We start from the raw sequence: 53200 nt of genomic DNA, 5'->3' as shown, positions 1-53200 counted from the left end.
TTTTGCATCTTAATCTAATTAAGAATAAGATGCCTGAATATAAACGAAGAATTATGAGCTTGAAAATGGGGGAGGGGAGCCGTGTTTGATCTAGTCAGGTTGCCCAGCAACCCAAAGCACTTATTTCAGACAAAAAAAAAAAAGGCCTCTAAAATTTAATAATCAGGTTCTCTGCATTAAAATGCAAAGAAGGTTGTCAGGCTGCATCTGAAGGACAGCAAAAATTAGGCAGGGTAATTTCTCAGCTTACAGGTGAATTGCTGACCTTCTGCAGTGAGCGCCTGTCAGAAGCAGCACTCAAACACTGCAAATCTGCAACAAAAAAATAAGCTTTTAAATGTATCTTGTAAAAACTGATGTGAATAAAATTGAACCGGCATGTGCATACAGCGTATTCTTCTCATTTAGAATTCTGTTAATTGAGCAAGCTCAAGTGAGTCTAAACACAGTCATTATGAATTAAACGGGATGTGCATTTTCAATTTTTTTGCTTGCATTGTTTAACTCAGGAAATAAAACAAAATATAATAACAGACAGATATAATAACAGGCAAAGGATAAAATGCCTAAATGTGTCTTTCTCACGTTTTTTTATATTTAAAAAAAAAAACATTTTGGCACAATAATCAAACACATTTTTTTTAAATGAATAATATCTCTATTTCTATTTCCTTATCATCGTACCTTTTTTACTATGATCACAGCGCTTTTATGAAAACATATTTAAAACATATTAATCACCAGAAGGTATGTTTCTGACGCTCTTCATTGCCTTTTGACAGAGTGAAAGCTGGTGGCTGTTGAAGTGCTCCTTCTGTAATCACTGGCACCCTCCTCTCTTTTGTTTTCCTAATTGCCGCCATCCCTTTTGTTAGGGAGCATTCTAATAAGTGCATCAATCCCTGCTGCAGAGCATTGAAGGCTTCCTGTGGACTTCCACAAAAAGCCCTGTCAGGTGGACCAGCCATTAGTCATCAGTCTACATTGTCTCTGACAAATCTGACGTTTAAAGTACACGCATAATTCCAAAGCACCCTCTGTGCTCTACAAATTGCACACGTTTTATCCTGGAAATGTCATAAACGTTGGGTTGAACTTTTAACATAAAACATGTTGATTTGAACTTTTGCTCAGTTGTCATCAAATGTATAGCATAGAAAATGTTCGAAAATAAATACAATTACTATTATTATCATATGGTACTGGCTTGGTTATTTATTTATTTAAATCATTTTTCTTTTCATACAGGAAACTGTTAAAATTCATATTCACCCCATTGTTAGTGAAATAGAATTTATAGTTATTCTGAAATCTAATAATAATAATAATAATGATGGAGCAAATCTTTTCATGTCATTTGAAATGCTCCAGTTTTTGTCTGTTTTAATCTTTATTTGAATTAAATCTCAGAGTAATCTGTAATATATTTTGCTGCAATGCACTAATTAAATAATGCCCTCTTGTGGTCTTTGTTTGAAGACTATTAAGTGGAAGCAAATATATAATTAATATAATTATAACAGTGCGAATACATTTTTACGTGTTCCTTCTTTTTCCTTAATCTCCAAATACACTCCTATACTTACAACATTTCTTGAATTAGGTTAACCTTTTAATTCTGTTTCTTGAGAGTCTTAAGGTTTTTATTCAAGAGAAACACCAAACACAGACACACACACAACACACACACACACACACACACACACACACACACACACACACACACACACGTGTGGATGATAGGAATTACTCTCTCTTATCACTAGATGGGGTAAGAGCATCATTTAAACGGCTTTGAAACTGAGAAAATGTTTCCCCGCTGCACATTTTGTAAGTAGCAATCTCTTGATGAAACTAGATTTTTCTAGACAACCAGGGTCTTGATGAGGTCTGAACTTACATCACATTAGCAATTTGTGCATGTGTTGAATCTGTGAAGGAGGTGTATGATTTTTAAAATTTGCATGTGCATGTCTGAGGTGTAAGCAGCACTTACCAAAGCGGCTAAATACAAAGACAAATATCCAAGTAACAAAACAAGTGTATGTTGAGAGTGTGTGTTGCATTGCATTGGTTTTTTCGTAAGTGGAAACCTCCACTGCGGTTTGAGCAGGCCTATTGTGGATGTTTGTATGTAACCGCTGTTTGTATATTAAACAAAATTATAAACCCATTTTCCGGCAGCGAAATAGTTTTGAATCTATTTAAGTTTTCATTTCATTCTTTTTTGCATCTATTCAGACTCTCGAAATTGCGTTTGTCTGTGATTCATAAAGTTGTTCCTCTCTGTCCTTCTATTCCCCCCCTCCTGCTTCATACATTGATTTCAGAGTAGCATATCATTAGCTCATGGTTGTGTTATGGTCCACCGTTGTTCGCCTTGCCCCAGCTTTTCAGTGTGTCTGAATTGGCATGGGAAAGAGAGGGGGAAAGCTTAACGGCCAGAACTGTGAGGCTCTGTGGAGATGACAAGTAGCTCCTTGATTAACCCATAGGCTGGTTGAGCGGACACACTGTGTTCTTTATTCATTTCCCTTGTCCTTTTCTTTCAGAAAGAGACCCAATAGGGCCCAGCAGGTGAATGTAAAGAAACGCGAGAGGACTCCCCTCCGATCAACCTTTTCAGACCCAGACAATGGGCCGGCCCACCTCTTGTACAGCTGCATTAAAACCCTGATTAAAGTTCTTCCTGTTAGCGATTGATTGAGGATGCAGAGCTAAAACCAACAAAAACCCAAACTGCTGAGGCCTGATAATGACTGGGCCCCACCTACAAAGCACAGGCTTCAGATGATTAGTGGGGTTTTGTTTTCTTAGTGTGTGTGTGTGTGTCTGTGTGTGTCTGTGTGTGTGTGTGTGTGTGTGTGTGTGTGTGTGTGTGTGTGTGTGTGTGTGTGTGTGTGTGTGTGTGTGTGTGTGTGTGTGTGTTTGATAGAGAAAGAGAGAGAGGGAGGAGAGGTTGTCTAACCATACCAGCAGGTCTTCAGAAACAAAACCCAAAAGAATAAACTTTTCTTTCTTTCTTTCTTTATTTGTGTCATATGCCTTACTAAATATGCATATTAAATAATATCTAAAATGAGTCTATATCAAATCCTTAATCAAATTAAATTATTGGATACATTTCCTAGTTTTACTTATAAATACTGTAATAATAATAATACAAATAAATAATAAAAGACAAAAATGAATCATGGGAGCATTGTCATGTATGTATGTGAACTAAAATACACACATATATATATATATATATATATATATATATATATATATATATATATATATATATATATATATATATATATATATATATATATATATATATATATATATATATATATATATATATATATAACACGTATATTTGAACTGTTTGTATTCTACTCGTAGTCCTCTGATAATCTACAACATTACGGGTATTTAAAGAATAAAAATGGTCTCCCACGATACGCTTGAGCGTCTCTCAAACTTTCACATGCTTATCATAATCATGTTTTGAAGTGTGGATTTTTAAACACTCTTGTCATTGTTATGTAAACAACCTTTTTTGCATGTTAATCCTTTTATGGGAGAACGTCGGAGAGACGCATGACGACATGGGAAATTATTTGTAGAGAAGACGCTTAGAAGACTTTAACGATATGCATGTGTGTGTGTGTGTGTGTGTGTGTGTGTGTGTGTGTGTCGAGAGAGAGAGACAGAGAGAGTGACTTGAAGAATCCATAAATATTACATTTCTTTGTTTGACGGATGTGTGACACATTTTCATGTTTCCTCAACAAATTCCACTGTCATATTTTTCCTTTTGTCAGTCATCTTCCAAACAGCACATCCTGACAATTATCCCGGAGAAACTCCTGATCAAAACCACCTTATTCTGTCTGCTGCTCAGCTCCATCGCACGCACTGATTCTGCATCGCTCTCTTCTTCCTCTCGCACAATCTTTATTTGATTCCAGCCCATAATGCACCACTCATCAGTTCAAATGCAAAAATTACATTTACAAAGTGTTTGTGTCATCTATATTTCACACATTTTGTATTGTCTATTTGTTGACGCACAGCGCAGTTATTACAGTGTTGCTGCAGAGTGATTGTCGCGAGGCTTCTCTGTGTGCTGTAACGAAGCCGCTAATTCACAGTTTCGACAGAGGAGGGCATCGTGCGTTTGCCTTAATGTGGGCCGCTCTTAATGATGCACATGTCAGCGGAGGAATGGTAAAGATGGCTTGACGTCTTATTAAAAAATGTTGAGTGAGTGGGCTTACCTTTTTTCAAGAAGAGTTATTTTAGTAGTTATAGTTCAGTAATATTAGTTAGGTGTGAATTTGATTAAGAGATGTTTTTAACCTGTAGTAACCGAGGCAAAAATAATATCCATTATTATTTATTGTTTAATATTTAAATCGTGGCCAATTTAAAAAATAATAATAATTTTGTTGAAAAGTTATTTCCTACAAAAAAATAAAATAATACAAATTCACACACTTGAAACTAAAAGAAAAAGCTTTTTATTCAGTCAATCCTGGAGTGTTTGAATAACAGGAGAGTGGGAAATAGAGACAGGCAGGTAGAGGAAGGCACTGAGGAGGCCCTCAGGCTACAGTGAGGGTCTTGGGCAGATTGGCTCTGAGGCTCCACAACGATCCTCACATCCCACACATTTATCAGAATAGGGTTAGCGTACCACACTGTGCCTACACTTACACTGTGCCCTCACGCAAACACACGTACACACACACGCGCACGCATTTAGCCCCAGACGTCCGCCTACACCCATTGTAAGCCTCATAGCCTTTTTAACTTCTCCTCTGTGCATCTCTTCCTCCCACTCTACTGTTATTAGCCTCAGACAATCAGACTACCTGACTCCACCTCGCGGCATACATATGACTCAGAACGACCTGCAGTCTCAGTTATTTTCAAGAGCATAATTGTTCCATGTGTGTATGGTGTGCAAATTGCCACTGCAAAATCGAAGAAATGGTGCGGCAGAAAGTCATAAGTAAGATATTAGTCAAATGTCTAAGACAGTGAAGTCGTTAGAGATTCTTTAGGAATCATGCAATAACAAATATCTGGCAATGGTGAAAAAGTTCAATGTGTTTTTGAATACAGTTATAGTTATAGGAGTTATGCTTTTATTCTTGCAACTTAAAGCCTTTGCAGCTCAGTGTATTCCTTGTGATTTTCTATTTCATATATAGTCTCATTTAGTCTTACATGATGCAAGGGTGGCCTCAGGCACATGAAAAGAGAACATTCTACTTTTGACTGAGAGTCTATCTCTCCTTCATTTGCACCTTGTACAGCTCTTTGCTCTTTGGAATCTTTTTGCTTATAGAAATGGACATTAACCGTACCTGGCAGGCAGCAAGTGGGATAAGAGCAGGGGTCTGTTGATAAATCCAGCTTGGTTCGTAGTTGGACTATAACAATGTCCACGCCAAGCCCTCGGAGTGCTAAGCTGTGAAATACTGTTTCTGTGTAGTGCCGCTGTTCTGCATTCACCCTGCTGATTTATTATAGATAGGATACAGTGTTACCGCTGCCTACAACTCTGCTTTTCGTGCGGATGTGTAGTGGGTCAGAAATTAGAGACAACAAGAATCACAAAGTGCACATGGTGGGGGACATATGGATAAGAACTGTCCATTTTGATAAAACGCATTTGTATTGTCCAAAAATACACTCTCTATATCTAGATTTAGCAAAAAGTGAAATGTGTTTATTTAAAAATATGGAAGAATTATTGCATTGTTATGTGTTTTCTGGGATAAATCTGACTTTGGCGGGTGTATTTCCATGCCCTACAATAACCACAAAGACTGGCAGTCTTGACACAACCTCTGTCCTCAGCTCCAACCCCCAGCCTCGTCCTTGCCCCCACCCACCCAACCTCAACAAACTACGGTCCTGCGCGGCACAAACAGCAGCACACTGTCACACACTCGACCGTCTGTGTCTGCACTGGGTCAGTGAGGCCGACGACGAGCTGCGTGTACCATCAAACACACGTCAGTGAGAGGGACTGCCAGATTGTCAGTAACTCTTCTCATCCAACCCTAAAATATTTCATTGTCCAACACCCCTCCTCACACTCACACACGCTCACACAGGCTGGCTCGATACCCCGATCCGTCTGACCCCGGCGGATGTGGATCAGTGCAGAGGCACTGACAACTCAGACTGTGGCATGCCAACAAGTCTGGTGTCGATGAAGTGATGCTTTGAATTAAAAGTATGTTTGACGCTTAAGAGGAGCTAACCTGATTTGACTGGCTAACGTGATTTGAGTGGGCTCAGACGTAGATAGAGTGCTACTGTGTGTGGAGGGAAATGGATCTCTGCCAGCGGGATCTGCTTGTTCAGTCGATAATGGAAGCAAAATGCAGCCAAATGAACGTCGAGGTTCAACATGGAGCTAATCTGAAATGTTAACAATTGCCCTTGCATTGATGCTATTCTAATTCTAAGTTTCACTATGGTTATCTAATAGCCTCTGCTAAATGCTCTTGAGCATTACAAGCATGTAGTGTGGTGATCGTTGATAAGCCCTCTGATTTTTTTTATTGGCATTCAGTCAATGAAAAGAAATCAAATGCAATCAAAATGCAATTATGTTTAAGTGTTTTTTGTTTAATAGTTTTGTATTTTTGATCCCACTGAACATTTATGTTCATCGTTAATTCGTTTGGGCACTGGATATTCACTCTTAAAAATAGTTTGTTCTGCCTATACAGTGGTTCATTTTGTTGTGAGGAAAGCTTTTGATGAGAGAGGACCGGGCTTCGGGGGTGTTTTGGGAGGTGAGAGCGTGTCAGAAATGATGAGATGCAAAGTGCAGAAGCATTGATTGGGGAGAGGTGGGTGGAGAAAAGATTTGACTATTAAGACACCCATTTATATCTGTGTCTATGAAAACACAGGCTGCCTGTGTGTCTCTCTTACCAACTCTTCTTTTCTGTGGCATCACTGTTTGTGTAGGAAAAAGCAGGGTCTTTTGCTTTGTATGTAAAGAAGGTTAGGTGCAGTGCCCCCCCCCCCCCCATCCTCAAAGAGCATTAATCATTGGTTCTCAAAGACACAGCCTCTCTGAGGAGCAGTCACTCACTCCAGAATGACGAGACACACATGAAAGCTATCAAGGGGAGGGGTTCAAGATAAGGTATAGCAAACCATCCTGCAGAGAGAAGGGGGAGAGGATTTCCCCTCTCATTAAAGATCAACTGCTCGGCTCTCGCCTAACGAGAACTCCTTCTTGAAAGCAAACAAACAAACAAGCACTCACTTAGAGGGAACCGTAAAATGGAGAAAAGCTTTCCACAACAGACATTGCATATTGTCAACTCTGTACCTCCAATAAACGCACCGTCGTTGCACTTGTCACCATAAGTTGTGGATGCCCGCTATCAATGTGGGGTCATAGGGCACAGGTGGTCTCGGGAGGGAAGCGGACGGAAGCTGGGCCTTCTTCTGCTCTTCTCCGAAATGCCTTCATGATCTCCAAGCTTGAGGCCTCGCTCCTGAAGACCAACCCCTGCTGGGCCTCTAATCCTGTCTAAAAGAAGCAAGAAAGATGGCTCCTCTGCTCCTTCTCTGGCCTTTGGGTCCTCCAGCAGCTCCCAGTATATGGGAGGATTAGCGAAGCAGACCTCGAGCACCCCCGCTGTCTCAGTGTGGAGCTGACCCTGCAACCCTGTGTCCAGGTGGAGCTCCGTAATGGGTGGATACCCACGACTGAATTAGCTTCTCTCCTTCTTTTTAAATGAGGTGTCCTGAAGGGCGCCAGGTAAGACAGGTCACGAGGGGTCGACAAACCCCTGTGGTCTGACACAAAAAGAGGCAGAGGATCACCTGCCACTTGCCAGATCAAATAAGGGCTTAAATAGGGGGCTCCTGTCTTGTCAAATCTCTCTTCATGAATACTCAGTAAGTCCAGAGACTACTGTATAGCCTCCCCCAGTCTTGGCCTCCTGTAGACCTGAGACCCTGTTGACTGCTAACACCCCTGTACTTCAGCCTAGGTCCCCTCGCAGTAGCCATCAAGCTCTTAATTCCTACTCTCAGCCCATCACTAAGTACTGTGTGCATAATGGACCTATAATCAACCTCTGGCCAATGGAGCCTTTTCTCTCAGCGTGTCTGCACTCATGTTGAGCTCGCATGTCGAGTTGCAATGAGATGCTAATTAGACTTCATATCTACAGGGCTAATCTGTGTGTTCACATTCAGGTGCTTTTAATCCACTCCATAGCTGAACAGCTTGCTAATTTGCAGGTAGTATTACCATAGTGGTCAAGGGAAAAAAGCAAAAATTATCGTTTGAAAAATGATGATGTAGACATGTTTGAAGGGAGCTGTTCTGATACAACACGACGCAGTAATTATCTAAACGTACGTACAGTGTGTTCTGTGGCTGTAAGGTTAATGGTCAGATCCTGTTCTCTCTACCAAATAACCTCATCAAACTGCACCGCATGACAGGCTAAGTGAGGGGTGTGGCGATCTAGGTGCCCAACACAATGCCCCTTGTCAGTCAGCCTCATTCCTGGGGGTGAAGAGGGGTGAGGGAGGGTGCGACGGAGGCAGCCACAGGCCATTGGGTCTCTGCGATTGGCCTTAATCCGCCAGCTAATAAGTTCAGAGAGGGGCCATATGCTGCGGTGCAATGTGTGGGGAGGGGAGTGTTGCCTCATGTTACTTACACCAGGCCGGCGCTTTCTCAGGTACCGCCCTCCCACGGTCTGTTCCTTTGTACTGGGGGATCAGCCCTCTCCACGCTGTGAATGGTCCGAATTGATTAAACCCCACCGTATAATTGTCAGCAAATCCCAGCGAATCATTTCCCATCCATTTGAAAAGTACAATGTGCGTTTCTCTTTTTCTCCTCGCCTCCTTTCTTCCTCAGCATCCCCACCCCTCAATGTCCTTCCCCTCCTGTTTTCTTCTCTTTTTTTTTTCCTTCTTTTTTTTAAAGGTCTCAGGTTTGTCCCTGCATGCCACTCTCTGTCCCCCGCATGAGAGCGAAAGCAGAGGCAGGAGGAGGAAGAGGGTAAGAGGAGGCAGGGGTGAGGAGGCATAGGGTATGCTTGGCTGGACAGTTGGCTGTAGATGAAAGTGGGCAAAGGGAAACGTGTTTTAATCTGTGGCCCAGGCCAGAGAGTGGTGTGCTGATCTGAGCTGGCACCTGCCTGGGCACAGCCAGGACCGAGTCTGGTCACAGCAGCAGGTTAAGACCAGGCATTCAAGGTTTTAAGGAGGCAGAAGAAGTGGAACAGGTATTGCTGTAATACATGTTAGGTTAGCTTTTCTTTGCTTTCTGTAAGGTTTTTTCCACCCTGTACCGCCATTTGTTTTCTGTTTCAAAGAAATGATATGACCTGAACAGTGATCTTGTCGTAAACCTACCCGAGTCGTTTTTGTATCTAAACCTAACCAACCACATCATAAAATTGACTTTTTACAGTTTTGGAAGAAATCCTGCGTCAGATCAGAAATTGTTGAGTTCTAAATAAAAAGAATGATGTGACCATGTTATGAAAAATGCTAAAATATGGAGAAATGATTGCATTGTTATGTGTTTTCCATGATAAATCTGAAAATCAATGTGGGTCAATATGGCGGGAAAACACTTTTGTGGGTGTATTTCCATGCCCTACAATAACCAAAACCCCTCTCCTCAGCTCCAACCCCCAGCCTTGCCCTTGCTTTTATAATATTACATTCTTATTTACACATTTGTTTTGATAACGATAGGATGCAGAATTATTCTCTTTACACTGACCACAGACTGAACAACCCCTCTGACACTTGTCCTTCCTCTAATCAATCCCCCATTATAAGTACACATGTTTGACACCCTTTCATTGATCTGAGAGGTCCCTAGACAGAGGTGCAAGACTCTCTGACCTCAGTCATTTAACCCTTGACCTCAGCTACTCGCTGAAAGCATGTCCCAATCTGAGAATTCAGTATATTTCAGTTGGCCTGGATCGTCAAAAGGATTGATCAGTGTCAAGTTCTCGACACACACATTTTGCTCTAGATGAGTATATTTTAAAACTTGCAATGACAATTTTTACATATTAAAATTATCTGGAGGAAAAAATAGAACTTGTTTTCTCAAATTGCAGATATCTATGTTTGACTTACTGGACTTCTCTGGTGTTTTCAAATGAAAGCACTTTGCTCAGTTATCTAGAAAAGCTATGATTTTGCCTTTTCAAGGTCAAGAATGAAGTGTCACCCTCAACTACATCTCTCAATTTTGTATAGCCATTTGAGAGACAGATCTGTTTTTTAAAAGAAAGTCAAAAAGGTGCTCATACCATTATTTGAGTGTCATATAGAGCATAATGGATTGTTCTCTAACTTATATTGTTCTCCATCCACATCCCTTTGGAGATCCTCTTTACATATGGGGTCATATACATACAAGCAGTTCCTGTCACGCTTCTCGTAACCTGACATTGATCTTCAACTTTGACGCTTGGCTTTCATTACTGGCTGAAGGGCGTTGTTTGTGAGAGTGATCTTCATGTAAAATGCTCATAAACGATCACAGGCCATGCCGGCAGATTTATGATCATGGGGGGTTACAAGGAGATGTGGGACAATGCATCATCTCATCTATACTCATATAAATAGCGCAGTCCTGTGAGTTTGGGGTATGTATGCGGTCATGGTGGTAGTGATGGCGGCGATGATGATGATGATGAGGAGGAGATGGAGAAATATGAGGAGGCTGGGATGAGGTGGGGAAGGGCAGCGAGGAAGCTGTTACGCAAGAAATTGTGGTTGTGATGCTTTTGGACGGATGATAAAGCCGACCTAGTCGGAGCTAATTCATATGAAAACTAGCATGCAAATGTCTCATATGGATACAAAACACATATTAACATGCTAATTCTGGATGTAGCTCGTGGTCAGGAAATGCTGCACCTCTGGCCCCTTATTTCCATGCTGAATAGTTAACCTTGAGATCAACGCTGGAAAATGCCGTCCTCAAAGACTGTCCCTCTAAAGACCCCATCTAGAGAGTTAATTATCGTTTCCCACTCACAGTTCTGAATTGTTAATGACTCCCCGTGCATATTTTTCTCCCCTTTTCAAACTATAATGCTTTCGATCACGGGGCTTCATCCAGGCAGGTGTTGCAACTGGCAATCCAAGGTCTACAAAGTGGTCTTACTCTTCCGTATTTGCCGTGTTTTCTTGGTCATAATTCTGACCATAAGGTTAGCAGCTCATCACGTCAAGGGTCATTAATCCTTCACTTGTCCAGCTTAAGTCCTTAATGATGTCCACTAACTAGCACAGGAATCCTTCAGTAAGAGTCTCCTGGGAATGAGGTTGTGGTGTTTGGTTTGCGAACTCTGACCTCTAGTGACCACAGTGGTCTGACCCACACATGTGCTCTTGTACCAATGAGGTCATCAATGGGACCATGTTAAGGGCCTTGAGCAAACAGATTAAACCCATTTTTGGTAAATAGGATGACCAGCTGCCTCACTGGCCGTCACTTTATTTCTATAACCCTAAAGAAGAAAACTGACACAAGGCCGGTTTATTGGGAGCTCAAGTGGTTGTCCAAGTCATTTAAAGCCATCACTTGTGTAGTTTCTTTTGCTATAACACCATTAGTTTGCATAACACCCCGTTGATAAGCAAAAGCAGGAGAGCTTAAAAATTAGATTTGGCAAAACATACATTTTAATTCTAGTATCCTACATTATATGCAATATGTAATATTTTACACAAATCAATAAAAAAAATAGCAACTCAATAGCAAAAAAAATAGCAAAAAGAGTGACAGCCAAGGCAGTCTTTGGTTAAGTGGAGTGTTGCTTAGTGACTATTATTCCCTCGTTAACCCCCCACTCTACAACAAATTGCCCCCCCCCCCCCCCCCACCCCCTCCTCCCTTCCATTGCTGCGTCCACCCTGCCTGTGTCCATCCAGTCCTGCAACCCCCCTCATGACCCCTTGGAGGGCACGGCGTGGCTGACCATATCTTCATTTGACCTGCATCTCCCATATGGAGAGAATTGAGAGGAGACACTGTCGGTAGGTCAGAGGTTAAATGACCAGGACTGTTTACAAGGCGATGGGGAGTTCAAACAGCAGACGCTTGTCCAGTCTTTGTCCTCATCCTGTTAATGACCCTGTTAAAAACAGATCAGTAGAGAGAGACGTGGTATTTAAGCAATTATTGGTCAACTGTATGAATTTGTATTTATTTATCTAAAACAATTAATCCAAATGAAAGTATATCTTTAGCCAGCTTTAGCTTAGAAATATACCAAAATGTAAAAAAACAAACATCAATAATTTCATCAGTCTAATGGATAAGCAGCTAGCGGTTCGAAGACTAAAGCTTCCACACCTTAGCCTCTATACATTTTCTCACATGGGTTATGAATCTGATTAACACAGGGTTTGCTTTTGTTTGGACACCCTGTGTTTACATAAAGAGGCCCAGTGGGACCAGCCCTGGAGGTCAGGGGGTCGAACCTTGGTTGTCAGAGAGCCTTGTGACATTTCTTTCCCACGTTTCCCGGCTTCCATTGTCCACGGTGAGGAGCCCCCGTTAACGTTTGGCCCTGGGAGGTAGTGTGGCGTGAGAGGGAGGCCTAGGGGCATTGGACCCTCAGCGGGTCCCTGGGAAACGGGCGTAACCAGGCGGGGCTGAGGCGAGCAGGGACAGCATGGGGTCATTTTCCGGCTTGCTGCCCCTCTAAAGGGCTTTGGAGCACAGTATTGGCCCCTGGAGGAGTGCTGGTGTGGAAGACAGTACAAAGGGCTTTGTCTGTGTGTGTGTGTGTGTGTGTGTGTGTGTGTGTGTGTGTGTGTGTGTGTGTGTGTGTGTGTGTGTGTGTGTGTGTGAGTGTGAGTGTATGAGAGTGAGTAGGACAAAGATGTGTGACTGAATACACACCTCAGCAGGTGTGTGAGTATCAAAATGATTTTTACATGCTTGCTATAAATCCTGTTCTCCAGTTTTATTGATCACAAATTGATGTAGTGAGTAAGGAAGTTAAATAATATCATCTCAGCAGGGCAAGAGCAGCAACCAGTGTTGCCAAGGTGTGTGATCACAAAATATGGGATGATGATTCAATAATGGCAGTTTACAATGGCGAGAAGTCAGGACATAATCCCTGATTATTTCCAAAGAATAACAACGTAATGTATGTAGAAGGCAGAAAAAAGTAAAAGTAAAATATATATATTAATAATTTGGATTAGCATTCTAATTTCAGAGGACACGGGATTAAATATTTGCATCGTGACACAAAAGGACAGTGTTATAAATGGTCATTTCTTTAATAAAACATGATTTAATAATTGATTTAATTACCTAAAGTTGGACTGTTTGAGTGATCACAGTTGTTTCTTTTATTTCTTTTAAAATGGGAACATTTCACTGTAAATTGTACATAAAGCACTAAAAACCTTGTACAATATTCTGATTATAATTCCTTTACAATCCTACTTTGTTTTAGTTACGTTAAGTAAATATGCCATATGTTTATTCATATCACAGCCTGATCTTGCAATATTAACTCACACAATCCTCCTTCCTTCCACCTTTCCTCACTAAGTAGATGTGCATTTTCATGTTGCCTCTTGTAGTCCTAGGATGTCATTTGAAGCTAACACACTAAGCTATTGAATAATAAATAGACATCAGCAAAATGAATAAATAAAACATATCTTCCTGCCATTATCACCTTTTCTCTGTCTACATGCCAGAAAAAATATAACCGACGTTCCTACTTATAATAAGGTCATCCTTTTTTAATGTTAGCCAGCTCGTTTCTTCAGGGTCTCTGACGGGCTTTTTCAGGAGTCTGGTTTTGCAGTGGATTCGACGTGTACAGTAATGTGCGACTGGGGCTTTGTTGATCTGAGAGGGGCGCATGCTCGCTAGCTTTGAGAGATGATGGTAGAGATGGTCTCTGTTCACCCCACACACACACACACACACACACACACACACACACACACACACACACACACACACACACACACACACACACACACACACACACACACACACACACACACACACACACCACTGTTCCTGTGGAGAGCAAAGATAGAAGCAGCGGAGGATCTTGAGGGAGAAACACTCTCTTGTGTACAGTGCACGGACAGTATCTGTGCCCTTTCTCTCCTCTTGCTTGCTTGCGTGTGTGTGTGTGTGTGTGTGTGTGTGTGTGTGTGTGTGTGTGGTGAGGCATGGCAGCCATTTTGTTTTATGCATTAAAGATTCACTGTGTCCCCCCTCACATCTTTAAATGTTTTGAAGTCATCCCTGGGGAATATGACAAATATAAACAAAATTCACACACCCAAGCTTTGCTTTGTTCTCTATTCTTTAAGAAATGATTGGTAGCACGGTGTTTATATTATATATTATAAACGTACTTATAATGCGTTATAATGCGTCACTGTATAGTTTTAGTTACAAGCATTCATAAATATTCATAATGCTTTATAACAAGAATCACTATAAAACATTTTATAATGACTTATAAGGTGTCATAATATTTTTGCATGGATCATAATTCCCATAGTTGTAATACATTATAATCTTTTCATAATGCGTCATAATCACTGTTATAGTGCATTATAATGGGATTTTAAGTTACTGTAAGTCACCCAAAGGGATATTTCACTTTATGGAAACATTACATCAGTGAAATCTAAATGTCCATCATTCAGTTGTTTATCATAAAAACAATTGGATTACTCCATTTCTTTATGAGCCGTTAAACAGATTAATTAATTTTACAACACTTTGTGTTTTGTAAATGCTTAGATTTATCTTTTCCACTTTACTTAAGGCAAACAATGACCACTTAGAGTAACTTATAATGACTTTAAATGTATAATAGCGGTGATTATAATGCATTATAAAAATATTATAATGTGTTACAGCTATGGGAGTTATAATACATTATGATCCTTGCTGTGAGTGACCAGCAATTGTGAAGTATTATGATTCTTGACCTTTACGAATTCATACAAAGATTTAGAATGTGTTATTGTTAAAACGCATTGTGAATATTTATGATTGATTATAACTATAATTATACACATAAGTATTTTTATGATGCATTATAGACATGCATAAGAAAGTGTTAACCTGTTAATCATCATTTATAATTAATCACTGCATTTAATCCACTTTTTCTCTCCTTTACATAAAGTAATAACACCTGCTCAAGGTTGAGGGGGAAAAAACAAAAATATTTTCACATGGAAAAAATGGAGAAGCATGGTTTGTTTGTCTCCAACAGACCATGCCAGTTCTTGAGTGCTATATATGAACGTTTAAATAAAATGCATATTCATCCCCTTGTAAGTTTACCTGGGCTGAACGTATTACCAGTAGCATATCAGCCACAAGAACTAACTTGATAGAATCTCTCCACTCTTCCAAATCGCAGACAAAACATTGCAATCTGGTGGCTGATTGCAGCTATTTCTCTGGCTTCTCCCTTTAGTAGAATTGTTTACTGGCCCTTATGAATTGAGTTTATCAGGTGTTGAACAATGGGATAGGGATGGTTTATCAGGTGTTAAACATCACAAGAGAATATTGTGCAGAAGGTCGCAACTTTTTACAAAACTCAAAACCGAACTTTTTTTCAATTTCATTGCGGGAAGAGGGCACAAAACCTTTAGATCTAAAAAAAAAGGTGCTGTGTGCTTTGGATGCACTACGGCATTTCTGCACATATCCTGTCGAATAGCCCTGATGCGTGGGAGGGTGCCATTTTACTTTCAAATGTATTTATTCATGGATCTGACATTTTAAACAACCTCTGCTTGCCTGCAGAGTTACAAAGCAAGCTCATTTTCTATCATATTCCATAGGTTTAAAGGCTTTATCACGTTCCATAGGGTGAAAGATCTGAGTACTGTTCACTTGCTGTCTTTCTCTCTTCGCCTCCTGCACTCCCAAAGCCTGAACCTGAACTTGGGATTTCAAGCACAGATTTATATGCATGCCCCTCCTTTGATGACAGGGTAAATATTCACACAGACAGCCAAGGTGCCCCCGTCATTACCCATGTGCAGTGTGTTTGCCCACCAGTTAAATTCTTAGGGGGATTGTTTGGTGAGATGAATGGGGCCAAAGTGCTGAAGGACGTATCAGAGTTCAGCAAACAAAACCTACCCTGATTGGCTCGGCAACAGCTCGGTCCGGTGGGCAAAGTTAGCGGCGAGGGGGGGGTAGAGCCGTTGTAGGGTTTTGCCTGTCAATTAAGGCTGCTGTGAATGGCTGGGAGGTGGAGAGCGCTCGGCTGGGCTCGCCATCTCCCTGGTCCTGTTGGATCTGTGGAGATAGCTGAGGTGTCGTTCACCTCAAATAGGAAAAACCCTGTCAATATTCAACTATTTAATAACCCTGAATGTGCTGCTCACGGTGCCTTTTGAAGACTGTGGGGTCTGCATTTCCCTTTGATGTACTTTCATTGTCAGACTCTCTATCTGAAATCTTCGAAGATGGAATTGGTGACATTTTCTCTTTTTTCATTCATTCAATCCAACCTCAAAGGTTTCCAGCAGTATTTCACTAGTCCAAGATGCTTTGTTGTATGGGGGGGGGGGGGAGAGGGGGTTGACTGTAGTTCCCCACTAGGATTTCTATCACTGGGTAATGGAACACCAGGAGATTTAGGCAAGGATGTTACTGACAAAATATTTTTTTTGATGTGCCTTGCCTACTAAAGCATAGACCTCAGCATCTGGATTGCTCCAATTGAGTTCCTTTTTCCAAAGTCAGAAACACAAAGATACATTGAAGTACATTTGCACATGGACATGCTTTCTCTTAGACACACACACACACACACACACACACACACACACACACACACACACACACACACACACACACACTTACCTACTGACTTTTATTTATAGCATGCTAGCCCATAACATGTAACTTTACATTACACATTATCCTCCATCCCAGGATCTTTACTGACTGTGATATTACAGATCTACCATTACGGCTCTAACATTGAACTGGTTTGTTGGATAATATTATATTATGTCAAGCCATGTTACTGGATCATAGCATAATCTTCATCATACTTTTCTGGGATTACAGCCTCAAAACTCATCTGAAGCCACTGAAGCAACCATAAGTAGTGTTTGTGGTTAAAGGTAACAAGTTTGGCTCTGAAATTGAAAAGAGGGGGGAATCTGGAATTAGTTATATGGCCCAAAACATCACGCTGCATTCGAGAAGACAACTGTCCTCGATGTGCTAAATAATAATGCTAATTAAGTTGTCAAGGCTACATATAGGCTAGTGGCTATCAGGACATGACAGAGTTAATAAACTGTAGCATTGGGAATTCATTATAAACCCACAGCTTATATCACTAAGGGAGACTGTCCCTGTAATTAGTTCACTGTAAGTCGCTCTGGATAAAAGTGTCTGCTAAACGACAAATGATTGTTCTTTTAATAAACTTAACACCAGCAGCAGAAACTAATGGTTAACTCAATCGTTGTCCTCTAATGTAGGTCAAGGTTGTCACTTTTCCTCGAGGTTGTGTCACTCTGACTTTGATCTTTTCTCCCTTAAAAGCTTTTCCTGTGAATTTTATAAAAGAGGGCATATTTGGTTGATGTTTTTATTTTCTGGAAGTTGTCATTCAAAGGGAGGCAACTCGCTTTTTCTTTTTAGGTTAATGCAGCAATATAATCTGTTTTGGTGTAATTCAATAGACTTGCCTTCTTCTTCATAAGAAGTGTTTATTTTAGTGTGTCTATAACTGGAGATCTTTGTTTATACTGCATGTAGGCCACACAATTCTCCTGCAACACTTTTAGTTGTGGCCAAGAGGCTAACTTCAATGGAATTACCAATGCAGGTTGTGTTTATGGTACATTTGACATGTCACAAATGCAGCACTAGTAAATGACCTTGTGTGTCATCAAGTCATTCTTGCACACAGTGTAAATAAAAAACACAGAGAGCAACACTGAAGAACATATCTGCCATTTATTTATAGCTTTTATACTCTTATATATGACATGTTAAGATGGGATTTTAGTTGCTGCAGTCGCTTTAACCACCAGTTAAACATCACATTGCATGATGTAAGCTTTACAGGAGTATTTTCTAAGCAGTATATTTCAAGACTTTGGTGACATATTAGCTTTTGCAGTGAGGAAAATCACCACAAAGGCCAAATGTAACGTATTGAATATAACATCACACATGATCAGATAGATTTTTCGGACTTCAAATTGGATACACATAAGCAAACTATGGAAGAAAAGCAGCCAGTGCGTTGAGTAATGGGTTGAGCGGAATTAAAGTTTGGCAAAGCTCAACAAGACCGACATGACACAAGTTTGACCAGATAAGAGCGTAGTTCAACTTCACCACAGTGTGTTTGTTTTACTACAAGCACATTATATGCATAGTGTACACCATCACTATCAAAATATTATATTTAATGCTGTTGGACCGCAAAAGGTTACTAGACCAATAGAGTTCAGGCAATTATATACATTTCTTGTTAACCTTTGCTTTGAATTTGACTTCAACATATCCAACATTACAACATAGGAGAAACCAAGAACACCAAACAACTCAAGTGGAGTCCTTGGACAAGGCAATCATTATATTGAGTCTATGCAGCACTAGTGTAAGCAGAGTCCCTGTAAAATGAATAGTGTGGACTTTTGCCCTGCTGAAAAAGATCTTTCAAGGTCTGTCTTGAGGAGGACACAACTATAGAGCCAACACTCCAGAGCTCGTAGCTGTAATGTCTACCTGTAACAGCTTCCTCCATTTCTCCTCCTCATATTCAACTAATTTGAGCTCTTCCGTCTCTCTGTGGTGCTGTGTGCTCTATACATCTTCACCCTCCGTTCCCTCGCATTTTCACTCTGTGCACTCTCACTCTGGAGGACCTATACACTGGCAGATAAGAGGAAATGAAGTCTCATCTGCACAATTTGAAGCGTTGCTTTGAAGCTGAATGTGAAATAGCAGCTCCTCTCCGCTCCTCTCTGCTCCTCTCTGCTCCTCTCTGCTCCTCTCTGGCTGTTAAAATAAGGGCCCTCTCGTTAAAAGCACTTTACCTGTGCTCCTATGGATCATTGCTCTCATTAAACAGATTTTGGTTACATTCAAATCACAATTACTCCAAGTACTAACTGTTAATGGGCACAAGGGTTGAAAGAGTAAGAGAAATGTTTCTGACATTTCTTTTTATATCTCTCTTTGAGCTGGGATGAGAACACAGCAAAAGGTGTACGGTGAAGCATAACCAGCCTAACCCTGAATAGGGATTGATTTAAAAGATGTGCAATATTGAACTGTACCTAAAATCTCAGCCCACAAAACTTTACACTGGATTTTAATCTGTTCTATTGGGAACAGTTACTTGTATAGGGATTATATGTTTAAAATATAGAACAGATTCTCTGCAGACACATTCTTGCCCTGAAGTGACCTTTCAGTACTTACCAAGTGAGTGTTTCTGCACTTGCAATATGCAACACACATTACTGTGTGAATGTTTGTCTGGGGATCGTTGTATATGTACCAGACTATCGAGAACACCCCCTGGGTCCTACTGCACAATGATGCCAAGAAGAGTGCAGGCAAGATACTTTCATCAGAGATCCTGCTGTGTGTGTGTGTGTGTGTGTGTGTGTGTGTGTGTGTGTGTGTGTGTGTGTGTGTGTGTGTGTGTGTGTGTGTGTGTGTGTGTGTGTGTGTGTGTGTGTGTGTGTGTGTGTGTGTGTGTGTGTGTGTGTGTGTGTGCCTGTCTGTAGTGTTTGAATGGTAAACAAGGGAGATATGTCACCTTGGGCTCTGCAACACTTTTTCCCATTGCAGATAAAGTAATTATTCCTTTTGACACTTGATCATTTAGTTTTAACAATATTTGAATGTCTTATTTGCACTTTGCATCAAATGCTCCTCAGACAAAGATAAACCTCTTTAAAACTCGTTGCTTACTCTGAGAGTAACCTGCTGACTGCCTCAGGTAAAGAAAGCGATATAATTTTTTCATAAATGACCAAAAGAATCCAGAATGTCGACGTGTGTGTGTGTGTGTGTTTCAGAGAAATAGAATATACAGTAAGCACATAATTTAGCATTATGTGTGTATTTGTGTGAGCATGCATGTGGTTGCACCTCACTGCGATGTTTCATATGTTTTTTGTGTGCAGTTTTTACCGTATGTGTGAGGGCCTCTCCTGGTGACTGCCTAGGGCAATAGCACAGGATGTAATCCCATGTATGCCTCCAGTCTCTTAGCTGCCTGCATAGATGTGGAGGAACGTTTTAGCCCCTGCAGTGTGCCGTAGGGCACAAGTGCTCACCCTCCTGTACTGCTAACAGACAGCAGCTGCCTGGTGCAGTTCCTCTAAGCTTTCAACATTTGTGTGCAACTCTTTCTACACTCTATCTGTGTGGCACAGTTCAATTTGCAGCAATGAGAGACAGCCTAAGGAGGGAGAAATCGACTTTTGACAGCTGTTATATTAAAGTATGCACACTTTCACAAATTTATATCAGTGTCTGGACGTGAAGACCTCTCTCTTGCCTGAAATTCAAATCATTTATTTAATGTATAGCCTTATCTTGATTGGCACTTGGTTGTGCGAAAGCTAAGAAATATAGTAAGTAAAACATGCTTATAGTGAAGCCAAATGTCATGCATTGATTGTAAACGGAGTGAAGACATCCTTACTGCTCAATTCATGCTCCCTGACAGACAATCAAATTTCATTTTATGAATGAATTCAAGGAAACAGTCTGACATGAATAGCTTTATTCAGTAGGTGCATATGAATCATAGCAGGCTTTATCTGCTGGGGAGACTGAGGTTTTTTGGAGTGCAGGGGGCACTCCTTAAGAGAGTGGTCTGCTGGGGCAGCAGCATCTCGGCCGCTGACAGGAAGAAACAGAATAGACTAGTGAAGAAGGCATGCTCTGTCCTGGGGAGCCCCGTGGACACTGTGGAGGTGGTGGGAGACAGGAGAATGACAGCTAAGCTGCCCTCTCTATTGGACAACATCTCCCACCCCCTCCAGGACACTTTGTCCGCACTGTGCAGCTCCTTCAGCGACAGGCTGCTTCACCCTCTGTCACGACTCAAACGCACGACGGCAGAAACAAATATAAAGTGTAAAAAAACAATACTTTACTTCAAGAAATTGGATAATCAAACACAAAACGCTCACTAGGAGGATATACAAACTTCTCCGACATATAATACTTCTTAATACGCTGGTACATTGCACATGATATGACCAGACGAACTGGCACAAGACCAGGGGAGACGGGACTGTTTATACAAGAGGTGAGTGGGAACAGGTGGAAACAGACGATGGCGGGAAGCCACACAAAGACGGGAAGTAAAAGGATCTGGGTTGAGAAACAAGAGGTAGGTACAAAATAAAACGGGAAGTGACATGACAGACAGTGACTGACAAGACAAGAAGAAAACCTCAACAAACTCGACGAGACATGACAGATACCGTAGGTCCTTTCTTCCTGCAGCGGTCAGACTGTACAATCACCACGGCCCCTGGTAGACCACCACACCAAGAACAGACTATTTCATCACTATATATAATAATAAATAATAATAATACAACTAATTATCACTACCATGTGAAATATTGTCTTTAAAATAATGTATTATTGTAATTTACCGGCCACAACTCAACCACTTTTATATATTCACTACCTGTTAATGCTGCTACAATTTTTTACAAAACTGTATTCGTCCTTTTCACCAGGATTGATTGTATGGCAGAAATACTTTTACTCTTTTACGTGATCAATTTTATATAATCACCCAGTGCTGTCGAGGTATTTCTGATCCTCTGAATGAATAAGATTGCGGAATTGCATTCACTTGATATTGTCACTGGTGCTTTTACCATCTGCTGTGAAACCTGTCATAGCCCATTTCCTTTCTGTCTGTGTCCTTATCCTTTCAACTGGTTTGTTATTACTATGGCCTGACCTCCTGTGGTGTATTTTGAGAGTTCTGATGAGGTTGTCGCAGAAGGCTAGAGGAGTGACAGGTGGTCTTGATGATGACTATCCATCCACCCCCTCCCGTCTCACCATGATACAACCCTCAACCACTGATCTCATCTCTGATGTCCACAGTTGCAACGGAACACAGCAGAAAGGCAGATCAATAGGTGTCATAATCGATAGGTCACACTGAGGAATCACTGAAAGGTCAGCCCCGATCGATCCCCTCGTTATTGCACCGCAACCTCTCTGCTGTTGCATGTTGGTCATTAACTGAAACCCTGCTGGATGCCAGCACCCCTGACTGCTTTTAGTAACATCAACTAATCCTAATTATTAGTTCCGCTCTGGTTGGAGGGGCAGACGGCGACATTTTCTCCATCTGTGTGTGATGTGTTATGTTATGATATCTGCCCGGCCCTCGTACCTCTGACCTGTCTCTCCGTGAGACAGTTGCCTCGTTAGGAGAAAGTCAACCCGCCCCCTTGCTGCATGTAGTCGCTGCCATACAACCATCATTACTGAGTGACAGGGCTGTATGTGGCTGCCACGCCGCAAGGTTCTCAGACCAGCATTCCTGAGCTCCAGGAGGCTATCCTGGAGCGGCATGGGGTCAAGATCACGAATCCTACCCCACTCGGCCCACAGCAATCCTGGTACACCATAGAGCTTAGCAAGACATCCACATGAGCCTTGAGCTCTGCAGGGGAAGAGGACAGGATCACCCGGTTGAGCCAAATCTGATTTTCACCTCTGTCTCGACTGGTGTGAAGCTATGATGGAGGTTTGACTAGCTTTACAAATGCAATGTCATGGGGGTGACACAATGGATGTCAGGAACCAGCTAAAGTAATGTACTGTGTCTCAAGGAATGCAGCCATTCTGTGTTTTAAAGAAATTAGTGATAGAGGAGAAACTAGTCCCCAAAACATTCCCTGCACACTTGCACCAAGTGATCATACAACATACCAAAAAGTGTGGAAATGAAATCCAAATAATCTACAATACAAATTGAACAAATTGAAAACCAGATACGGACATGCATGTTCAGTGCTGAACAAAATCAGGCCTGTGCCGTGGCGAAGCTACTACACAGCTCCATATTGACCCTCTAAACCCGTTTTGTCCAGCACTTCTTCCCTGAAATGGCATTAGCATAAATCTCCAGCCCATAGAGGTAATGATGGCGTGAAATTATGGTTGCCTCAGCAGACCTTATTCCCCTCTCTGCTCTCCCTCCCTCTGGGTCCAAGGCCTCAGCCTTCGAATGAGACCATCGCCCATGCCTTCTTTCGCTCCTTCTTCTCCCTCTCTCTTCTCCTTTCCCTCCTAGTTCCATTCAAAGGGAATGTGTAACTGCATTTGAAATCGAGTGCCCTTCTTTCAAGGACCACAGCTAATGAGACGTTTTGCCTTGAAATCCAGGCCTAATGGGGGGGAGACCCTGATGGGCGAGGCCTGGAGTTGATAGCCGCCCTGTACGTCAGGTGTAAGGTTGTCCGGATCTCTTACCGCTGAGAAGGTGAAAAGGTGGTTTCTATAGGTGCGAAATAAGGATAAGCCTTTATAGCATGAACATCCTTTCTCTGGGTCACCTGGGGCTGCCATTGAGAACATGAAATAGTATGCCCGTGTGATCAGCATCTATGGGCAAAGAGAAGAACAACACCAGCCAGGCCTCCCCCTTTTGCATACATGTATTAGGAGCTATAGTGGGAAAAGAAGAAGCCCATAAGGGTCTGGAGAGAGATATGAGATGACAATTAGATTGAGATGGAAGAAAGTACACTGGAGTGGGTCAGGGTGAGTTGAGGAAGGATGGAGTGTGGAGAGATGGAGAAGAGAGTCAAAGAGATGGAAAGGGGGTCTGGCCCATAGAAACAGGTATACTTGACAGTTTGCGGTCCGGGGATCATCCGAGAGACGCAGCATGGGTGCAATGATGAAAGGAATCGAGAGCTTTGCGTCCTAGGGGTTCTCCCTTTAATCAGGGGCCCTGAGGAGAGAACCTCGCAGCCTATGGGCCCCTGGCCGCTGCTAGCCACTGTCATGCTAATGAAAGAGGCTCAGGGTGTGAATGGAGAGGCTAGCTTGTTACCAGCGTGCTAATTAATGCATGGGGCTGGGGTGTGCCTGTGAGTGAGGATTTTATGCATTTTAATGAGGTCTCTGTGTACGTGTGAGTGTGTGTATGCGTGCCAGGATGACAGGGATTTGAGGCATGGAGTGAGACGGATGTGCGACCAGGTTTAAAAATAGGGGCTCAAGAGTGCAGAACACAACAGATGCATCTCGGAGGAGTGCAGAAATAATTTGATCGGAATTAAGTCGAGACTCTGACTGGAGTCTTCCTCCATCATCATGTTACTGCCCTATAATAAGCTGTTTCAGCTTACAGTTAAAAAGCATGCAAGGGTTACTGTAGACTGAATTGGCCAAACCAAAAAAATTGCAGATTCTGTATATTTTATAATTTAATTAAAACCAATCAAGAACATTAATAAATCAACTTTAGTATTACTAGTATTATTTATTAATACATGTATTCTAATTGACGTTATCAGCTGCAACCTGCACTGTCTCGATCATCGTGTGGTGGAAACAATCCTATCTAATTGACTTTCTCACAACTAGCTACATCAGATTGACCGGTGGTTATCAGCGCTCTTGTATCTGTCATCTCCCAGAAAATATGACACAAAATTATCTTTGGTGATCTGGTAAGGGCCTCACCCCAGACTACCCTTTCTGTCTAGCCGGCGTTCCCACGGACAAATAGATGGGGGGACTTGTGGATGGCCATAGGCGCAGCCATTGTTCGGAGCTGTTTGCGTAAGATGAAAAAATGCCATTGTTGCACGTGTCACTCAGACAAGACGTAGGGGCGTGTGTGAGGGCAAACTGAATGCCATCGAAGTCCATGACCTTTTAATTTGCTGGTGGCCTCTCCCACAGACCGTACATGCCCCACTCTGTGATTTGAGACTCTTTAACAATCTCATCGGTATTAACGAGAGACATGTTTGCTAGATTTAAATTGACTGATGTAACCCAGGAGGAAAGTCCATAAGGAGAGATTTGTTTTAAAATGCCGACATGTATAAAAAATTATTTCCACAATATGGGCTGAGATAAATTAGGTTAAATGCTGTGAGGTTAAGGCCTGTGAGAGAATTACTAAGGCCGTAAATGTGAAATTGTCATCTTTGAAGAATTTAAATTATTTTCTAGCGCATCAACAGGAATATCTCAGAGGATGTGACCCAGTGATTACGCTAGTGAAATATGCTCTACTTTTCCCCATCAATCAGTTTATGTACAATTTTGAGTTTAGTATTTTAAGGTCTTATTTTTAGCACAAAGGCTCCAACAATGTCAACATATTATTTTTGAATAGTAATGAGAGTAATATTAACAGAAGATGCATTTACATTTCCTTCAATTATTAGTGGTAACATCCTTCATGCGCTTCTGTTCTGTCTATTTTCAAGGCACTTACTGAATAACACGACATTCTGCAGGTCGCTATCTCGCTTCAAGAGTGTTACATACAATGGCGTTCCCAATTTTGTTCCACCAGTACTGCTACCAATATTCCATCCTACCCCCAACCTTGTCCACCCTGTAAAGTGCCATTATAAAAATGTCAAGGGGTCCCTCTCTCTCGTCCTGCCTGTCAAAGTCATGGGCCATTATGCAAATCAATGTGTGAACACGCACTCTTAGAGATTTACATAACCTATACGGGCTATAGGCAGTTGTGAATTCACATGATTACAGAATTAATCCGAGAGACACATACATGCATGTATACATTTATGAAAATTAGGAAATATTTTACATTTGGCCTTGAAGATTAAAACATTATCACTGCATTAACATGTATGTGGTGGCTCTGGGAGGAGGTAGACCGTCATCTAATCACAGGGTTGGCGGTTCCATCTCTAAATCCTCCCGTTCACGTGTCTTTTGCAAGACTCTGAACCCGAAGCTGCTCCTGATGGGCAGGCCAGCGTCTTGCATGCAGCGCCGTCGCAATCAGTGTAAAGATTAGGTCAACTGTAACGCAGGTAGGGAAGTGCAATATAAGTACAGTTCATTAACCATCATTTCTAACAACATAATTGCTTTTCTTTTTCATCTCTGTCCAAAGACTGATTCATTCTACATGTTTGTGTGAACAACATTCTGCCCGTTTTTATGCACAAAAAGAAACACTTGTTTACTATTCATTCTTCAATAAGTATAGATTAAAATAATTTGAAATTTAAATTATAATTTGGAGCGAATAGATATGAACAAATCCAAATCAGTTTGGCCTCCAGTTCAATTCAAGTCAGTCAGGCACATGCTCAAAACTGAATATATTCTTCAAGTTAAGAGGATTTTCCTCCATTGATACATTTTATTGAAGAGATCATACTAAATGGTTCTATGCCAGCACCCCCTTAAATCTGGTTGAAAGTGATTTTCACAGTAACTCTTAGGGAGAAGTGCATATGTGATTTTATCCTTTTACATTTGTTAACTCTTTCCTCTTTCACTGGTCTTAAATGTGTTTGAATTGCAATGTCTGGACTGGCACTGGGGTTCTACAGAAATGGAAATAATGTGCGTGAGAAAAGTGGGACATAAAAGGTAAAGAATATGTCATTTTTGATCGAAAGCATGAACGTACCTGAAGTGGAGGTCAAGTCTATAATGTATCCAACTTCACTGCTCTCTGACACATTAGGCTATCCATTAGCAGCAGAAAGAGCACATGAGAAAAAAGAGAGAATGACATAAAGATCGGGCCTTCTGTTTTGACAGCCCTGAACCAGAATATTGCTCCATTGTTTGTTTCTCAGAGCAGAGGAGTCATGGATGTGGTTTGAGTGACAGTGAGTACGATATACGCTGACATGTGGAGCTGCTTCACATTTCCTCTAATTGCTCCGCATTGCCCGAGCTTGGCACACATGTAGAGCATGGTAAGAGGCGCCTCTTTTTAGGTCGAAACAGAGGGTGCTGTGATTTGGCATACAAAGAGAAAAGAGGCATGGGGGGGGGGGAGGGGGGGGGAGAGAGAAAGAGAGAGAGAGAGAAGAAGAGCAGCAGGAGGAGGAGAAGGGCTTAAAGAGGAGGCATTCTATTATTCCTGATAGACTACTCTGAAGGACAGAGAGGTGATGGCCTTGCTTGTACAACTCTGTGGCATAATAATGTCCTGCATTAAATCTCTGGCCAGTTAAAGCATAGATATAGAGCCACCACGCCAGACATATGCCTTCAGGTACATTCTACCTGGCAGGTGTCAGTGATGCAAGCCACATGTAGAAGCAAAGAAGGGGATGTAAAGGGGTACAATACAGTGGCATGCATAGCGTCAGTTTTGATTCATGGTGTGCTGAAAAGCACTGAGATTGGAGGAAATCCTTGCAAGGGAGGGAAAAAAGCCTCTATCCTTGCTGATGCTATTTTAATTAAATAGTTGCTAGGTTACATCGTGCAGAGCGACAGGGGTGGGTGGTGTGGCACAGGCAACCTGGCGAGGGGAATGGCGCGTGTGTGTGTGTGTGTGTGTGTGTGTGTGTGTGTGTGTGTGAGGGGACATGTCCCTGAACAATGAAAGCACATCCCCTTTTTCCACACCCAATCTATAATAAGGATTTGAAATGTGAGACATATTGACATGAAATACAGTGAGAGCGATTTTACACTCTCTAAAACTCTCTCTAGCTCTCTCCCTCTCTCCCTCGCCCCATATTTGTCTGTGTTTTTCATTTTTCTCCCACAGATCAGAGTGTGGGGGAAGCCCCCTTTCATCTCTGCGACAGTGCTTTTCACCTCCGCCGGTGACTTACCGAGGACTGGTGCTCCCATTGCAACCCTGGGATGCCAGACGGTGGAGAATGCCACGGGCCTGTGTGCCCTGGCAACCGGTCCTGTTTCAGATACCCCTCCTCCCCAACACACACACACACCAGCCTCCTTTAGCTCTCCACTCCCAGCCTCTATCCAGGACTCTGACCACACAGAGACCCAGACAGGGCACTGATAGATGGGGTTTGAGACAGCAGAGTCCCTTGATGTAGGAAATAAATCTGACAGGCCCTACTGGATAAGGCCAAGCATAATCTTTCTCATTGACTTTAGGCTGAAGGGTGTGTGTGTGTGTATGGGTTTGTCCTCTTTTCCACAACCTTTCTTTATTTCCAACACCCTTTCTCATCTCCTCCCCAGCCCCTCTTTCCACCTTTCTTCTATGCCAGCAGAGATAATGCCATAATTTACAGCTATGCATTGTAGAAGATGAATGATAGTTATTTTCTTTTCTTGCTTAATATGCATTCACCACTACCAGATAATAGTCTTTTTGTAGGAAGAATACAAGTATTCAAAAGGAATTGAGCATTTTTTTATGTTATATTCTCCACCTAATGTGCTAAAAGTGATATATAATTCTCAGTCTTTCATTAGAAACAAAATTGATAATGATGAAAATGTGCTAAGTTTTTCTATAGCTGCTCCTTTTTCATATTCTAGAGTAAAATATTATAGGGTGAAAAAAAAGTTAGCTTTTCAGTTTTTTTCCTCCCAGAGTGTATATGGAACTGGCTTTTGAAAAAAAGTGTGAAAACACACACACACACACACACACACACACACACACACACACACACACACACACACACACACGTCATTTTACACACGTCTTTTGCAAAAACATCCACTCTTGATGCATATACAGCATAAATATGTATTCCATGTCTCAGTCACAAACAGCAATTTTTCTTTTTACCTTCACTTCTGTCTCCCCAGCAGACAGTGTAGTAGAAGAGTCTGGAGCTACAGTATGTGTGTGTTTCTGCGCCAAGAGAAGCTCGGGGGCCTTGTGTCCAGGGGTCAGTTTCCCCTGGGGACTCCTGTAAATGACTCCAGTCCAGTGAGCTGTTGCCCTACTTGGTGGTTGGCATGCGCTCCAGCAGGTCGCAGCCAGAGGTCAGGGGGTCGTTTGAAGCAACGTGGTGTCAATACGTGACCTTCTCAGACGGGATCAAAGGGTAAATTAACTTCTGAACGAGGTCATGTTTTATTACTGACTTTATGGAAATCAAATACAATTATTCATTGTTATTTAGTTTCTGAATTAGTTGCTAATTTTGTTTTCCATCTGTATTTAAGACATATGTGCTTCCAAGAAAATACACTTTTGAATATTTACATAGTTCGACGAATGCCTTTTTCCTCTCACCAAGTCAAATCCAGTGAACTGGGGATCACGATGTAAAAAAGTGTTGCTACATACTGCGTGTATATTAATGAACTTATATGTAAGAAAAGTAGTCGCAATCATGCAGAAACCAATCATGGCATTTAAGGTACAAGCTAACTGACATACATTTCTCCCTTTATCCAGAGTAATGTTCCAAATGTGCCGCCTTCATTCTAATCAGTTTTACATTTCCTGAAAACAGTGCAGTTACATTGTCTTAATTAGGAACACAGGCTGGCTTTACAGCAATGCGTGGGAGTATCTGGAGGTTGAAGTGCTCCGTGAATGCAATGTGCATCATCACCCTAATAAAATATAACACTGAAAATTAAGTCTGTTGGCCTTGAGGCACGCAGAACAGCAGGATCCCTGAAATAATGGCATGTTTCAGTTGTGAGAGTGTATTAGCAGCCATGTAGATATATGTGTGTTTATATATGTGCATTTGCAAGAGCGTAGAACCACAGAGGAAGCACTTATAGAAATATGTTTGTTACTGTATTAATTCTTCCTTCAGAATAGAAAGAAGAAACATCCTGCAAAAAAAAAAAAAAAAGGTGATGTAGGCTGCAGCTCCTTTGTCCTACTTTTAGAACCACATTGACTAAAGTGCATCAAAGTGTCAGCAATTCAAACATGAAAAATAGATGAGGACAATGGTGCATTTCTCACCATTTTTCTAATAAACTGTCAATCAAACTACTCCATGAATGACACTAATATCATATGATGCAGCATTCCATATCAAAGATCTCATCGATGCTCGTTCCCCCTTTGGCTCAATCTGAGGCCTGTCCTCCCATCTTATTATCACCATCATCATTCGGACATGAAAGGAGAGAAACAAGTGCTGCTACTACTGCCAAGGAGAAACCTTGATCTTGGAGCATTTGCATTCGCCACCTAGTTTCACGGGATGTATGAACACGTTACCAAGGTGCTCTCTGATTGGATGGCACTGAAAAGCTGGCATTCTGCTAATGCTCAAAAGCAAGCTGGCTCCCCCTTCCCCCTCCGTACACTGTCACACTCAATTGGTGGCACTAGGGGGCAGTCCACTCTGTTGGTTGTTACTGTGAAGGAGACATCTACAGTAGGGTTTTCATCAAGAGAAATAGGACATGGCAAGTAAAAAATAATAAAATATATATATATATAAATTATTTATTTATTCATTCATGTTGATTCCTTCAAAAATCTATTAGGTTTCTGCGAGCTTAATGTGCTGCTTTCTCACCATTGAAGACGTTAATCTGTGGTACTGCTTTGGTAATTAATTTGGAATGTACCATTAATTTGTTAAACAGTTAAGCACAGTTTTCTTAGTAAATCCCAGATTACATATACAAGATGCTCCACTTGTCTTGGTGGGTGAACATTCCTCTCTAGAGGACTGTTAAGCTAAAGTTAAACGCATCTTAGTGATACAATATGAGATAAATGATAGTAATATATATATATATATAGGGGCTCCCTGTGAGAAAAGGCTGATCTAAACCTGTTAGTGGACAGGCCAGTGTTTCTGAACGCACCTTTTGTTACGGTGGGATGAATGATAAACTGCGCTCTCATCACAATTCATTTCACTTTAATTCACAATAATATTAAAGCGTATTAATGTATTAGACATAATAAAACTAAATCTAATCTATATAGAATTTTAAAGAAAAGGGAGGAAATGTCACTGTTGGTTTACATTAAGCGTCAAAGAGACGCAATTAATTTAAGTGCTAAATACACACACACACACTTTTGAAGGAGCTATATTGTAGCAGTGTGTCTGTGGTACAGTGTCTATCAGAGGGCTGCTGATGAAGCATGCAAACCCCAAAGGAACAATGTTCATGTGGAGATGAATTAATGTAAGAGCAGTGGTGATTACCACGAGGGCAGTCAGCCATTTCATATTTCTAGCACGAGGCAGTGGACCTCAAATTTCAACCATGACGATATTTAAATGTACTTTGCTTGGCGAGAATCTCTGTTTCTCTTCCGCTGCTTTGCTCTGATAACTGGTGCACGTTTAACTCAATTAGGCCATAATACACGGACAGCTTTGTAGATTAACAATATTTCCTATATGTGTTGATGTGAATGATAAATGAGTCAGAATCCGTGTGTGTGTGTGTGTGTGTGTGTGTGTGTGTGTGCCAGTGGGATAACATTGACAATAATAAAAATCCGATTGTCTTTCTGTGTATTATGTTGTATTTATGGTATGCTCCTTGTCAACTGATGCACTGGATGATACACTTGACCCTGCATATTTGTCATACATGATTCAAACTTGTATTTTCTACTGTATATAATTCTTTATTGATCATTATTAAACGCTCTCACTGCCATATCTCAATACAATTTTGTGCCTGTAATTTAGCATTACTCTAACGCTGGCTTGGACACGTTGTTAAATTTGGTTCTGTATTTACTACCTCTTGGAATAAACTGCACTTTTCAAAATAAAATTGTTGTTTCAATAATTGAATTGCGTTATTACTTCTCTTTTTAAAAACGTTTGTGGAATTTCTTAAGAATTTGTGATAAACACTCCTTTTTTTTCTTAAATATCATTTCTTTTCTCCAAATCCCACTCGCTTGCTGTACCTAAAGACACTTAAACGTTTTGTGCTACCTTCTCAGCTGCAGTCATGGTATTAAAAAAAGAAGATATTTGCATGTATTACATTTTAAGCTAATCTCAGTCAACCAATCTGTAATTGGCACTCAATTCTGCAGGGGACCTTTTCTGTTTTTCTTATCTTTGTCATCATTTGAAGGTATTATTGTAAAGAAAGTGAAAACAAGTCCAAGGACTTCAAGCATGTAAAGTGTTCTCTTTTAGGCCATTCACGACGCAAGGTCAGGTCAGTCATGAAGTATGGCTGCAGCTTCTCACAATCGACAAGAGGGTGGGATCACCTCTGTGTCACACAGAAAGCCCACTATTATAGCGTCACCCCTCCAGAAGCTTCTCAGTTCTCCTGGCTGTGTTTGGGATGGAAGGGTGGGGGTCTCTGCTCCCCTTCCTGAAGCGGAGCTCGACGCCACTCTACGGAGAAGGGACCTTGTTGAATAGGCCCTACTCGAGAGGAATAAAGGAAGCTCTCCACCGGTTTGTTTTGGAAGCTGTCTTATTGATCTGTCTACCTATGAATGAATGCATTGGCCCAGTTTTCTCGCTCATGTGGACAATGGCACTCGAGGCCTGTATTAACTTGCCCGATGTTATTCCCAGAGAATGGCGTGCATTAAGAGGGGTTTGGGAGCGTTTGTCGTTTTATCCCTCTAGCTACTCCACTAACCTTTCCCACAAGAATAGAGAAACCAAACTAAGAAAAGAAAATCGATTGCTACCGAGCGCCTAAATCAATACAAGTTTTTAACAAGGACATATTTCATAAGTAAACTGACGCTGAAACACAATTACAGTATCATTGAGCCCCATTATTCAAAGACTTAAGTCTGAGATATTGGGGACACAAACAGGAGACACTGTAATTGCAGAGAAGAGCAATAGTAGCATTGGCAAATGCTCTTCCAGTCTAGAGAATAAAAGCACTAAGGTTTAAAGAAAGGGGCATCTATGTGGAGCTATTTTGTAACTCTGGGACCAACGTGTGAATTTGAGTAGGGCAGATCATCATTTCCTTCACGCACATACAAGCATGAATTCAAGGCCATGGCACAAAAAGCAGCTCTGCAGTAAAAGCCAAATAGATATTTAAAACCACTTTATTCAAGTTATTGAACAGTTTTCTACATTCTGACTCTGTAAAAAAAAAAAAAATCAGTCACATTTTATTCCTTTATTAAAAAATAAAATAAAAAAAAGAATTATTATTTGCCCGTTAAGATTTTATTTTGAAGCACAGAACGACTTAAAACAAGTTAACAGTTTTTGCAACACACAACATGCCAAATGATTAACTTATTGTACTCGGCCATAACTCGAGGACTTTTACTCCTGTTGATTTGGTGGAATGGAAAGAGACTTTGTCAATGAACTATTTTACAACAAGTCTTTGGTGCGGCATCATTTCTGAAGGTTTTTTTGTCATTCTCTTGTATGGGCCAGAGTATCAACAAACTTTAATGGGAATACTGACTTGCTATCATTTTGGTAATTTACTGACTTACAACATTCATCAAAGTAAATATAGATATATTAAATATGCATAATATAACTTTCTCTGCAGCATTTAATGACTCCTTCTTAGGACTGTAAGCTGACCCAATTATGAGCTATGTTTCAACTCTAAAAACAAATGCTTAAAATGATTCTTGTTTTGACTTTACCAGTAGTTCACAATCCCATCTCCTTGTTGCGATACTGCTAAAGCCACATATGAAGCTGGTAAACCGGTAGAGCATCAAGATCAAATAAAAATAGGACATAGTAAAGAACATGATTTATTTAAGACAAAATCTAAAACAGAAATAAATACATGTGTGAAATTTACTTTGTGAAGTCAACAATGAATAATAAACACTTTCAGTGGTAACAAACAGAAGAACCATTGCCTCATAAGGCCACTGAATTCTGAACGTATCCCAGCTACTTCTTAACGGACCAGACCATTAACAAAAAAAAAAAAAAAAAAAAGTTAATCAGTAACTGATTTGTCAAACACATTTTCAAAAGTGATTTAAGCCATCATGCCGTCAAATAACAAAAATCATGTTTGCTGGTAAAATTAGAAATGTTTACAGGCCTCAGCATGTGTAATAAATACAAAAAGATAAAATCAATCAATAAAAAGTCATTAGGAAAAAAATAATTTTAGTTTGAATGGTAATTTAACAGATAGTAGTAGACAAAGAAAGAGTTCAGGAAGTGCAGGGGTGTTAAATCAACTCACCATATAAATCATTTTCATGAAAAACAATCTAAAAATTAGGCAGGATTGATACATTCATTATGTGCATATTCCCCATCATTTAAAAAAAAGACAAAACTGAAGCTAAGACTTGCGACATCAGGAGCTAAAAAAAAAAAAAAAATTGTGATATGGTGCTGCTTGATTTTGTAAAATATGTTCTGTACAAAACTCAGAGCTGGAATTCATAAATTACAGCTCTATGACATAATGACAAAATGAAATGCCAGAGAACCACACGCTTGTGTGAACTGTAATCAATCTGGCACCACGTACCCTACATTCCTGAATGGACTGGACAATCATATTGGCCTTTTGTGACTGTTAGTGCATACATCTACCCACCAAAGAATTACAGGAGGCAAAGACACTGTAAATGCTGTTACGTCTCGTTGGAAACCCGGGCTTGTGATTGACTCTTTATTAGGATGGATCTACAGAAAACAGAAGGCTGCAGAGTTGTAGTCCAGTTATATTTTCCAAACACTAGCATACACCAAATCTATAGCCATTAGGACAGGGGAACAGACTCACTTGGCACCATATAAAAAATAAAAAAAAACCCATCAACTTTTATAAATTCACAATTTAAAAAAAGACTAAAGACAAACTAACTATTGTTTTCAAATGAAAAATGGAAAAAAAAATGGAATCGGAACATAAAGGCGGTACCTCATCAACAGTAGCTGACATCATCTCCTCTTGATCACAATGCCCTTTCAGATTACAGCAGAGAGCCTATACATGCAGACAGACGCATGGACACAAGCACATATCTTGACTGAACCGTCAGTGCTGTCCTCCCTTTAAATCGTCTCTGCTGCTCAAAAAAAAGAAAAGAAAAGAAAAAAAAAAGAGTTTCAAATTCTCTCAGATTCCAAAATGGCTCAGTTAAAACCAAGAAGGTTACGACGCAGATTAAACATTTAAATAAATCAGTTTCAAGTCAATGAGATGTCTCCCCATGAGTTTTACATCTCCTCTTCCTCCTCTGCAGTTCTTCTTCAGTTTCCCCACTCTTTGACCCTGATTAGCTGACATTCTGGGAATAACTACAGGCTGTGCCTCCCTCCTCCTCCTCCTCCTCCTCCTCCTCCTCCTCCTCCTCCTCCTCCTCCTCCTCCTACAATCAGAGACATACTGGTCCTTGCTGCAACATTTTAAGACTATTTCAGACACTATTGTGGTCCGTTGCTATGAAATTTAAACATTTGCGTAAAACAGGCAATTTTGTTTGAACGCACATATTTTTGATCAAAAAAGACAAAACATGGGGCAGAAGTATGGCAACCATCATTTCCCCCAAAACGTACGAAAATAAAAAGGGTGACTTTAAGGCCCATATGAAGTCACACATTAGCGTCCATGAACATCTCCAGATTCAGTGATATCGTTACCTAAATGTAGCTGTACAGCATGTATCCAGTCATACAGAGGGTTTCCTGGATAAGTCTGATGTAACTCATTGTCAATACTAGTTTAAAGAAGCGACCACTGAAAAGAGAAGGGGATGAATAGGAGGGACAGCAGTCCGACTCCTACCGACATGCATGAGGCTGGAAAACATCACGATTCTGAAGATGTTGATGCATCAAACTCATTACATGAGATCAGTTGTGACAAAAATATATTAGCAAAATATTAATTAAACTCTCCCCTGACACTGGTGGAACTGCCAAACCACATTTCAATACGTAAAATTAATTGTAATCAGCATCTGAGACATTGTTTTACCTCATAATATTCATATTTCACACAGCACACTGGACCAATTTCTCATAACTATGGCAATACACCACCGACACCGATTAATATTCTTCTAACTCACACTTTAGTCTGTTATTAAGCAGTATAAATCTTGCTCTCCAAATAAAAAGGTAATGGTCGTTTTAGTACAAACAATGACGAGAGTTCACAGAGTCATCTCTGGAGGAAGCACTGGAAGTTGAACCAGGAGCTCTGATGATATGGTCGGTCATTGTTGCGTTGGTCAAAGGAAGGTAAAGGAGGTCAGTCACCAATATAGGCCTGTAACCCCCTCCCCTCCCCCACACACTCAGTCCTTTCTGATCAGGCCAAACACACAGCAACCCCGTGGAGGTCTGGCCGCCACTGCGGGGTTGTTGATGCTATGCCGCCATGAGATACTGATGGTAGAAGAGGCCAAATAGGGAGGTGGAGAAAAGACACGCAGCAATCCACCAGGTAAAGAAGGAGAAGAGGCCCCGGAAAAGCAAGGGGCTGAAGACAGTTCGCAGTCCTCCCAGGGCCACGGACAGCTGGGCTACTGACCCCACGGCTCCCGTTTCTACCACTGAAGCTGGTGTTGGGGCTGCTATTGGTGCCGCCCCCATCACAGAGTCAGAGTTTATTTCATAGACGCAAGGCAGGTCTTCTTGAGGATAGACCCACCAGGAGTGTCCACCTGTAATGAATAAGACAAAAGGATGAACATTGAATTTAAGGAAGGCAAAGAGATGTTTGTAAACTGGAAACCATTGCAGGGCGCAAGACTCACCTAAGGTTTTTAGCAGCAAAGTTGTATGCAGCAGCATCACCAGCTGGTGCCACATACTGTAGTGCGATTACACACAAGTAGTAAAAAACACGAGCAACCTGGGTGAAAGTAGAGGTAGAACTCTGTTACTATGGGCTTTTTACACTTGGGGAGGTTTACCAACAACTCATTGCTGCTTTCCGTTTATCTGAAACCGTCCCCCTTAAACATCAACTAATGTAATACACAGTATACCACGGGTCTCAGCCTACTGGCCAATAGGGCTGGGCAACATATGGATATTATTTCAATATTTTGATACGAGTTTAGATATCGTATTAGATTTCAGGTATCGTAATATGGCATAGGTTTAGTCTTTTCCTGGTTTTAAAGTCTGCGTTACAGTGCAGTGATGTCATTTTCTTAGTCATTATATCCACATTACTGATTATTTATCGAACATCTCACTGTGTAAATATTTTGTGAACGCACCGACGGTCAACTGTACAACATCGATTATATATATATATATATATATATATATATATATATATATATATATATATAAATATGGTGATATTAGATTTTCTCCATATCACCCAGCGCTACTGGCAGTTTAAATGAGGTTGGATCTTATGGCATTTTTAAACGAGAGAACATTTTATTTGTAAATCTCTTGTAGACCACAACTCTTTCACGAAGTCTAGAACATAAATTCAACTAAAAATAGACACTCTTGACCGCCTACCTGTATTTGCAGCACCGTACGTTCTAATTTGGACTTTAATGTTTAATAACATTTGACTCTGTGCACATCCCGTACAAGAATACGAGTTGTAAGAAAGGATAGGCTGGTCTGCACTACACCCAACAGTCAGTACTTGATGTTAAAGGGGCTTTTGAAGGGAACGATAGGAGGAGCTGATGTGGTGTGCTACTACACACTCACTGATAATGTATCCAATTTCCAAGTGCACCACAGGTGGGCAGCATGCCTCCTGCATAATGCATGTCCTGTGGACGGAGTTCTGTGCTCGCTTCCTTAATTCACAAAGACAAGGCTCTGAATATGTCTATATGCGTCGATATTTGCTTTGAATAAAAAAGGGAAATTGGAGAATCCTAAATTTCTCCACCTCTGCAAAACCGGCATGATGACTCCATCTTAAAAGTCACTGTGTATCATAACCCTGCTCTGCAAACGTATGCCACGTGTTAAAGCTATCATTTTGTATTGCAGGATTGCAGAAGGGTGTAATGAGAATTATTAAATATTTCATCTCATTCACCATCTTCTGCAGGTCAACGGTACTTATCCGTCCCGCCTCCTTCTTCATCTGGTCCACACCCTTCTGGGCCAGGTTGAGGTAGGCCTGTAAATGATGTCTCATCATAGCGAGTCGGAGCATACACATCAGTATGATGGCCCATAACCGCAACGTATCGTACGTATCCTCAGTCATCCTGGTATTAATAGAAAGACAGGAGCGAAAGGACACATGATGAAGGGATGACAGATCTCAACACATCATACACCTGCTCCATCATGTGGATGGTAGACGGAGACAATGAGAAGGAAAGATAGGAGGAGCAAAGGGGTCATAATAAACTCAGAAGAGAACGTAAAAAAAAAAAGTGCAAGAGGGGGATATTGTAACATGAAATCTGGCTTTATCGTGTTTGACCTTGATGCTATCACAGTCACTGTTGGCAGCAGAAACAAAGTTGACACATGACAGAATCTGAACTTGCAAAGAATGAAAGAGGTTATCTGCGAATGAATAGCCAGCTAACAAATGACAGCAGTTAGAGATACAATAAAGAGCTTTCCTTCAAGTATGACTGGATTTGTTTACAGTCTAATTTGAACCCAAGTAGACAATGTGCGTATTGTCACTTCATCTACAAGCTGAATACATTCCTTATCTCATTGAACTGTTGTAAAGCCCATTTTCATAACTGCTGGTGCATTGTTTACATCCATTTTCCGGCACAAAAGCCACAATTACTTTTATTTTCACAGCTTGCCGATGTTGTCCTCTCCCTCTTGTTTGAATGGCAGGTAATTAGCTTGCTAGATATCAAGGGAGTCCAACTGGCTTGCAATAAATCAACAGCACACCTTCAGCACACTGTTGTCTGCAAGAAATGTTTAGGCAATCTCATACACGAGCTACAAAGCTGTTTACTAGTGAGCTCATTATCTCCGCTCAATTATTAGAACTTTAAGCAAATAACACGATTGTAAACTCAGAAAGTTACTTGGACATTCACAAATAGTTAAAATAACTCAACAAAAAAAAAAAAAGGTTACAAAAGCTTTTGAGCACATTGACTGTGGCTACACCAGAACTTTCTAATTACAGCACGCAGAACATATATTCATTAACTCAATCAAATGCAGCCTGCGCAAGTGACGGCTCAGAATGGTGACAGAACATGTAGGACTGCGTACATCTGGACCATCTGTAAAGAGTTGTGGAAACCAGATCATTGCTTTTACTTACAAAGGCACATTCTCTTCCAGAGTGGGGTTTATTAGGTAGTCCTTGGTAATGGGCCTCACCCACAGCAGGACCATGATAAGAGGGGACAGGAAGTTGATATGAAGCAGAGTCCTATAGACAAAGGGAGGTGGAGGAGAAGATGTCGAGTTAAACCAATCATAACGCAACAACTTCACTTACAGCAATTTTCCCAGAAGACCTCTGATGATTACAAATGTGTCTGACCACAGAAGGAAACTCTAAGAGTGACTGATAAATACAGGCATACTTCATCATCAATGACTCGTGCATTTGAAAAACAACTAGCTCACTGAAAATCTTTCTTAATCTCAATTTAAAGTTCACACAATGAGAAATAAGGTCCATGCTATCGATGCAACATCTTGAAGCGCTACGATCTGCTAGTTACAGTGTCTGAGGATGTAAGCTCATGAGGGGGGGGGGGGTGGAGTGGAAGAAGAGGCCATTTTGGAAAGTATGCTATGCAAAAGTGGATTATCTGGATGCAACGTGCTCCCTGCTTTGCACCCCCTATCATGGTCGTAGACATGCCACCCAGTGAGTTCTGAAATAGAAATCTGCCCTAACGGAGAACATCTTCGTCTCACTCCCAGGGTGATCTCTCGTATCCGAGATCACACACGCATCAAGTACATCTGTAATTTATTCGGCCTCTTGGTGCTCCAAGAGAGGACAGTCTGGTACTTTGAGCACATTGTCTTTTATTTAAGCCGAGAACCACAAACCCACAAACTGAACCTACAGCAGACTCTCCTAAAGCTTTTTCCTTTATGGTCAGGGACACGTACATCCATTCATTTATTTATGTGAAGTTAAATGCTTTCACCTAAAATAGCACTACACATTTGGACCACACACACACACACACACACACACTGAAGGGCTGAACCAAAAAAAAAAAAGGGCCAGTAAAGCAAAAGTAAAAAAAGCACATTACAATTATTTTCCTGACCAGGAAGTGACCTTCAAGTTTCAACAAAAGATTTCCATAACTTTCCAAAAGTTTACATCTTTAATGTTACGGATAAGGAAGACATCAAATATATTCAATGAAAAAATACATGAGTAAACCCAGAAGTGAATTACTTTAGTGGACTCACTGTGTAAATTTGGCTGTGGTCAGATTGAGTGCATCTAGGTGCATCTGGGCCAATCGTAGACCAGGGAAAGTTAGAAACGCTCCGATCAGGGAGCATAGCAGGGCCAGGATCAGCTTGAAGGTGAGTTTAGATATGGGACCCCTGTGAAAGAGAAGACACATAGTGAGATACTACTGTAGTTTCACGAGTCATAAAGAATTCATGAAGGCAGAGAAAACTAAAAATGATACTATGAGAATACTGATGTTGTACTTACTGGGAGTCTAAGCCCTGGTGCTCCAGAAACTGTAAAGCACTGTCAGAGAAGTTCGCAAAACCTAGAGATTAAAAATAAGAATATTTGAGTGCGCCTTCCTTTACTGGGGCCAAACGTTCTAACATTTGGTTGTTAGCAACAGGGTCATTAAGCGAGGAGATAAGCATCGTGGAACACTCACCTGTTTCAAGACCAAACTCCAGGTAGTTTTCAGTGACAATGAGAATGGCCATGGCTTTGACAAAAAAGAAAAAAGCAAAGGTAATGCAGAGTGAACGCTCCCCTCCTTCCTCCAGCTTGAAGTAGTGAGCAGTTAGAGAGAAAAGAGTCTTACTGTGGGGGGGGCAGAGTCAAGGAAAAACATCTCCACACGCACACAGACATATAAAGCAAATCCAAACCGCTTTGCAGATATATTTTTCAATGCCTTTTACAGGTTCAAGGGAAATATGTCTCGGCAATCAACCAACACAAAACATTCTGAGCACAGCAACACAAAGCTATACAAACACACAAAATGTGTTTCGCCTTTATACGAGTATTCAGTTTGTGCGTTCTTACAGAGCCCGTTCGAACCCTCGACCCTCTTAATGCCACACACACACACACACACAGTCTTTGGCACCATAGCTTGTCATTGAGGATGTAACACTTATTTATCCCCACCATCGACCTTGATCAGACAGCTAAGGAGGGAGCATGTGTTTTTTTTTTTTTTTTAAAGCCAACCGTTTATCACGGCGATGGAAGTCTCAGCTTCTACAACTTTTCAGGTGACAGCGTGCCAATTTTTCACTCCCTTTTAGTCCATTTCAAGAAAAGCATTCAATCCAGTGGAGTTTTTGTTCTCCTTCCTATTCAGTACTGCGAAGACAGCTGTATAAACACTCAAAAGACAAGCTCACGCAAGCAATGGGGGGTTGAAAAGAGGTGTTTGAGCAATCATGTGGTGGGCTACAATTAATATAACAGAGTTTGCCCATCTGGCCAGAGGTGAGGATATGTAGTCACATTTATACATTTCAGTAAACAAGGGGGGAAAGCCAGGCACCATTAGATGCAGGTACTTGAAGAGCACGCTGCTCCAGGGTTGTCAGAGAAGGTTAAGATTGTCGAGCTGGCAAGAGTCTTAAACATATCATCAGAGCCGAAACAGGAAAACTGAAATCAAGTATCCCATTAACACTTATATAGAGCCAACATATTCCATCATATTCATAGTGCCATTTCATCTATTCCCCAGCCTATTCTTTCCCCCCCCCCCAAGCATATCAGTCTGTTGGGCTGTGAAAATTGGGCCTACAATCTCCAACGTAGGCAGGAAATGACACACCATCTGACCGAGTGAGCCGGGGCTGACCAGGAGCACTGCAAAGATTGATCCCTGTGGTTGGTGGCAAGGATAATGCATAGCATTTAACTATCGTTCAGCGTAGCAAAATAGCTGTGGAGGATAAAAAGGTACTGGCAGTCAAGCCAGTAGGAGCTAGAGCAGTCATTTTATAGTCTCTCTCCGCCACTCTCTGCATCCGCACAATCAAGCTGGAATGATTTGCTCTCTTATAGACAAAGAGACGTTAACCTATGACATACATAGAACGGTGGCGAAGAATGCAAAGTGAAAATAATGAAAATGTCCGAGCACAGAGGAGAGTCCACAGAAAATACTTTTGTTCAGCGGAAAACCTCAGATGTTGCCAAACCACATGCATAATGTAAAGCATAAATATGGAACCAATTGACACCCAAACACGGGATTGAACAAGTCGGATAAGAAAAAAGGATAACCAGGAAGTACAGAGTCACTGATGTAAGGATACAGGACAAAAGCGAGCACCAGCAGGCTCCAGACCACACTGATGTTCATCTCTCCGGAGGGCTGAGCCACGCTGTAGTAGAGTTCTGTTATCAGATAGACCACAGTTGCCGCTACTGTGAAATCCACCAGCCACTGGAACTCTGGGAAGTAGTGCAATGCTGGGGGCATAGAGAGTATAATTCAATCTACATATTCAAGAATAAAATATATACAGCTCAGTATATGCTAAAAGTTAAAAGTGTGTAATTGAAAAATGACTATTAAACTGTCAAGAGATTTGTCCTCTTGGGTTTATACCTAATGTGTCGACTTCTGCGATGCACTTCGTCTCCAGCTGTAAATCTATGTCCTTGGGAACCGTCAGTGCCTTATTGTCTATGTGACCATTGTACTTCCTAAAGCAGAGAGGAGAGAGCAGCAAAGCAACACCGAGGGTCAGGATGACACAAACTAGCCACCATTAACATTTATTTTATCCTGTGAAGAAACACAAAGCATAACATGCATTCTGTTGAAAAGATATCCTTTTAGTGCGCTCCGTTGTAGACATTTTTGTTCAGGTTGTCGTCTCCTCTTGCCTTTCATTCAATTGAAAAGAGGTTACACACACACATATTTCTGCACTCAATGCAACTCTGGCATCCAAGGTCTAGTTCATTTTATTGCCACTAATACTACCGGACTCCTTCATGACCGAGGGGGGCACTACATAGGCAGGGATAAATCGCGAACAGCAGGCAGATAGAGAGCTGTTCTTTAGGCTTGAAGAGCTGTCTGGTGGGCCTCCTCAGTTCGGGGCTTTGTTTGTTCAGCCCTGTGTGTGTGCTGGATTCACAGGACAATACCACTGTAAGACTCTAGGGCCAAACATGCCGTGGCCAGATTTCATCTGTGAGGCATCTGACAGGAGGAAAAAGAGGCTCAGCTTCACCCCTGACTGAGGGAGTCGGACTTTGGACAAAGGGAACGGAGCTGCATGGCACGAGCTGGCAAAAGGACAGTGGTCCATCTTTTTCCTTCAAAAGAGATTACTGAACATGTGGTGCCACAGAGCCTCGACCTACCTCACACAGGGTCAGAGAAAGGACTGCGCCTAAGTTAGGAGCTGGATACCGTGAGGAACAGTGAGGATTAACTCTCAGTTGTGACTTCAATTTAAATTCATATTTAAAAAAAAAGATAGTACAAAAGGAAACCGCACTTAATTCACATGTTCAACATATGGTTCAACTTCCACCTGCAGCCCGAAAAGCTGAATAGTATTTTTTATTTTGAATTGCAAAGTAGTCTTGATGGAAAAATCAGCTTCCAAAATCAAAGCTTGACATCTGACCACTTTGAAGATATAATGCTGTTTTGGAAACTTTGATTTCAGAGAAGATGCGATCCTTTTAAAGTGTCATCCACCTAAAATAGCCTAATAGTAATGACTCCAGAAAAACAGCACCAACTTTCCTCACATCCACTAGACAGGGCCACTTCTAAGCCCAGTTGCTCTGAGCCTTGATGAAGAGCCATAAAAGGAACAAAACAACAAAAACAGACTTCTGTCTCCTTACTTCAAACAGGCCTTAAATGAGCCACATAAACACATCAGCTTCATCCGTTTGCCGACATGCCTGTGGTCTCCATCCATCTCAAATGTCTGCTTCTCATCTTTTCTTTCCTCTCTGATGAAAGGGGTGCCTTTCGTACCTCCTCTGTGCCACTGCATTTCCCCAACCCCCAAACAATAGCCCTTCTTCATTCCGGCCCCACCCCCCCTCCCCTCCCCTCCCCTCCCCTCCCTACCTACCTGTCTTTCTTCTTCTGTCCTTTTTGTTTCCCAGCTAAGCTCCTCAACTCATCTTCCGTAGGGTGCTGATACCACCGCAGACTGTGAACAAAGAAAAGGAGAGGGATGTGGAATCAGGCTCAGGCGTGGACAGAGAGGGAAAGAGTGACAAAGAAATAAAGCAGATATTTTGACAACAAACACACACACACACACACACACACACACACACACACACACACACGAATTATTCTAACATATAATGTAAACATATTTATCATATTGGTTCTGAAGTAATGGGAATAGTTGGTAAAGTGATTTGAACTTAAAGACATACTGTATAATCACTTAACTTAAAATCGCCTTGGCATCACACCTCAAAGCAATGATATCAAAGATGTCATAGGAAAATGCTCTTGAAAGCAGTAAGTCTTAGTTCTATGGATATGACTCGAAGCCTACATTTGTAACAGCTCTGAGCTTCATGACTAACTCTCGAACAACACAGACACAACACAGACATTTCTCAGAGCTTAACTTTATATCAGCGACTGATACAAATCTAAAAAGGATGTGCGAGAGGCTTTACAACAGCAAGGTTATCTCGAAGAAGAGCATTCCAGTCACCCTCTTTAACTTTGATTAGAAACCCTCTTTTGTCAGAGCATTTTAAGAAGCACTCTGTGAGGTAGAGGAGGAGAGAAGGAGCACAGCTTGTTTTTCCCCCTTGTACATTTATTTATCATGGAACATTAATTAAAATATTCTGGTGGGACACTCTAGGCCTTCTGCTTGGGGCAAAAGTTTGGGCAAACTGTTTCAACAGTGCCCTGAAAAAAAAAAAAAAGTATTAATTATTAAATGTGTTCCAAGAAGTTGTTTACTGAAAAACATATCTAATTAGAGGAAATGAGGCGGGCACTTTTATTTTAATGCACCGTCCTCTCGGGTCATCCCAATATGTTGACGCCCTTTGGTCTTTGCAGTATGATTTAATGATTCCTTTTCTTCTTCTCTATAAACCCGTTTGAACACACTGCCGTCTGAGTAAACATCACGGTCGCCATTGTTCTGGACTCTTTTGGAAAATTAAACTTCTCAGAAGAAAAAGTAAAGTGAAGAAATTAAACCGTAGCATTTAGATAAATGATGTGAAAACAGCATGTAGAGGATTCTGCATTACCTGCCACTGCAGAGTAGCCATCTTGCGAAGGAATAATGAGGTATGATTTTCTGAATTACACTGGCCATTACCATGGTAACCACCAGCTGCACACCGATCACACCCTGTGGAAATAGGATGGGGGTTTAAAAATCACATTTAAATAGTAATTACACATGCCATAAAGCAGCTGCACATATGAAGTACAAGTTTATATAGACGTCAAGACTAAAGCTTATGTTCCAACTCTACTTTTGGAAGTGATTCAAATGCAATTTAAAAATTCTCGAAATTAAAAGTCTTGGCATCTCTGATCTTCTAGCAACAAAATCGAACCGTAAATGTATGCGTTATTATAAAACAAACTTGACCACGATTAATAATGCAGCCAACAACACAGCATACGGTAAGCTGGATGGTCAACCCTTGTGCATGAAACACCACAGCATGTTTTCTTTGTAGATACTGAACAAAGGGAAAGTTGTTGAAAGATTTGGCTCAACACACTAGATTAGGATCCAGAGCTCAAACACAGAATGACCTTCATTTCACTTTAAACATAGATAGGGGGGGTGCAATCTAAAGAACCCAGGAGTCACACACACAAAGTGTTATTCAGTCCCACCAAAAACATACATTTTGCCATGTTCGAATACTCAAAGCACTTTTATTATAATGTTCCTATTTAACTTGAAGCCACTATATGTCTGGTGTATATTGTGTATAGTATAATATAACACGTCCCAACTTAAATGAGAAAGACATGAGTCTGGATTGACTACCAGATGTCCCTAACAACTCTCATGGTTAGCAACATGATATGTGTTAAGTGGCTGGGGCTCCCTACCACTCGCATGATGAGTGAAACAAAACTACAATTTGCAGCTGGGGGGTTGAGGTGATTGAGAGTTGGCAGCCAGAGGAGATTGCTGTACACTGTACTGTTTCTACTAAAGTAGCTGTTATTTAATATCTATGGTTGTATTGGGCCATTGCAGGCAATGTCCCAGTGAGTGGGATTGTGTTATGGCACTACTGGAGTTACAATATTTTGGCAGTTATCTATTTACATCCCCATTTGGTTATTTTATCTATGAACTGTTTCTGTATCCAGAAAATGTAAAATATCATGATAGATATGGTTTATGCCATTGTTTTTGTTTTGTCATCACCCACCCCAACTGTGAGCACTAACCCAAAAACAAAATTACAATAAATTGCCACATCTACTTAACCTTTTTAAAACACGTTTTCTAATTTGAATTAAAATTCAATTGTTAACTAACCAACTACTGTAATTGGAATGTATTTAGTGGTGTAAATACAATGTTCACAAAATGACACTGTCTGGAACATCTGTCACAATGTCTGCCTCCGTGTGCCCAGGAGTGAACAGCCAGCACCCCTTTGGTAGGTACCCAAAGATTTAGCAACATAAGGAGCTCAATATCAACCTAGCACACTTAGATCAATATTCACTTAGGCTTAAGAGGCCAGAATCATTCCCATCATGCTGCGCTGTTATCCTTTCACTGCAGGTAAGGTCTGCGGGTTGGCCTGTCTTTCTTGGTAATCAGTAGGAATCATTGATATCTGTGCACACACACACACACACACACACACACACACACACACCTAACTAATCCTCAATAAAATAGTTATCTTTCTAACACAACAGTCTTATATCTGTGCAAGCACCTGGGCATGTAACAGTGAATCTACACTTGCAAACTCATCACCAAAACATAAAGCAATAAATCCTGTAGCTTTCTTTGTTTACTCAACATGATGTTTACACATCAATAATATTAGGGTAAACAAAAAGTCCCCTGCCCTAACTCAACTACTTGATAGCGCCTAACTTTCACCCTAAAAAGTTCAATTCAGAATGCTAATTGCACTTTGCCTAATGTGTGCTTTGGTAGCAATTTGAGAATAGTTGGTCCATTAAAAAATAAGTTTTTCATGGAATGGAAAACTAATCCAGGACTCAATCTTTAAAAAGTAAAAAATACAGACTCTGCTAACGTTCAGATTCAGATTCTGAAAACGTGTCATTTGGGTCAGACTCTCATCCAGCGGGTGATTGGCCTATCCTGGGCAGCAAGAAGCATACCTATAACTCTTAGTTATTGGTAATCAGCATTATCTGGTTGCGGTGGATATTATACTTTAATAGAATTCTTCACCGAATCCCATTTTCTTTGCTTAAACATGTAGTCTGAATTTCTATAATAACATTCCACAAGTAATTGGGTTTTGGCTCCACTGCAAAGTTGAACATGTTAACCTAACGTTACACGCATATTGTGCTTTTAACATAAGCGTGGACGAGATTAATAAAAAATTATCAACGCTTTGCATGATACTAGTAAATGTATTTCTGAGTGATGGTTAACCCTATGTCAGACTGCAGTTGGTCTCAGAGGAGGAAGGGAACAATACCTAGACAGGACAGGTGATGAGGCCAGACCTCTGAACTAGACCTAGATTTTGGATTGGTCATGGGGATCCCCAATGTCACCCAGCTTGGGGTAAGCTCCAATATCTGAAGTCAATACCTCTTCTGAAGTCACAGAGAGGAGACTGGGTGCCATTAATTTGTCAATTTCACTCACCAAGACGTGTTGTGTGACCAAACACAACCTCGCCTACTCAAGATATTCTCCATGTGAGTAATGGTCATGATATACACACATATAGGTCAAAAGCAAACGGCCTTAGTTTGGTGGATGCTGACCATTCTCAGTGGGGACCCTGCAAGGATCTCAGGCCTGGGGGAAATTGAGCCAGCATGGACTCCCTTATCTTTCCCATACTGCTTGACCCCCTCCACACAACAACCAAATGAAATCTGTAGGGGGTAGGGAGAGAGCTCAACCACCTCACTTCTATTCTGGCAATGAAACCAACTTTGAAGCCACAAAACCCATTATTGATCAATGCTTCCCCAGTTTATTCATCTTGATGTATTTAATCCTTCTCTGTAAACTGTTCAACTACTGAGAGTTGGAAATCTAAGACTACACTTTCTAATATAAACGTTAAAACTGTGGGTTAATACGGGAAATGCTGTATATCGGAATGGGTATAAAATCAATATTGTAGTCAGAGACTAGATGACATCCTGGAAGTTTGGTGGTTTCTGTGATATACTGTAGCTCAGGTATTTAGGTCCCTCCCTCTCCCCTAGTATTACAGTATACCCTGGTGGTACTACAATGAACTGGGAAGTTCAAACCTTTTCTGATGGTTCTACCTGCTTAATTTGAAGAATGAATGACTCTACCTGTCTGGCAATAATGTCCTGTGCTAGCTGCTGTTGCAGATGAGCAGATTGTGGACAGTCTGATTGTATGATAAGAACAATAATAGAAATCAACTCACCCACATAGTCCTAACACAAATCCAAACAAAATATAACAAAGAAAAAGAGGATTGGTTAGAGCTCCCCCACATTGTTAAATGTTATCCCATCTAACTGTGGATAGTGTTACATTTAGTGATGGTTGTGTTGAAATCCAAGGCACCAGCAGTTTTGGAGGGAAACTTGGGGATGTATTGGGTGCTATGACAAATGCACACTATCATGGATGCGATCATAACAGTCTGTGCTTTGACTAGTAATATAAGACAATTATCAATTTCCCACAATAAGTTCAAGATGCAAACGTGTTCCTGACATGATTTAAAAACTAATAAATTACACCCAATGAGCTTCAGATCCTCTGAGGACATCCTGAGGTCAAACTGCGTAGGTCAGGCAGGTGAACGTATCTGAAATGTACTGCTGCCAGCTTAAAGGTAACGGTATGCTACCTGCTTGTTAGCATGTTTCATACCGGTAACTTATTTTCAACCTCTACCCTTCAACCCAAACTGATGTCAGTACTCCAAGACACTGTATGCGAGTGAACACCACTTAAACCAGTAACTCTTATGTACTATTATCATCACTAGACAGCACTCAACGCTCACTTTTAACTAATGCTAGCAAACGAGCTACACAGACTAGCCGGCTAAAAGCACTTGCTCTTGCTAGCAAACTAGGCTAACGTTACACTGCAATCGCAATAACGAATAGGCTGGAAACATAAATCGGTCAGCAACGTCGCAGCAGATTTACGCATGAAAACAGATCTACAGTTAGCAAAAATCCTCTGTCAATGAAGTGCGACAATTAAGAGAAACCGTTGCGTTCAGGTGCTCGCTGTCACACTCACCATGTTGATGCAGTGCAGCTGAAACGGACTCTACCCCGACAACACTGAGCTCCCCGACTCGGAAATCAAGTGGCGAGGAGCACATAAGCCCTTCTTGCGATGGTTATGCACACAATGAAGGGTTTTGTCATTGAAATTGTCAACGTATCCTCGCAGACATGGGTTACATCGTCAAAAATCAATGGATTCAACCTCCGCTTCCAAGTATTTTTCAACTGCAGTAGAGGTCACGCTAGAACTCTGGGTAAGACAGTGTCTTCAGATATGCCTGTGCACAAAGAGTGACATACGGGGATTTAATTATTCGCACTATGACAAATTAAAATATAACCGTGATTAAAAAGTATAGTAAACAAACATATCTGCCCTGTAAATTCAGATTTGATTTTAAAAATGAAATGGACGTTGTAATTATGTACAGGATTAGAGAAGACAACTATAAGCATTCATTGGGACTCCCGTAACCGGAAGAGAGCAAAGAGACACAACCACACATGACAGATCAGTACCACGGGTACCTGCATTCATAATCAGTACTTGCATCAGACGTTGTCATTATACATCCCTGGCATCAGATGTCTGGCAGTGTGCACTTCAATGAATAGGCGAATAACACAGTCTTCCAGTTTGTGCTTTTATTGATCTGCCTCTCGGAATGTGATTATTGATACCATCAATTATGCTTTGCAGCTGTATGTATCAATTGGTAAATTATTCTAGCACCGTAGGCTGTCTCTACCCTTACTCAATGGTGACTGTTAAAGGAGGCTACTGTGACATTTATAAAGTCATTAACTGAGGTAAATCTACAGATGATAAAACATGCAAGAGGCCCTTCTCAAATACTTGAATGTATCCCATGTCTCTTAAAACCTGTGGTCATAGAACACTTTTAGTTTTAGTGGTTGTACATTAACATCCATGATCATGATTGCAGTTATTGCAAAAGCTTTCAATTACTTATTTTATTTCACTGACATTTAACATGCAATCCTCAGAATGAACAAGGTTGCGCTGTTTTGATGAACAATGACTAGTTTCGTGAAATGATGAGCCAAATGTAAAACCTTTTTTTATTTGTCAGTGAAAGGTGAAGACTCAGTATGGAATTAGCAGCTCTAGTTTTATATTAAGTACACGCGTGGAGAACTTTTTCCACCACTTCAAATGAGATGTTTTTGTTTCATAATGCACTGAGGTGGTAAATGAGTGGAGAACCCGATAAAATATCCCTGAGTGATCTACTTACTTACAGTGTCTCACCTGATAAATTCACTAAAATGAGATTATTTAGGAGAAAATGAGGCACATCTTGTTTCTAAAATAGTGTAAGAATAACATAATGTGTATTCTGTTTACAGCATTGTTAAGACACAATCAAATTCTGAACTGTCAAACACAGAGTGCACATGTCTGCATGTGTGCTCGCAACTGTGGACACGGAGTGGCATGTACATCAACATGTGTGTATAAAAGGGCTAGTCTGCTTTTGCACATGCGCATACGTCGGCTAAGCCCTCCTCTCTTATTGCAGGGCTACCTACCCCACCCCCTTGATGCATCATACCAGCCCCTCGTCGCATGTAGACATGTACACACACTGCAGGTGTGGGTTACCACGTTGTCTCAATCTACTCTCTTGCACATCTCCCCCATTAAAATAAATATATAAATAATTCAGAGGCCTAGGAGGTATCTTTCTAAAGATGCTGTTAACGAATGATGATGTCAGCAGTGAATGCAATGAAGTTAAAGTGATGAGGTAATTCACGTGAGAATTTATTTATTTTGTGTTCACCAAGAAACTAAGAATCTTCACGATTTTGAAAACAGGAGGTCGTTTCACATAAGTGGCTCCAGAGAGACACTGACAATGTTTTATTTCAGTATCTGGGTTATTCCATACATTTCACACTGATTTCCTTTTCATTTATAATTGAAGGGAGTCTCATACTGTACATTCTCCTCGTTGTATTCCATATCACACTCAGCACTCACACTCACTATTACTGCTGCTGTTTGAACTCTATTCTCTCTGGAGCTTGTGTCTTTTTTTTCTTTTCTTATTCAGTGTTGTCTGTTCTTTTTAGTCAGGCTTGTTATTTTTAGATGAAACATAATAGCCAGAATCTTCAGTGTACTGTGAGAGTTTCACACTCCTTCCTAGTGTTTAATCCATATGACATCTCCTCCGTGCCTACTGATTCCTTTGAGTTTCAACTCACAAGCCTTACAATATAAATAAAGATGATGAGAATATTACAGTAAAAATCTCAGCCTAGTCAATCAAATAGACTCATTGTTCAATGTCACGATTCATTTTTAATGGCAACGCTTTTGTGTGCGAGTGCTGGTTAGCATTATACATCGTTTCCTTCTTTTATTAATCAAACAACAGTTTGAAATGTGTGTCACTGATCTCAGCAGTATACCTCGAAGCAGAGGAGGAAAGTGGAACAAAAATCCATGTCAACTCGTCATCAGTGAGACTGAAAATGGTTCGGAATGTAATTCTCTTTGGTGCAGCCTCCTCCTTCTCCATTCTCTGTAATCTACAAGGATGCAAATTACAATGCAAATGCAAATACCACTGAATAATTTATGTGTAGCGTAGAGTTCCTTGAGCTTTTTTTGCTTAAATAGAGTAATGTGGCATTCGGAGCACACATTTGGTTAACCGCAGAAACACACCATAGAAATTCACTGTGTAAAATTCAGTACAACAATTTAGTGAAGGTTTTGAAGGTGTCAGGATTAAATATCAAAGATGCACAATCTCCATTTCTGAATTATATTACCACAAATTCAGTACTGTATCGTGTGTTCATAATATAATTTAATGCTGGACAAAGTCAAGCTCTGGACACAAAACAACATGTGCTACTAGTTAAACATTACATTTGATTTAACGTACTTCATTTCTCTTTGGTGTCGATGTGTAATTTAGCCCACTCTGCTTGAAGAACTGCAATAGCAACATTTTTACTTGAATTTACTGTAGGTTATAACCAATGTTGAATTATTTTTCATTTATTCCAGTATTCCCTGCAGCTGATAGTTAAATACATTCAACATACTGTATGTAAATGTCAATCCAAACCACTGTTGACATTAGATCCCATTTTCCGATACCACAGTGCATCCAACACAGTAACAGGGCCTGCCAAAGTCCCTGTTCAATACATCAATCTAATTCCTGGAAATGAAATTGAAGCACTTACAGAATGCCTTTGTATTCTGTGTGGAGGCAAGGGAAAACAATTACACCTATTACAATTAATGGCGTTCATATACACTTGAACACATACATTTATTTTTTTATTTTTTTGAAAAAGAAAATGCTTCTGTTTCTATCTTAACAGTGTGGCTGCTTTCAGGCTTCTCCCTCTGCGGTTTTTCCATCAGGGATTGTAATTAAGCAACAGCATTCATGAGTGGGCATGCTCATTTAGCCTGCGTCTGGGCTTAGACAGCTTTAGAGGGATGAAAGAACAAATCCTGGTGGAACAAGGCAATGTATGCTATAGCTAAAGTGAAAACACTGCAGACAGAATAACAACTACTCCGAAACTTTGGATGCATGTTTTTTTGTTGTTGCAACATTAGAGTATTTGGCACGGGAAGTGTATATATTTTCCTGATGTGTTTTACT

The 53200-nt window shown here is 40.9% G+C and overlaps 1 protein-coding gene across 1 annotated transcript; it reads right to left on the bottom strand.

Annotated features, from left to right (window-relative positions):
• Positions 1–35308: 35308 nt before the first annotated feature.
• Positions 35309–49751, bottom strand: tmem161b (transmembrane protein 161B). Its single transcript, XM_029440333.1, is given in 13 exon segments — positions 35309–36614; positions 36708–36750; positions 36752–36805; positions 37976–38150; positions 39194–39304; positions 40315–40455; positions 40571–40631; positions 40752–40903; positions 42391–42547; positions 42687–42784; positions 44185–44265; positions 45347–45450; positions 49549–49751. Coding segments are annotated over 13 exon segments (1476 nt in total). The 5' UTR covers positions 49552–49751; the 3' UTR covers positions 35309–36318.
• Between the last annotated feature and the right edge of the window lie 3449 nt (positions 49752–53200).

This window comes from Cottoperca gobio, chromosome 9 (assembly GCF_900634415.1).
Source record: "Cottoperca gobio chromosome 9, fCotGob3.1, whole genome shotgun sequence".
Lineage (NCBI taxonomy): Eukaryota > Metazoa > Chordata > Actinopteri > Perciformes > Bovichtidae > Cottoperca > Cottoperca gobio.
The sequence above is the reverse complement of the archived record's forward strand: the minus strand, read 5'-3'. Positions and strand labels throughout refer to the sequence as shown.